Consider the following 72,089-nt stretch of genomic DNA (forward strand, 5'->3'; position numbering starts at 1 on the left):
TTTGTTTAAGGTGACGCCTGAGGGTCAAAACAGTAAAAAACAGTACCTCTCACTTAAGATCATGTAAACAAGCAGGAATGAGCTGCAGTGGTGTCAGTACATGCACTGGGAGGCCTAACGTAAGGAGTAGTTCAGTTACTGAAGCAACCTCTCACATGCAATTAATAATAAAAAAAGACGGTTGGACCAAACATAATTAACACAACCAATTTATTGCCTTTCAAAGAAACAACGACAACAAAACACAAACTCTGAAAACATAGAGAAATGTACACCTTTAAATTACACAAGCTCTTATAAACAAAATAAAGTCTCTTTCTATATTTACATCAGCAGGGGGTAAAGACAGGTGACTCCTCAGTGTGTCTCCATTCAAATCAGATAAAACATTTTCCTCTGATATCCACCATTGTACACCAAGCATCTTCAGGGTGAGCCAAGCTCCAAAATATTTTATGATTTGTCAACTCTGCAGTTGGCTAAAGGTGGAGTGTTAGTTTAGGGAACACTTTTTTTGTTTAAATGGTTCTCTTGGTTGACAGGGTTAACTACCCGATGAGAGCAAAGACACCAAAATGATCCACCTGTACCAAACAGTGCTAGCCTAGAGGCTAACATTCTATTAGCTAAACATACTGAGGAGGAGTTGGTATGTTTATTACGGGCACTATTTTTTTTAATGCAATTTATCTGTGAGCGATTCATAGAAATATAGAGTCACTTGAGCACTTGTAGCTAGCCATGTTTTTGGTTTAACCAAATTTTGCTAACAACAATATGCCATTAGCTTAACATATGAATAGGAGGCTAATTAAAGGTTCTTTGCTAACAGCCTACATACACTGCTATAGGATCTTTATAAATCAGTCAAAATATCCAAAGTTGCTCCATGTTTTAGTGACTTCATATTTAAGAACATGCTAATAAGGAGCCTAAGATCACCTCAATAATACAGCAGCAGGGATGCAGGGCTGATTTTGGTGTCTGTCTTCTCATTACTGAGTTAACCAGTGATTCAGTCAATGCCCAAAAAGTACATCAATCTCCATATAGGACACATGTTAATGGCGTGTACGCTACCTACAAGGTGATGCTAAATTTTTGTTATTCTGTGAGACAGGAGGTACAGATTGATTGTGGACACAGCTTTGTGGATGATTTGTCTCTGTTAGATGTCTCCACAGCATGATGAAAGGACAATTCTTCAGCCTATTTAGATGGAACATCTTCATTTTTCAATAATAAAAAAATAAGCATTAAAAAAACATTACATCTGGATATGTTCTGCAGTGCTGTGGGGTGGGCTGCACGTCAGAAGAAAAAAAAACACAGCAGACATTTTGGATACACAGATAGGAGCTGCTCAACACGACAATCAATAAACACTCAAAGAAGCAAAAACGGAGTTAAAAAAAAAAATTAACATGACAGGCAAGGCTGAGGTCGTCCCACAGTGCAGTGGAAAGGGAACTGATGGACGCACAAATACAGCATGTGATATGAGATGAGAGTGATATAAATATTACTCTCCAACAATGTTCACCTTTAATTAATAATTAATTTAAAGTGAAACTGTCCCTGTGATTGTGGTCTGATTGTGTTGTTAACCCTATAAAAACATCTGAACGGTGTCTTCTGCAACCTTTAAGGATAACCCTGTGATGTCATAAGCTAGCATTGAGAAAATTGGTAAAAGAAAATGCAAATGAAACCCATGTATTTATGGTAATAATGATAATTGCAATAAGTTGAGCTAAGTTTGCTATGTTCATTTCATGCTTTCATACTTCTTTTTTGTCTTTTCAGTGTCACCGTCAGGTGGATTTTGGAATCCTGTGCAATACAGCCATTTTGCTAACTGGGATACCTTCATCCAGGAATACTGGCCAGATTCTGACTAATTAGGTTATTTCCATTCTATTTTTTGCATTTTCTTTTGCCAACTTCATCAGCTAAGGCCTGTAGTTACTCTACAGAGTTTGGAGTGCGGAGTTCAAGCCCACTCAGAGTGTCCTATGAAAGATTGCCAGCAGGGGGCAGTGCTAACATTCTGAAAACATAAATGCTGTCTATAACAGGTGTAAACGGGTGTTCTATTAAACTTTTAGAATGTGCTTCAGGAGTTTCCTGTGATGATTGTGGGACAGCTTGGTTGCCAAACATCAACAGGTTAACAAAAGAAGAGCATAACGGATTAAGCGATAAACCTTCTACATGATGAATGCAATGTTCCAACACAAAGCAGGTGATGACATGACATCTGTAAAGGGAAATGATAAGAGCTTGCCTTTATGTGTTTGTGGCATGTGTGTGTGTGTGTGTGTGTAGGGCAGGGTTTCACTGGAGACTGTGCTAATTTACAAAAAGGAGTAAGTATGATTTTTATCATTCACTCCTAGCTTCCTAGGTTCATTCTCTGCTCTTCCTCTCTGTCAACAAAGAATGTTCCAGCTCAGCTACCCTTCACATCTCTCGCCATCCCTCATCTTTATCCTCCCTTTCTTCCCCTCCCACCCTCCTTCAGTCTGTGAGAAGCACCAGTTCCCCTTCACTCCTCTCTCCCCCGTCGCTCTCCTCTCCTTCGCTGTATGTAGGTCTCTCCCTCTCTCTCTCCCTCTCCCTCTCCCTGTGCAGGGCGGTGGGCGTGGCCTGGCCCTCGGCTCTGCGCGGGCCTGGCGGGACGTGAGGCAGGTAATGCTCCAGTAACGCTGGGTGAAAGGGCATGGCCGCAACAGAGACGGAGCCACCCCCACCGCCACCTGGGTACTGGCTGTCACTGTGGGAGTAATGAATCTGCTGCGGTTCTGTTTGACTGGAAGGACAGAAAGTGGACATGTGGACAGTGAGACAAAGGTGATGACCTTCAGCTGGTTTACAGAAGTGTATGTGGTTATGTTTTATTGTTTTTGTTTGTGTCTTCAAGAACAACAACAAAAAAAGGAGCTTCGAGAGTTGCAGCCATTGTCTACAAAGTGTAAGGGTGCAGCAAAGCTCTTATCAAAGAGATGAATTATCGGAGGTGTCTGCCAGGGACAAATTCTGCTAGAATTATGTCAAAGTTGATGTGATGCACTTTGTGGTTTCTACCTGTGTGCGTAGGTGGCTCTCTGCTCCTGCCGGCGGCTCTTCATCATGGCCTTGTACTCGCCTACCCTCAGCCTCCGTCCCTCCACAATGCAGGTGCGCTTGGGCCTGGGTTTGTATTTGTAGTCGGGGTAGCGCTCGAGGTGCTGTCTGCTCAGCCTCGCCTGCTCTTCGTAGTAAGGCTGCTTCTCCTGGTTGGACATGGCCTTCCATCTGGAGCCTTAAGACAAAGACGTATAATAACAATATGTGAAACAAATGCATCCGTCCTTTACCCAGCAGAGAAGGATGCAACAGGTTGATTTTGTAGTGTATCCTAAGCTTCATTGTGGTTAGAATACAGCATACCTCCAAAACAAATAAACGTATAAATCAACTGCAGTAGTTAAGGTTGCTAGGGAACAAGAGCAGCACTTTTGTCTCCACAAACTAAAGATGGACAAACTTTCAGTGGCATCACTCATATGCAGGGTATACACACAGCTATGTGTACCTGGCTGTAAAGGTGACATTTACCATGGAGGTCTATGGGGGATTGACCCTTTGGCCCACTGGTTTCCCCTTTTTCAGCCCTGGAGGTTGGCTTTTGGTCAAAACAACTTGTGATGCAAATCAGACATCCTTCGTCTCATCTAACAACACTCCAACTGACTTCTACAAAGATGATACCTACGTAGTCAATGTCCTTGAAGGGATTTAGCTTCTAAACCGAGGCGACTCAAGACTGTGGACTGAGTTCCCTGGAGTTCAATCGTAGCCACAGGCTCGCTCTGGCCAATACATTGTTCTCTCATACACAACCAGATCAATTTCATCCAGATTCAACTAAGCCAAGTCAACTTTTGTTTGATTATGAGAGATACCAGACTGAAAGGTGGGTATAGACATTCAAGAACAGGTGATGTGCATCCACTACACTATGTCGCACACACATGTAATGTCATGTAAGGAAGCCATACTCCCATGACTCATCTTCCTAAAAGGTCGGCAATGCAAAATCTGGATCAACAAAGATAGAGCGGAACAGCCAGACTGTGACACCCTGGAGAATAGTGACCATTGGAGTATCCAGAAAAGCACGTGCCATCTTAGTGGCCCTTACATGTGCCAGGCAGCAGCGTCTCAGAATAAAGACACAGCGTTTTAAACCCCACCCCCTACCAAGTTCGCTGGGCTCACCAAGGATCTTGCTGATGGAGGAGTTGTGCATGTCAGGAAAGGCCTGGAGGATCCTCCTGCGCTCATCTTTGGCCCACACCATAAAGGCGTTCATGGGTCTCTTGATGTGCCCTGAGGATGGGGGGGCCCGGGCCTCGGGGTAGCTGCCTGGGGCTGAGATGGGCAGGGCGCCTGCAGGAGACAAAGGTTACAACGCTGGATTTGGAATATGTCGTAACATCATAATGGCCCTCCTCTGAAGACACCTACCCTCCGAGTCACTGCTGTGGTGGTCCTCTGTGGACGGTCTGTCGTCGCTCCGCTCGCAGTGAGAAATTCTTTCTCTGCGGGGTGAACCTTTGTACTCCTGCAGCCATAAAACAAAGAGACAAAGACAGATGAAGACACACTTGCAATGAAATCGCACAAACATTCACACTCCTGCACAAAGACAACATTTGAATTTGGACTGCAGTAAAAAAGATGACCCAATGTTCAAAGGGACATGCATGTGTTACCCAGAGAGCTATTTAAGGTAAAGATATGGCACGCTTGCCATATCAGCTGCTGAGCTGTAAATGCAAAGACAGGAAATTACAACGCTATGGAGGAGGAAGAATGGTGTTTATTGTCGGATGGAGGAAAGGTGAAGGAGACAAGGGATGGGATGGGAATGTGGCACAACTACCACACCCATCCTTGTGCTGTAAAAACCTTATTTATTCCTATGTAGATTCCAAATGAGGTCAGTCAACACTTCTGGTTTTAATGCACACCAAGCGAGGGATAGAGAAGAGGAGGAGGAGGAGGAGGAGAGTACAGTATTACTGTGGACAAAGAGAGAGAGGGCAGGTGGCTCAGTCAATGCCACATTGAGGCCTTTGTGGTATTGTGAGGCTGCAACAGCTGTTGCACAGGACGAGACTGAGACCAAAGCTTTAGACACCTCAAAGAATGAAAACCAGGACCAGAATAGAAGAACCAAAACAAAAAATAACTACCATTTTTCCCCCCTCCCTACAACAATCCTGGATGTAAAAAAAAATCTATTTTGAAATATTCTAATGAGACTCCATCCATCATATTTGATACATTTTCCGTGCAGCACGTGGCTGTGAAACAACAGCAGTTAAACTGTTTACTTGACAGAGTTTACTGAGCTGCAACAATGTGTCTGTGGGTGCACTGCAGCTGCGATAGTCGCTTAAATCCTTTGGTGGAGGAGCATGGCTCTGTGTAACTCAAAACCAACCCCCACAACACACACACACAGGGCATCCAACTCTACATCTACTTACATTACCATTTGATACATGTCTTTGTCAATGTATTGACTGATGAGTTTGGGTTTAATACAATATTTTCTTTTATTACATTGTCATTATTTAGCTGTAACAACAAAACAACTTACCGTACTCACTGCTGCTATAGCAACATTTCAGATGCAAAAAAAAGCTCTTAAAAAAAAGCTCTTAAAAAAAAGCTCTTAATCCAGACTATAGCACAACCCCATAACCCCTTAATTCACCCTCCTATAGGTAGGTTCAATAGGTTTATCTATAGAGATGTATAAATGTATTGTAATAAATGTTTATGCTATTAAGGTTTTTTTGTGCCTCTTGTGGCCATTTGAGGAACTATTGTTTACTACTGTTTGAGAGTGTGAATTAATTCCAGTTTGCAGATCTTTAGCTTAGCTATGATGCTAAGCTAAACAACTTTGAACTAGTCTAGCTAGCAAGTTATACTGCCTTTTAAGATAAAGTGATACAATAGAGACAACCTTGGAATGTGTTTAACCCTCCTAAAACAGAGCTGTCACCAGCGACAGAAATTGACATGCGCTGTTCAAACTACCGTAGCTCTGGTTATGTTCGCACTATTGAAAAAAACGGATTCTGAAAGCTGAGAAACGGCTCTTTCAATCTTTTACATTCATTACGGTAATGACCAAATTGCGTGTGTGCCAGGGGCAGGAGTTGTTATAAAGTAGATCAGGGTAGTCATATCATATAAGGACCATAAAGCTCATACATGTACTTGACTTGAAAAAGTGTAAAACTAAAGCTAGTTATGTCAGTGACTAAGTTTAAAACTCTTATTACATTTACACACATAAATGCGTGAGTGTACACTTTAATCATTAACTCACCATCTTTCCACCTGCGTCTCTCTCTCTCTCCCTGTCCCTGTCCCTCTCTCGCCCCACGGTGCTGTGAGTCCTCAGGAGCTGCTGGGCGTTGTGGATGGCCTGGGTGACCATGTCCCCGTCTCCCAAGAAACCTGCAAAACCAAAAACGCAACAGGATGAGGAAGAGGACACACAAAAAAATAAGGGAACAGATAAAGATGACGATAAAGAAGAGAAAAAAGAAAATGTGATGGAGGAAGGTAAAAGTGTTAGCTTTCATCGGAAACACTACTCTAGAAACAGATATATCAGCAGTCACCTGTAGACAATGATAAGCTTCACATCCTGCTGGTACAAATGGCACAAAGATAAACAATGCTGGCTTTTTAAATGTTTATTTTTTTAGAGAAAAAGACACAGAGTATGATGAAAAATGAAAATGAAATATGCACTCCAAGTGTAGCTTCATGGAGCTATTTACATTAAATATAGAGTATAATTGGTGTTATATGAGAGTGACAATGTCCTGTTCATATATACAAAATAGAGACTTGTCTCTCAAACCTAGCTGAATTTCCTTTCTTATTATCTCTACATATGCATTTTAACACTTTAACGTGATAAAAACACGTGGTTACCTTCTATCAGCACTTAGTTTGCTTATGTACACATGAGTCTTGATATGGAAGTTTGTTTTTAAAGTATATTTAAATTCATGTAAGCAGTTCCTGCTTTGAATTTAATGACATGTTTGTTGCCATCATTCAACGTGATATGCTGCTCTGAGTTTGTCTATTAATTATTATTCATTTATAACGGCTAATGCTAGCTTCTCATGTAGTTTTCCCTTTGTAGTTTATGAAAAAAAAATTGCAACAAATATAAACATTTTGTGTGTAATCAGTGAACACAGAAGCTGTACAGACAGTCTTAAACAGTGTATTGGCTGGGGCCTGAACAGATTTTGTTTTCATATTTAAGTCTGTTTTCGTCTCTTCGTTGGCACCTCCTGTGAGTCTTGGTGCGTTGCTGGCACAAGTTATCAGTGAGTGGATTGTGTGAAAAAAAAAAATCATGTGATACTTTTCACCAGCTGAACGGCTTTTATTATGAAGTATTTACAAGTCATATCATAATAATCATTTTTCTAATGTGCATATACCTTCAGGACCATGTGTGAATGTCTGCTTAACTCACTGAGGGTGGAGCGAGGCGGGCTGTGGGACATCTCTGTCTGGAGATCTCTGGGTCTGTAGCCCCCCTGCAGTGCTAGGGATCCCAGCTCCAGGCTCTGGGGACTGGGTGTTTTCCCTAGCTCCAGCCCCTTCGGCTTGGAGGTCAGGTTCAAGGGCTGACTTGCTTCCTAAACACAACAAACACAAAGAAAAAAAAGTAGATGAGCTGGGGTGCGGCCATTCGCACACATTCAGGCGTAACCACAAAGGGTGTGCATGTATTCCAGTTATGCACGCCACATCTTGGCGTGTCGGAGCACATCTGTCACACCTTTGTAGCGTTTTCGCTCTTTTGTCTTGAAGTTATCCTCATCCTCTCTTTCCTTTTGTTTATTTTGAACTCTGTTGGTCTATCCCTGCTTGAGAACCTGCCGTGCAAACACAGTTCTCGCTGCGTATACACACACACTCACTCACACACCTGTACCCCCCACACACATGAAACCTTATGAAAAGAGGGTGTGGTATATTCTTAAAGCTTTTCACCTTCCCAAATACCAGGAAAGGATATGATCTGTTCAATCCAGAGGGCTTCACTTTCTTTAAACCACACACAGGAAACAAACACACCAATGTAATGTGTGTATTAACAATGCTAAGACCTGCATGACTTACTATATATATATATATATATATATATATATATATATATATATATATATATATATATATATATATATATATATATATATATATACAGTGAAGGCTTTGTACCTGTCGGAAGGAACCACTGCTCCTCTTGGCGGGGGTGGGGTGAGTGTTGGGCAGCAGCTGCATGGAATAGTCCACATCTGGAAAAGATAAAGACCATTTAAATTCAAGCAAGGATATATATATATATATATATATATATATATATATATATATATATATATGGAACACTATGGTGACAGTTATCACCTGTGACACATCCACACCTCTCAGAGTGATCCTCCCACATAAGTCTAAACTCATTTCCTCCACTTTTGTCATGATGTTTTTACATGTGTTGAGGCAAAATGTCACTTTTAAGTGCAAATCAAATTCTTACAGAGGCACTCACTTAAAGCGCACAGCAGTTATTGATAACAGTCATAACAAAGACGACAGTTTGTAAGGGGACTATTTCATGCACATTAAAGTCATTAAGGCTTTCTCAAGTAAAATATTATGGTATTGCTGTTTCGTTCTCCGACTGTAGGTTATAGATTAGGGCAGAGTTCACACTTTGGCCCCGTTCACACTGGAGAAAGTCAATCCAGCTAGAGTGGGACTGAAGACCTATTTTCAAATCTGGCTATCACACATGCGTGTCTGCGCTCAATCCAGCTTGTTTGTTGTCCTCCAAACCGCTAGGTGGCGCCTCGTAATATACAGAGTCTGTTCAGGCCGCGGTAGGGCCACATGTGCGTTTTTTTTTTTGTCCTGTGTCGCTCATTCTTGTTTTTTTTTTGTTCAAAAAGCTGTTTATTCCTTTGTGGTACTGCTCCTGAACATCACAGCACAGTATATCAGACCCTGAACTAATGAATTTATGTTTCATATTCAAGTTGATGGTTGACTGCTGCACGGAGCAAATTAAGGAATGACGGCACACTGAAATGTACTTTTATCAAAATAACATTGGCATTTTTTGTTAATATATAAAAATAAAGTATATATGTCAATTTAGCGGTCAAATAGCTTTTGTGGCCCCAAGTGTGTTTAACTCGGTAGCCCTAATGGGTCTTCATATGCTGAAGGTTGCCGACCCCTGGTGTTAGGGTGATTCTGAAACAAGGAATGTTTTATCATGGCAGCAATACCATTATCATAATTCACAACATGTCAAACATAAGGTGCATTCAGTGTGGATTTGCAGGGAAAGCCCCCAAAACACAGTGTGTAGTGTGGTGATGTATGCAAATATGAAAAACAAAGACCAAACAGCACCAAAATGAAAGTAAACAGCTTCAAAGAAATGTTTGGCTGCAGTTGACCTGTTCCACACAATTCAACAGTGCTGCTACATTTCTCACATTTTATCTGTCAAAACATTGGCACACACACACACACACACACTTCTTGAAATACTGAGGAGCAAATGAATGGCTATCCTTAAATTCCGCCCACAGTGTTTTAAAGACTGGCCCTGTGTCTATAAGTTTGAATAGACTGAGAAGACAAGGTCACCCGCTAACACAGCTTTAAAGGCACATGAAAGCAGGGCTGCACAAAGCTATGGCTTTCTCAGCTGAGCCCTCGGTGGCTTGCTAACTGTACCTGTGCACAGCTGTGTGAAAGGTACCATCAACTGTATTGTTGAGCTGAAGCCTCGCTGATGCTTTTCCGTTTTCTATAAAATAGGTGCACATAAATATGCTTTAGCGTCTCAGCAAATGGAGGAATATCTGTTCAACACAAAGTTTCTGACCTTCAGAGCTTACAGCCATGAGCCTGACAAGTTGAGTGTTCATTCACAACAGGGTGGTGTAAGAAAAAAAGGCTTTGAAAGTACGGACAAAACCTTAGTGTTCCCAACACTGAAGGCCTGGTGGAGGAGAAAACTGGTGGAGGATTATTAAAAGATCCACAGAGATAACTAAAAATCAGATCATCACTGAGCCCGGCAGAAGGACTTCACTTCACTGCAGGTGTACATGGCAGGGGAGCACTTTATGCTGTGCAGTGTTCTTAGGAAATGTTGATCTATCCACACTGAAAACATTAGAATTATGACAATAACCATCTGATGCCACCTGATGTAAAATTGGTTTTACAGGTGTCATATATGTCCAAAATAATATGAACATTTTCCTTAAAATGATGTTAAAAAAAAACGTATTTAATGTTCTGTTACCATTGTTTGCATTATAATGTTTATTTGAGGTTTATTATCTATGTGTATTGTTTCATCAGATTGTTGTGTTTCTATTCAACAATTTTCATTTTTATTTATTTATTTATCTACTTGCACCCAAGGATCTATTCTATTCTATTATTTATTTTAAAAAGAATATACCATTTAAAGTTGTCCAGAGGTCTGAAATGTAATTTTTTACCTTCATCTTTCTGTACTTTAGTCTGTCGTGAGACAGGTTAGTTTGACCCTACTGATGATGTGCTGTTGCAATAGTAATCCTGCTTTACTTTACATTTTTAACATTCCATCTATTAATTTGTTGTTGCCACCTGGTCAGCCTCAAATGACACTTTCTGCTTTGATGACTCACTCGGCTTGCATGGGATGGGCTGCAGCGGCAAGGTCATCTGGGGGTCGGAGGTGACCGGGAGGGGCTGGGTGTTTGGATGGAATGCCGGGATCATCACGTAGGGCATGTTCACCTGCTGGGACAAAGCAGAACAAATACAACTTGCCCAAATGTTCCAGCCTCATTCGTGTCTGAATGTTTGCGCGATGACTGACATACGGTGATGAGTCTTGAGAGAGGAAGCTGACCTGAATCTGCTGCTGGAGCAGGTTGATCTTGTGCTGCTGCTGGATCAGCTGCTGCTGCTGCTTGGCAATCTGAGATGCAAGACATGTCAATTAGCTGCTATGAAAACAGTAGATACATGTAAACAGTCGGATGTTCAGTGATGATCATAATGCAGCTGTGGATTTAAAAAGAACCAGCTGATGACTGTGCTGTTCTTCCGTTACCAAAATAACCTCTCGAACAACGATCGCTTTTAAAATCTCCTCCATCTAATTTGCCTATTTTTCAAAATGCAGCCAAAATACAAGCACCAGTACACACGGGGGGGGGGTTCAGACTGCTATACTGAGGTCTGTTATATTGGTCATCAAAGTAACAAACAGTCCAACCAGTAAAATATGTATTTGCATCATCTTACAAATGTGGTGGTTCAAGATGAATACCTGTTCCTGCTGCTGTCGAGCCAGCTCCATCTGCTGCTGCTGTTTCTCCAGCAGCAGGGCGGCCATGTTTCTCTGCTCAGAGTGTGCTCCTAGTAGCTGTTCCCTCAGACCGGTCAGCTGGTTGATCATCATCAACAACTGGAGCTCCTTCTCTGCCAGGGACTCCTGGGTACCTGCAGAGTTTTTCATGTACAGTATAGGAAACATTTTTGTCACTTTACTTTTCATGAGAAGCTATTTCCTTCTAATGGCAAAATTATCAGTTTAATGAGAATCTTTTGTTATTTTTATGAGAAACATTTTCTTACTAACAATATCTTTTGGTTGTCTTATTGACAATATCTCAATTATTAGTTTCAGATGAGAAGATTTGGTATTATAATGACAAAATGTTTTGATTACATAAGAAGGAATAGAGGAAAATTTTGTATTTTAAGGATCTTTTCTGTTTTTGTAGAATTAAGATGTTATTCTATTTTATAACCTTTATCTATTTTTATTCTTTCTAGTGATATAAAATAGTACATGTTTCTTAATTTTATGAGAATCTTCCAGAGATGTTTTCAGTAGAAAAATTAGTTGAAATATGCTGCTATTTACAGTTTTTATGAGATAATCTCTCGTTATGCCACATTGTATTGCCTGTTGCATCCTGTTGGCTGCCTAATTTATCCAAACTACTGAAAGATGCTGAGATGGGTGTGGTTGTGGCTCCATGTGGTAACAGTGCTTGTCCCTGGTGGTGCAGATTGATCCTACTCTGGTTGCATACTGACGTGTCCCTAGCATGTGACACCTCCTAACTTGCTCACAAGTACTTGAAGTATCTCTGAGTACAGTAGAAAAAGAGTGCTATACAAATATACAACTTTCCATTGGAAGGAGCTGAGATAATTACTGTTTTTGTTACAGTAGTAGTGCTTTATTGTTTTACTCTGATTTCAGAAACATCAGAGGAAACTCAGTCAGCAAATTACTACTGTATGCAGTCAGGTTATACTTATGATACACTGATATTTCAGCATCATGTAACCGTTTTTCATTGCCAACAATGTGTACATAAAAAAAAATAATCATGACATTTGTAGGGGTATACATAAATGTTATAAAGGTGTCTGAAAGCTGACCTTTCAGTTGTCCTGGCCCCACTGTGCTTTTATCCAGAAGTTTCTCCTTCCAGTCAGCATTCAGCAGCTTCTCAATAGTAGGCATTACTGTTAACAGGACACAACAGGTGCTCAGCAGAACAACACTTAGATGGCTTGAAAAAATATATTCTGTCAAATCAAATATATCTGACACCCAACTACTTTCTAAGCCTCTCCTCTGCCTTTCTAATGGCATTGATAGAAGAAGACATTTAAGGTGTCGAAAGGGCGGGGGTTGTTTGTGCATCAGGGAGAAGTTTTTGAGTGTTTGAGTGAATCAATATTTGGACAGCGAATAATCCCAAGGTCAGCGAGTAGAGGGAATTCGAGAAAAAATATTTTAAGGTGAGGTGTACAGGCTGAGGGCAGGCTAAGACTCAGAGAGAAGCCTTTCACTCCACATGCGAAGGACTGAATGAGAATAAACACTCCTGATCCTCCTGAACTCATTCAGGAGCCAAAAGTACTCCTTTCGGTTTTGTTCGACAACCCGTCACTTCTACACATCGATTTCAGAAGATCACATTGTTTAACAGTGAATAGCAGCAGAGTGTTGAGCACTTAAGGACATTAGATATGGAGTCATCAAAGTCTGCTTGGTGGGAAAATTGTATGGATGAGTGTATAGGTGAGAAATAGAGAAAAACTTCAATAGAGAGAAAACATTTTTGCAAAAAGTTGCAGAAAGGATTGTGGAGGTACACTGATGTAACTGTTTTACAACCAACAAACACTCAGAAGGTAAGAGAATTAAGTGCACATTCCAACATGTCCATTCCATCTCGAACAACTGACTCCTATGGATGGTGGAACCACCTTACCCCTCAACATAGCGATTTTGGTTTGAGGCCAAACAAGTTCCAACCTCTCCACCAAGGTACTCCAGGGGTAGGTCCCCGTTCTGGACAGGGTGCCAGATTTGTTTTGCTTTCTTTCATAAGTGGTCAATATATGTGAGATGGTTAGGCACCTGGTAAGGATTGCACATGCGGGAACCCCTTTAGAAGCAGGGTGGAGACCTTCAGGCTGACCAAGGATCTGCTGAGGGGATTATATCTCCCACTGGCCTGTGAGTGGCGGGGGATTCTCCAGAAGGAGCTGGAGGAAGATGCTGGGCATCTTTGTTTCCCCTCCATACCTTAAGTGATCATCAGTGTAGTTTTTTTTAGGAAGCACTAACTTTCACTAAGTCCCAAATCAGGGGCTGCATGCTTTGATGGATGGCAGTCTAGGGAGGTTTGTCCTTAATAGATATTAAAGGTTGCACCAAAAGCTTTTAATGTGCTGCTCCTTTTGCCTAGCAACAATCAACAGTACTCCTCACTGCAGAAGAGAAACCATGCTAAAACTTCAACTTCAACAGACCTTCCTTAAAGTTGGCCTGTCCTTCTGATCGGTCATGCATCCGAGCCTCTTTAAGTCCCATGGGGCTTCTCCTGTGGGACAGCTCTTTACCTGGAGAGCCCTCCTGTGAGAACAAAGAGAGAACATCGACAGATATCAAACACCAATCTGTGTCACAGCATTTATATTCCCATTCATAATAACTCTTACGGATGGGGAGCGGGACAGTGGCGGGGTCAGCTGGCGTGCCTCCAGTGGCGGATTCCCTGACCAATCGCGCGAAGGAGACCTCTTAGGTGGATCAGCACAGGTATCGCCTCCTCCCACACACTCCTCCTTTTCTACTTTCACACCAACATCTGCCATGCTGACATCCCCACCTGGGAGGAGGTGCAGTGCTGGAGGGCTGGGCTCAACCATTCTGTGACAAACATAACAAATAATAGGTGTTATTTAGGCGTGGTTAAGTTTGGGCACTTGCCATGCAATTTTGCCAGTTTTGAAAGTAGAAGTTAATATAACAATAGAATAATAATACTGGGAAAAATGGCATTGAATATATTTGGCAGCACTGACAAAATGAATACGCAGGATCCTTGAGTGACATGGAGCAGAGTTGATGTTTGCAAGACAACACAGAATTTAGCATCAAACTGTTGTTGGCACATATTACCCCATAAACAAGCTACTCCACCATGTTAAATGTCCAAGCTTTGACTCATTTAGTGACAGTGGGTTGGTAAAACATGGAAATCGTGTAAGCTTGTGTAAACCACAGACCTTCAAGCATTAAACTAAAGACACAAGCAAAACATGTTGACTTCTGTTTACATAAAAACAGAGGTCGACAAAAAGTGGGTTAGCGGCCATATCACCAATTTCCAATCTCACAGCCATATAAGGAGCCTTGCAGGTGCCACATGGTTTACATTTTTACTTCAGATTTTTTCTCAAAGAAGTTAAAAGTTAGCACCTTTTTATTTAAATGGCAGGTAAAGCTAAACATCATCTGCATAAAAGCAGAACGAGATGTTATACTCTCAGTGCACACAAAGAGAAGCGTGTGCAGGGGTAGTACATACATGAGGTACTACATAAATTTGTCAAATGAAGGCCTGGTAATAATGATAATAATGTGTTTTTTTCTCTCTAGTTGATTGTTGTGTCTACATAATTGTTTGTTTTGGATTACTTCATAAATTGCACAATTTGTGGTGCAAATCTAAACCCAGTATATTTTAACTGTATTCCACCATCTTGTGTGACTGCTGAACTCAAGGCCAAATGTTAGATGGTGGTTGTGTTAAAGTCAAAGCAAGGCGTATTGTCTGAGTGGATGTGGATGTGTGTGTGTACTGGTAGAGTGTGTGGCAGTGAATCATAGGAGGTTATAAGGAGACGGAGACAGACAGTGCCTCAGTGAGAGAGACACAGGAGAGGTCAGGTTGACTGAGAGAGGTTTGAACCACAGTGAACTTGAACAAATCAACTCAGGGTTGTGTGTATGTATGTGTGTGTGCGTGTATGTGTGTGTGTTATTTCCCAGCTCTACAGCAGAAGGAAAGAAAAACACAGCAGACAGCAGAACAAAACAAACAGAACACACAAGGGCAAAAAGTGCACATATATATAAAGAGGCAGAAAAAAAGCCATTGTTGGAGCCGGGGAACAAAGGAAGCCGGGACAATGGGGGAGAGGCTGACAAAAGCCGCCGGCCGCAGGAAACAGGCCGGGTAACAATGCCAGCGGAATGTGCCGACCAACTCGGGAACACAGCAAAAAAATGCGGAGCGCCACCGTTCTGCGGAAAGCATAATAATGATTAGAGCCACCCCCCTACAATTCACCCTCTCTCTCCCTGCATGCATACTGTGTTTCTAAACAAAGCCACCTGTCTGCCAGGTTCCGAGGCTCCAAACCTTACTGATATATATATATATATGTGTGTGTGTGTGTGTGTGTGTGTGTGTGTGTGTGTGTGTGCGTCACTGTGTGTTTTTAAAGCCAGACAATAAAACAACAGGTATGACTGAAATGGATTGTGTTGGACCTCTTTGTGGTCATTGCTAAAAGTCTTTCCACACAGGAAGTGATGAATCACAACTTAAGCAGTGCAATACTAAAGTAGCTCCAAAAAAAAAAAATCTCGGACCTAAACACCAACAACTTACACAAAATAACACACTCAAGTTGACTGTAATGTGGAGTAACAGCTCAACACAATCAACCTATTGTTCTTTTGCACACTGAAAGCCGCCTCCATTAAAGGTGCAGAGATTTCCTAAAGTCAAACTCTTGTTTACATGTTGTGTTTATCACTAAACTTCATTGTGTGTAACCTCCAGGGCTAACAATTGTGTTCATTGCATTTCCTTCCTCATGTGCAAAGCTGACTGTTGACTTCATTTGAAACCTGCTTTGTTTATGTCTGTGTTTTGCTATGTAGCGTAGCACTTTAGCATTGGGAGGTGCACTCTTACCAGTCTCATAATTAACCTCCCTATTGTCAATGTATAAATAACTTCCTACCATATCACTTGCATGCTAATGCATGTACGTCATCCTTCAAAATATCGCTCCACAGCACTCCTATTGGTCAAAATCCACACAGGAGTCCTTTAAGTTTGACTTAAATATAGTTGCTATAGTTAAAAAAGGTCTTTTCTTCTGAACACACGTATAAGAAAAGTTTAAATTTAGATTTAAAAAAACTTACATTTTTACACAACATTTCAAGGGGATTTAGAGAATTTTGGATAAATACTGAGCTATAAAATATTACTGAATAATGACAAAAGATGCTTAAGTGCTAATGAGTAAATTAGCTAATGCTAAATGTACATGATACACATTTGTGTAATGCATGTTTTTTCTTATTACGCACCACCACACACCACAGAATCCATCAACCTAACAAACCTTAGTCTGGTATCCAGCAGAAGAACTTTGAAATACCTTTTCGCAATTTAGATTAGAGCAAATCTTAATCAGCTGCCAACCGATAAGAAGAGCCGCACTGAATGATTCAACAGTTGGCTTGCATAGTTGTGGAAAGTATGATAACATTACTGTATCAACACAAAGCCACCTGTATGTGTATGTGTGTGTTACAAACAGTGCCTTTGTGTGTATTCAAATCGTAAAATTATAAAATAATCTCATTTACACAGCTGATGGGACCTATAAAGTAGATCATTACACACAGCTGCAAGCGAGGGGGAACAGCACTCAAATTCATTTGATGCCACCTGCTTAACTACTGTTGATATCACTTATTTGTATATATATGTGTGTGTGTGTCCTATGCAGAAGTTTTTATGGCGAGAGCTTCAAACACACTGATTCTTGTTATTTGGAATAAATTATCAGCAGCTTTGAACCCACAAACATCAGTCTAATCTTGTTTTAGTGCTATTTTCAGGTGTGGCATTGCGCTAGTTCTGTGGGGAGTTAACAGAAAAGGAATGAGGATGGAGGGATGAAGATGGAGAGGTGGGGAAACTGTTTAGCCAACACTGCAGCAGCCGCGGTCTGTGCCGGCGAGGGGTTGATTGTGTGATGACGGGGGGGGGGGGGGGGGGGGGGGGGGGGGGGGGGGGGGTGGAGAGCGGAGGCGGCATACCGAGTTCAGTCCCACGGTTGCAAGTTATTCCTGGGTCTCCCCTCTGCGTTCCACAGGGGCTGGACTGTAGAGCTGCCACAGGTGGCTTTCACATGCCTCTGCACACACTCTCAATGTGTGTGTGTGTGTGTGTGTTTCACCCAGTGCAGAGGTATGCACAGAATCTCGGCGACCCACAGAGCTGTTGACGGGTAAGGAATGCGCGTCAAGGTGCATGTGTGTTTTACAAGCACAAAGGTGTTTTTTTAAAACAATGCCTTCAGCGATTTAGCAAGAACAATGCAAACCATCAACATTAGTGCTTCCCTTCATATCACTCTCATCTAGTTAAACAGACACTTAGCTTATCTGCAGCTGACTTCACACATGTGGAACCTGAAATCGTGTGTGCATGCATTAGGAGTGTGTGGCCTTCTTATGATGTTATCTGACGTGTTTGCCAACCTACATCAGGGTTGTATATACATATATAGATATATACATATATACATGTGCCTGTGACAGACACGTGTATATATATATATAAATAAACATACATGTAACGATACACTGCAGAGCTTCCTGCTAATATATTGAAGGAAGGTATTTTATTTTGAAAGGGGCTTATTTCTATTGGTTATTATTGCTCACATGGTTTGAGGCAAGATACAGAGAGGCCATTTTTGGTACCATCTCCATGTGTTGCAGAGAATGCCTTTGTAATCCGTCGCATCCACTGATGGTGGGCCTTTGAAAGCTTTGTTTGTAAGTCTGTCTTTTTATATATATATCATTGTATATATGAAAGTTGGTATTTTTGTTAATGCACTTATTTGTTACGATTTGTAGATTGTTTTACAGAGCATAGCTATTTCCTTGTTAAAAGTGATTGCTGCTATCCATTAGGCATGTGTGTATATTAAGGACATTTTTTGTATTTGTTTTAGTTTCACAAGAGAGTGTCTCACATTGTGGAACCCACATGATGAAGATCAACAGTAAAGCAGGTTAACTTTACTTCAACGTCTGTCATCATTAATCTGCATAGCACAAGACACCTGTTTAGCTATCTGTGACATTGTGCTGTTGGCACATAGAAGACAGAATAGTGAAAAAACAGCATCACGTCAGGTTCAACACAGCTGCAGCGGCAGAGGAAAAGGACATTGACTTAATACATGATAACGGGTGCACGGCACATACAAGATGGATGGTACATCAAACATAGAGGATGAGAAGAAAACGCCACCTCAGCAGCCATCTGTTGGTTCACATGAGATTCGGTCCGTTGCCTCATCTGCTGGTTCAGGCAGATCTTCAGTAAGCTTAGCCGCAGCAAGAGCACGTGCTAAGGCAGAGGCAGCACGCGCTCGCACCACTTTTGTGAAACGAGAAACCGAGCTCATGGTAGAAAAAGCTCAACTTAAAGTACAGGAAGTACGCATGGAAGCGGCTTTAACCACATTGAAGCAAGAAGAAGAGGTTGCAGCTGCCATTGCGGAAGCAGAGATCCTGGAAGCGGCAGTAGCAGAATTGGAATCTAAAGCAGGATCGTTGGACGTTGCAAGCATTCCACAAGAGTCCAGAGAAAAAAGGACAAGTGATTACGTTGAGTGTCATTCTAACACGCATTCTAGTCGTCAGGCAGTACTCCATACTGCAGTCAACTCTGCGACTGATCAGTTGCATGAAGCTTTTCAAGCTGGAGATAGTTTGAACATTACTCCTGCTTCTGTCAAACACCACACTAGTTACTCTGAAGCACATGGCATGAAGCAGCCACACAGTTTTTCTCCCATGAGAGGACCCCAGACACACACAACGTCATATATGTCTGACCATGCAGGGATGAACGATTTTGCTGTCTACATGGCTCGTCGTGAGCTTGTGACTTCTGGGATGGTCAAGTTTGATGATCGCCCAGACAACTATTGGGGATGGAAAGCAACCTTTACGAATGCCATACAAGGACTGAGACTTTCCTGCAATGAAGAGCTTGACCTGCTGGCAAAGTGGCTAGGGCCTCAGTCATCAGAACAAGTTCAGAGAATCAGAGCTGTTCATGTCAGCGATCCGTTGGCTGGGCTTAGGATGGCTTGGATGCGTCTGGAGGAGTGCTATGGTTCACCTGAAAATATAGAGAAGGCTCTTTTGGATAAGCTTGAGAGGTTTCCCAGGATCAGCAACAAAGATCCTGTCAAACTGAGAGAACTTGGTGATCTGCTGAAGGAGTTGGAGGCAGCGAAGAGAGATGGTTACTTACTTGGGCTTGCCTATTTGGACACGGCCCGGGGAGTTAATCCGATCGTGGAGAAATTGCCATATGCTCTTCAGGAGAAATGGATATCACACGGTAGCCTTTATAAAATGCAGAACCAGGTCCAGTTTCCACCGTTCTCGTTCTTTGCAGAGTTCGTTTTCAGAGAGGCTCAGATCCGGAATGACCCGAGTTTTACACTCAGCGTATCGAGTATGACAGCAGTGAAGACGGATAACACCATGAAGAGGTATGGTTCTTCTAGAGGCCAAGTTTCATCTCACAAAACAGAGATCACACCGATCACCAAATCAGTAGAGAACTCTAGCAGTGTCTTGGATGTCAATAGACAGTGCCCAATTCATAGAAAACCTCATCCTCTTAAGCGATGCAGAGGCTTCCGAGCTAAAACGATAGAGGAACGTAAGGCATTTCTTAAGGAGAACAGAGTTTGTTTCAGGTGCTGCGCCTCTACTGAACACATGGCTAAAGACTGCAGAATGACCATTGAGTGCAAAGAATGTAACAGTAATAAACATGTGGCAGCTTTACACCCAGGACCAGCTGCATGGACTGTCAAAGAGCCACACTCAGAGCATGGCGGGGAGGAAGTGCACGAAGAATCGTCTGACATAGTCTCTAAGTGTACAGAAATATGTGGAGGAGCTAATACTTCCCGCTCTTGCTCAAAAATCTGTCTCATAAAGATACATCATAAAGAACAACCAAACAAGACAGTAAAAGTCTACGCTGTACTGGACGATCAGAGTAATAGGTCCCTTGCTCGGTCCACGTTCTTTGACCTGTTTAACCTCACAGGCTCAGATTCTCCCTACACTCTTCGCACATGTGCTGGCGTTACAGAGATGTCAGGGAGAAGAGGAACAGGCTTCATCGCTCAGCCTTTGGATGGAAGTTTCAGCGTGCCTCTTCCCACACTTATAGAGTGTAATCATATGCCAGATGACAGGTCGGAGATACCTACTCCTGAAGCTGCGAGACACCATTCCCATCTTAAGTCTATTGCTCACTTGATTCCCAAACTTGATCAAGATGCACAAATTCTCCTGCTTCTAGGTCGGGATATCTTGGAGATCCACAAGGTGAGAGACCAGTGTAATGGACCGAACAATGCCCCTTATGCTCAAAGGCTTGATCTGGGATGGGTTGTAGTTGGGGAGGTTTGTTTAGGTGCAGCGCACAAGCCTAGAGACGTCACCACCTATCGGACTAATGTTTTGAAGAACGGACGTCACTCTCACTTCAGTCCATGTCCCAATTATCTGGTTTTGAAAGAGAAGTTCATGATAGGACCAATCAAGCCTCCCACTTTCCAAAACTTAACTCATTCTCATTTCACTCACAGCCCAGTTCAACGCTTTGGAGATTGTGTACTGGGGGAAGAAATCTTCAAAACTACAGAGCATGACGACAAGGTTGCCCTATCTATTGAGGATAGACACTTCATTCAACTGATGGACAGAGAGATGTTCTTGAATGATGCTAATAGCTGGGTGGCTCCACTTCCTTTTCGCACGCCCAGACCATGCCTTCCTAACAATAGAGAGCAGGCTCTCTCCCGATTCAACAACCTTTGCCATACTCTTGAAAGAAAACCTGACATGAAGAGCCATTTTTTGGATTTCATGCAGAAAATCATGGACCAGGGCCATGCTGAGGCTGCTCCACCATTGCGTGATGGAGAAGAATGTTGGTATCTTCCCAGTTTTGGTGTATATCATCCACGCAAGCCTGACCAAATCCGAGTCGTTTTTGACTCTAGTGCTTCATATCAAGGCATCTCGCTGAACGATGTGCTACTAACAGGTCCTGATTTGAATAATAGCTTGCTGGGAGTACTGATGCGGTTTAGGTGTGAGCGGGTAGCCATCATGGCAGATATTGAGCAAATGTTTCACAGTTTCATCGTCAGGGAGGATCATAGAAACTTCCTCAGATTCCTGTGGTTCAAGGATAATGATACCACCAAGGAAGTTGTGGAATACAGGATGAGAGTCCATGTGTTCGGCAACCGTCCCTCACCAGCCGTTGCTATTTATGGTTTACGGAGAGCAGCTCTACACGGGGAAGATGAGTTTGGAGAGGAGGTAAAGCAATTCGTGTGTAGAGACTTTTATGTTGACGATGGACTCAAGTCACTGCCGTCTGCAGCTGGAGCCATCAGTTTATTGAAAGCAGCTCAAGACATGCTTGCCCTTTCCAACCTAAGACTTCATAAAATAGCATCTAACTGTCGAACTGTAATGCAAGCATTTCCATCAACAGACCATGCTAAGGGATTGAAAGATCTTGATTTGGACACTAACTCATCTCCCATGCAACGCAGTCTTGGTTTGAGTTGGAACTTGTTGAAGGATACTTTCACATTCCGCATCAACAGCAGTGACAAACCATTCACACGCAGGGGAGTGCTTGCAACCATTAATAGCCTATTTGACCCGCTTGGTCTTGTGGCGCCTGTGATCATCCAAGGGAAGCACCTATTACGGCAGCTCACCACAGAGATCAGTGATTGGGATGCTCCCCTCTCAGGGGACAAGGAGGCAGAATGGATTGTATGGAAAGATTCATTGCAAAATCTTGAGCATTTTGAAATACCTCGAGCCTACACTACTGCTTGTCTCTCTACCGCCCAAAATAGAGAGGTCCACATCTTTTCAGATGCCTCTGTGAAAGCTATTGCAGCAGTGGCATACCTCAGAGTGATTGATCATGAAGGAAAACGCCATGTTGGTTTCATCATCGGAAAGGCCAAGCTGGCTCCCATGTCAGTCCATACTATTCCTAGGTTGGAGTTGGGTGCTGCCGTCCTAGCAGTGGAGATTGCTGAGCTGGTTGCAATCAGAATCCTGCAGATGTTGGCACCAGGTCAGTGGCTGCAGCTCGCCTTTCAGACACCATCTGGCTTACTGGTCCCGAGCTACTGATGCGTTCTGTCGAGACAAGCTCCATGGAAGAAGCATACGGTCTTATAGACCCAGACGTAGATGTGGAAGTGCGATGCCACACTACTACAGCTACAGAATCTTATAGAGACCTTGGTCCACATAGATTCGCAAAGTTTTCTACATGGCAATCTCTTCTCAGAGCTATAGCAGCTCTTATCCATATAGCGCAATGTTTTGCGCCAGGGAAGGACAGCAGCAAACAAGGGTGCTGTGGTTGGCATCATTGTGTCAAACCACACTCCACCGATGCTTTGTCACAAGCGAAGGCTGTCATCATTAAGTGTGTTCAAGGAGAGGCATACAAAACTGAAGTGTCTTGTTTGGAGAAAGAGGAGATCATTCCGAAGAACAGTCCTCTGAGAAAGCTCAACCCTATTCTTGACGACAATCGTCTCCTACGAATAGGTGGTCGACTGCGGCATGCCCCTCTTGAGATAGAGGAAAAACACCCTCTCGTCATTCCTGGTCGAAGTCATGTTGCCACTTTACTTGTGAACCATTACCATCAAAGAGTCGAACATCAAGGCAGAATCTTCACTGAAGGGGCAATCCGCACAGCTGGCTTTTGGATTATTGGAGCAAAGAAATGTATTGCTAGACATTTGCATAAATGTGTCACATGCAGGAAAATCCGTGGAAGACCAGCAGAACAGAAGATGGCAGATCTTCCAACCGATCGTCTCAGCATGGAACCCCCTTTTACAAATGTAGGCCTGGATGTCTTTGGCCCTTGGACCATCTCCACTCGTCGTACCCGAGGAGGGGCAGCAAACAGTAAAAGATGGGCAGTGCTCTTCACGTGCCTAAGCATACGTGCTGTACATATTGAGCTGATAGAGTCAATGGATACGTCGAGTTTTATCAACGCTCTGCGGCGCTTCTTTGCGGTGCGCGGTCCTGTGAAGGTGATCCGTTCTGACTGTGGCACAAATTTTAAAGGAGCCTGCAGAGAGCTGCAAATCCTTCTGCAAGATGGGACTGATATCTCCAAGTATCTTAGTGAGGAAGGATGCACGTGGTTATTTAACCCACCTCACTCTTCACATATGGGTGGAGTATGGGAGAGGATGATTGGAGTTTCCAGGCGGATCCTCGACTCTATGCTTTTTCAGATCAGTCCTTCACGTCTCACTCACGAGGTGCTCTCAACCTTTATGGCTGAAGTTTCTGCAATAATAAATGCACGACCTCTCACATCCATCTCAACTGATGCAGACTCGCCTTGCCTTTTAACTCCAATGATGCTCCTGACACAGAAGATTTGCAGCCCTCTTCCTCCCCCAGGATGCTTTGAGAACGCGGATCTGTACCGTCAACAGTGGAAGCGCGTCCAGCACTTAGCCAACGCCTTCTGGGAGAGATGGAGGCGAGAGTATCTCTCAACTCTTCAAACTCGCAACAAGTGGCAGGATACACATCCCAATGTCAAGGAAGGGGACTTGGTGTTACTCAGAGACACTCAGGTGAAAAGGAATCTGTGGCCTATGGCTCTCGTCACTAAGACTTTCCCTGGCAGCGATGGGAAAGTTCGGAAGCTTGAGTTGAAGATCACCAAGGGTGGTGCTGTCAAGACCTTCCTCAGACCAGTGACTGAAGTAGTGGTACTTATGTCTGTTTAACTTGATACCATAGTTTGTATTACGGTTTATGTTTGATGGATTTGATAGTGGTATTGTTTTTAATACCAGGCGGGGAGTGTAACGATACACTGCAGAGCTTCCTGCTAATATATTGAAGGAAGGTATTTTATTTTGAAAGGGGCTTATTTCTATTGGTTATTATTGCTCACATGGTTTGAGGCAAGATACAGAGAGGCCATTTTTGGTACCATCTCCATGTGTTGCAGAGAATGCCTTTGTAATCCGTCGCATCCACTGATGGTGGGCCTTTGAAAGCTTTGTTTGTAAGTCTGTCTTTTTATATATATATCATTGTATATATGAAAGTTGGTATTTTTGTTAATGCACTTATTTGTTACGATTTGTAGATTGTTTTACAGAGCATAGCTATTTCCTTGTTAAAAGTGATTGCTGCTATCCATTAGGCATGTGTGTATATTAAGGACATTTTTTGTATTTGTTTTAGTTTCACAAGAGAGTGTCTCACATTGTGGAACCCACATGATGAAGATCAACAGTAAAGCAGGTTAACTTTACTTCAACGTCTGTCATCATTAATCTGCATAGCACAAGACACCTGTTTAGCTATCTGTGACATTGTGCTGTTGGCACATAGAAGACAGAATAATACAAGTAGCCTTGTAGTTGTGTCAACATATAGAATCAATACCTGACTGTCAAATCAAATGAATTCAGTACGATACTTTGTATTTTTTTGTCACATAAATAGAACTGAAGAATGTTCTTTCATTAACTACACAAAAGTAGGGCTGCATTTCAAAATAAGGGGAAAGGGGGGGTGTATGTTTGTCACTTATATAATACTTGTTCACTATGATACGCTCTATTTATTTTCCTGTACAGTATGTTCATTGTAATGCTAGAAACTACTCCACAGCTCTAATACTGTCACTTCCTAGATGCCATTTCCTGCATTCTGGTGGATTTTAACAGGTTGTTACACACCTATTTTACCTACAGTAATAAACCCTTAGTTTACGCGTCTTTGTGAGAAACCCCTTAGTTGTGTTTTAAGCTGAGAGCACACAAACACCAACAAAGAACTTTCTTCTCTCTTTTTGTGTGCTTGTTCGGCAGCTCTCGCAGCCTGTTCTCGACAAATGGCCCACGCAGAACTTTTCTCTTAGTGCTGTGCGAGAACAATTCTGTGATTGGTCGGAATTTAGTGGGCGTGATGAATGTGGTGAAGCGCACAAGCTTCTTCAGGTGCGCAGGAGGAAGTGCAACGACGATGGACAGTTTAGATGAGCAGCTGGCAAACAGCTCCTGGAAGGAGAAACACGGCACACAGAGGAGTCTGTCCAAAAGGTGGCGATAAAAATTAATCCCAGTATTGAGCACAGCATTACAGTGGCTGGATGCGCAAATTAAACACCGGGAGACGGAATGTATTATTCCACACAGTCATCCACACGTTCACAGAATTAAATTCACACAGACCAGAGGTCTGCTCTACAGTCAGCTACACTAATCTTCTATTTATTGTCAGCTAAAGGAGAGAGAGAGGTCTGACTCTGTCTGTGTGGAGGTTCACGTCTGTATTAAACAAAGATCTTTGACAGTAAAAGGTCTCACTCCTGCGATCATGCACGCTCCAACAATCAAACTCGCGATGAGTGGGACGTCGGCATTATAGAAGATCTTTGCAGCTCCAAAGCAGTCAAGCAGAGTAATCACCCATTGTGACTTTTTAAGCATCTCTGCTTAAAAACATGGCCTTGCCTCACATAGGTCACCTATTTTGGTTTCAAAATGGCGAATTTTGCCGAAAGGTGAGGGATTTTCATGTCTGTAGATAACATAACTTATGCCAGCTGAAGTTTTCAAACATAATTTCCATTCTGTATGTTTAAAAAAATAATCTGTAATCCTTCATTTGGGTCCTCTCTTCCCTCATCCTCCTCCATCCAATGATGGTTATGAGCCCTGGTCTAAATGTTAAATGCACTGATGTAACGTTCCAGTTCACAGAAAATAATTCAAATGTCCACTGGATCTACCTCTATTGCTGGAGAGCAGCATACATTCAAGTGCTTTGCAAATTGCAACTGCAACTTTCTTTGCATGGACAGGTACGGCAGAACAAAGTGATTAGGGAAAGAGAGAGGGGGGGATTGAATTATTTGATTGAATGAATATCAACGTGCCAAAAAACTTGCCCCTCTGTCTGTATTTTAGAGTCGCAAATTTTACCAAATGGAATGTCCGGACTTGATTGGCTGAGAGTTATCATGTGGGATGGATAAACTGCATGCAACTGGAGTGTGCCTTTCCTCATGCCACTACTGTAAAGTCAACGAAAGCTGCACCGGTTAAAATAGAAGTGCCCCATCAGGTATAATGTAATATAATAAGAACCTGCTGTTATGGCTGTAAGTTTGGCTTCTGGTCCCCTGTTAGTGACCTCTGACCTACATGGATGTTGGGCTTTTAAAGGGGATCGCCACATGATGCAGACCTCAGAACAGCTGCTGAGCTAAACAAAGTTTAGTCTCAAAGTAATGTATATAAAACTGGAGAAATTAAAGTGTAGTGGTGCAAATGGAGACTAAACCACAGCAGAGCAGGTGATGTTTGATGTATCAAATGTTTGCTTTATGACAAGGGTGTGATCAGCATCATTCATCCATGTCGCTATTCATTATGCTTCCTAAGAATTTTCTGAAAATGAAATGAAGGGTAACTTGTTATTTGTATTACTTTGGAATTACAAAATGATGCATGATCATGCATAGTTTTCTGTCTTTTAGCCTTTAAGCCACATTTAGGTGCTTGTTTTGTTATTGGACACAAAAACTCTGATACTTCTTTATGCCAACTACTTTAGCCACAATTAGCAGCTACATGTGTCTGCTTCACAACACAGTGCACCTACAAATGCTAAAGTGCTATGCTAGATAGCAAAGACAGATATTAGCAAAGCGGTTTTCAAACAAAGTCAATGTAACGTTTATATAATTGGCTTGTTATTGTATTTTACTGATCTAGATGGCAACTTGTATTTATGGAGAATCCCGACCCTGGATAATTAATAAATGGATGGTCTAAATGTAAGTGTCAGGTTCACTGACTGTAGTAAGGATGGATGAGATGAAAGCTCCCAGAAGGTGGGGCCAAAACACTAAGATCACCTCCTAGTGGCAGGCTTTAGTGTAGCTCTTTTTTTTCCTTTTTTTTCTTCTTTTTTTTTTATATGTTCATTTATTATTAGTAATTGTTGGCAGCCAATGGAGCAGACTCTTGTTGTATGTGTTTATAGGTAACGAACGTTGTTAAACCACTAAAACGCCCCAGAAACTTTTTGGTCTGGAACCACCTTTGATTTGTGAGATCGAAAACCCACACAAATCTATCTTGCCAGTTGAACCACTTGTGGTTTGGATGGGTGTGCTTTGGAAATTTAGAACATGTGTGACAAAGCTATATTTTTCTGTAAAAAGATGGCATAGTTTAGCTACCGACATGCTAACAAAGTTTCTTATTGGTTGATGTTACCTTGTGATACACTGACTGGTTCTGTTTCCAAAGGATGATCACTGATGAGCGTCTGATGCATCAGGTTAGCCTGGATGAACATGTAATTTATCTGCACTTAAATGTCATTAATAAAGTAAATGCAACTCTTCCCCTCTGTGAGCCGCGTGGCAGCAGGCGTGAAGGGGTCGGGGGATGTCGGTGGACCGAGGGAACATGCCTCTGCCCTTTGATAAAAATCAGCTCCTCTCCTTTGAACATTGACAACAACTGAAATGTTACACTTCCCACGACACAGGAATCACTCCACACAAAACCCTTCAGTTACCTAACAAGTTGTAACATGTAAAACCTAACATTTCCCCTCCAGAGGATTGGCATTGCAAATCCCTTCTGTTGTTTTCCCTTTTCTTCTTTTGTTTCTTTATTCTTTTCTTTTTCTTGCTGCTATTTTATTTGCCTACCCCCCCCCCCTCGCTGACAAGAGCAGCTTGTTGGGTTTATATGGTCCTTGTCGCTTTTCCAACTAGCGCCTGAGGCAGAATAGCAGAGTGCACAATAGACAGAGACACACAGAGAAGAGTGCCTGGAGCCAGTCTCAGCAGTTGAGAGCAGCAGGATAAAGTGTTAGACATCTAAAGAGGCTTTACTTGGTGATAAACAAATAAAGACATTCTCATTGTCAACTCTGAGACTGACAGCTGTAATGGCAGAAGGTTCCCCACGGGAGCACATCAAAGACAAAAACACACACACCACAAACTGGCTGGAGCGCAACAATCCGTCAAACCCAGAAAAAAACACACACTCACACCCTGATCCTTGCAAATTTTCATCACACGTTATCCCTGAACATGAGGCGCTTGGCAAGAAATCTTCTTACCCGGTAGCTCTCACAGTAAGTTTCCAACCTGCTGTGCAGTCGTGTTAAGACAAGTGTGAACTAATGCATAAACAAATGTTTGGGGAAATGTTTCACAGTTAGTAGTATTTGCTTAGGGATGATAAAACAGTACAGCGATCTGCACCAGCTATCGAGCCACTCTGCCCAGAGGGCCTGGCTCAGGCTTATCAGAAAATAAAACATCACTGACCCGTTTACATTGGTTTCCCCTGACATGCATCTTTCAATTCAAGGTTCATTGAAAAAAAACTAAGAGTGTAAAACATGAAACTCTAAAGCTCACTCATCTTCTCTACACTGACCTGGTATTGTCCAGCAGATGTGAAGATATCCAACAGCCCTCCCCGACTTGAACAGAGCAGCTGATATAAGTCATGGTGTCTCTGCCTCACCTTTGCATGCAACACCTGTCTTTTTTTTAACTCATCTGTTTATCCCTTCCCCTTTTACCTCTGAATCCCCCCCACGCTTAACCCCCATCTCTCCTCTCCAGAGTGGAAGTACAAAGAGCCTCTTCAAATCCCACCGTATAGGCCACCTTTTCACATTTGCATAATTATCTCACTATCACAGGTAGCCCTCAGTGCAGATACCTATCAGACATCCAACCAACCAACAGGTGTGTTTGCGGTGCGATATGAGCGCTCATCAGGCTTTACTTTCTAAGAAAGCAGGCTTTATCCTCTGTTATGATTTCCTGGATGTGTGGCTGAAACTGGTGAGAGTGAGGTCAGAATAATGTGGATAATGGGGAATAAGCAACACAGAAGTCATTCAGGTCATTGTTTTTATTCTATTTTAGGTCTAGTTTAGGAGTTAACCAATCTAAACTGAGCTTATGTAAGCAGTGATACACAAGAAGTAAGATAGAGGATCTAGACAGAGCGACAACCAGACTAGTATCAACAAAAGACATCCGAACGGCTTGCAGTAAAGTAGGTACCCCCGAAGATTGACTGAAAACTTCAAAATCCAAGGTGTTATTAGCAATTCTGCACACATTTTTGAAAAAAGGCAAGCAGCAAGTCATCACATTAAGCGTGTCCCTCTGAGAGGGGTTCTAGACCCATTTCACTGAACGAATTTTCACAAAGCGAACAAGCATGACTGGTCAGGCTACTTTGTGAGGCTGAAATATTCCAAATATAACAGTTGCTAGCTACCTTGCTAACATGGTAAACTTATGTTATAAGCATGAGTGGTAAAGCAGCTGTCAAGAAGAGTGAAATCCTTGACATGGTAATGATTGGGTTTACCAACCTTCAAGTGTGCAATTTTACAACCTGAAGCAAGTACATCCAGTATACAGGTATGCTGATACTCATACATGTGAAGGGCCAATATCTAGCAGGGATATGGTTGGATTGATTTGTCAGTAGGGTTTTATTCAGATTTGTGCTGACTGACAGCTCACTCTCATTGTAAACACTATGATTAAAGGCCCACTTGCACCAAATACACCAGAACTTTGGCGGTGCCTGTCCAAGTTAGTAGTCCTACATATGGTGGATGGAAAGAGGGGTTAAGAAAAGGGATGAAAGGACAGAAGAGTGATGAGGTGAATAGACAGATGTGCGGTAAACTGTGCTGCATCCATAGCCAATACTAATGCAGTTCTGTTAAACAGCTGGTAGGAGCAAAGGGCCATGGAGAATGAGCCTCTTCCATTAACCTCAGCATAGTGAGAATAACACCTGTAACAACATTAACTGTACTGTCACCTTGTGAAAAACCTTTCAATAAAATTACACCAAACCTGACAACAATTAAAATCATAATTACAGCATCGCAAAAAAGATCTCATCTCTGCTGACAATAAGCCTCCCCTCTGTAAGTGACCTCTAAAACACACACAAGTTTTCACCAAAATTATAAACTTGTACTGGGTTGAACACACCTTTACAGGCTGTGTTTGTTTGCTTTTCCGAGTTTTACTTTTATTTACCCCTACCTGACTGAAAAGTTCAAAAGCAGCTTTTCAATGAAATTTCAAGGTCTTCCTACTGAACACACTTAGCTGACTGATAAGATGGCAAAGAATTGTGAGTGTATGTTCTGAATTATTGTTTTACTTTTGTGTGTGTGTTGGAGAGGTTGTAAGACATCCAAACACACACACACAGCAGCAGCAGGAACACACACACACACAGCTCTTGAACAAAGCTTCCTTGCGTTTCTGACTGGTCCTCATTAGAGAATGAGCTCTCAGGACTGAAGACACAAAAGGCTGGCTCTCTTCTTTCTTCCCCTCTCTTCCTCTGTTCTCCTGGCCTTTTGATGTCAAGGGTACTGAACCACAGTGGCAGAGTCCAAAGAAAAAGCTCATCAAGAATACACATACAGGTTTCTCAGTTTGTTGTGTATGTGTGTGTGTTCTTTTTTTAATATCTTCCCCTGATTGTGTGTCTATAATAGCATGCTGTTGTTTTGTGACTGCTGGTCAGTTCATCAGCAGTGTTGGAAACTCCAGGACTCAGATTGAGTGATAGAGACATTACAAAGACTACATTTTACTCCTCTTTCTCTCGTAGTTCAGGGGACTGCCCCTCAGAGGCCCGCCCACGACACACACACACATACTCCAACACATCTCTACTCATCTAATATTCACCTCATACCCACTGATGCAATAAACTTAGAGGTCAAACTCGAGGAAATGAAGCAACAATGAATGAAAGAATTTCCCAAAATTCCACTAATGCTGTGGAACACTTTTTTTTCCTCATCCTGTAAAATCGTGCTATTTGTAATTGAATATAAGGAAATAAGTCATGTGTCAGGGGTAATTTTGAAAACAAGAACACATCAGCACATTGCAAAGTGTTAAAGCACAAGTAGCAGCTGACAAAAATGTGTCAAACAGAGAAAGACGAATCTGTATCACCAGCAGCAGAGATGTGATACAGCACTTGTGTTTGGCCAAGATTTGATATGTGATTACTAATATTCTTTGGTGGCATTATAACAAATGTTCTGCTCAAATAATCAGTCCAAAAAACCATGAATCTCATTTCATTCACAAATGTGAATCAAGTTTTTATGCACAGTGTCTCATACTGGCCTGGCCAGCTATAGCTATGTGGCAAATCTAATCTGTCAGGGCCCTCTGCAAGAACTCACCCTCCAACCTGCATTGTTATATTATAAATAATAAATAATATAAAAACACTATAGCAACCATCACTCTCCTCTGGGTCGTGTCTCCTGTACAGTGCAGATTATGTACTGGAAACAGGTTTTGATCTTTGGTTTCATTCTATAATAGTGGACTTATTTTTTTATGAAGGTTTGAACTTTGAGAGTGTTTAAACAAGAGAGGAAAGTGTGAGAATGTTATCGCCTGTCTGAGAAAGGTGTATGAAGTGTGTAGTGAGGGGTTTTACAGCCCTTAAAACATCTATAATAACTAGGGGTGGAACGGTTCACTAAATCCACGGTTCAGTTCGTATCAAGGTTCTGATGTCACGGTTTTTGTTTGGTTCGGTTCACAGTTGAGGATTTTTCTACTTTTAACACTCTGGAAATACCATAGATGAGCACAAAATATATGTCCTAAATATCCAACATTTACCATATTTAAGAATCAGTTCAGTGTTTCCCCCATCAATTGTATCAGGTCAAGTCAATTTCATTTCTTTTTCATTTCTATATAGCACCAGATCATAACAGAAACCATTTAAGATAACCTTTCCTATACGACGCCAATACAATACACCTTGTTCTTTTATTAAACAAACTAAACAGCTCATGTTATTTATCTTATTTGCACGGCAGCATGTCATTTCTGTCTCTGTGTGGCTGTGCGTTTACAATTCACCGCTGCTGTCTGCGCACAGAGGCACGATGCGTGTACACACACAGACACATGCGCAGACAAACACACACACAGAGACACGTGTGCGCACATACTCCCACCTTCGGACAGAGAACGACATGCTAGTTGGATAGCCTGAACTCTATGGCTACGGTAGGCTAAGCTAACGGTGCTGATGTCCGTGGTTTTCTTTTTATTTTTGCCATTGAAATATGCTATTTACATCCCGCTCTGTAAGCATTGACGGGACCAGCGGCAGCTTTGCGCACGATTGGACGCAGAGTGGTGTCTCTCTGCTCTGCCTGCAGCTGAACCTGCTGCGTGAAGCTACAGAGACTGACCGGCTGTAAGTGTTTTGAGGCGGGGGAGGAGCTCACGGTCGCTGCTTGTCGAGGACAGTAGCCTCACTCCAAATGAGAGAGTCACTAGTTGCTTTAGATTTAAAAAAGTTTGGAAAGCCCCCAAATGTAGTGAGAGAGAAAAAAAGAGAAAAACTTGTGCGGAAACACCAGCTCTCGTCTCCGTGTGGGCAGGGCCTTATAGAAAGCAGGTAATGTGAAAGAGTTGGTGTGTTGGTGGAATGTTCCAAAATCCACTGTACTACTTAGGTTAAATGTCTTATTTTACTTTAATTGTTGGCTGTACATTGTGCAGCTTTTGAAAGGTACTAACAATATAAACTACAAACCTGCAAGGTTTGTTTGACAGTTGATCACATGGATGATCTGCACCCAAACTGCTTTTCAATATTATCTCTGCTAATAATTTAAACGGGCCTCTGAATGTACACGCTGCATATGACTCATTCCAGACCACAAAGATAGGCGTGTTTTCTTAAATAAAACCCTAAGGCTTTCGTCATGTGATCACAGTCGGTGTTTTTTTTGAATACATACAATCTGCTACAGGTCCTTCATTAAAGTGGGAATGAATGTTTTCAGCTTTACTTTACAGTCAAACCTGTTTAAATATGAAATGTTAATCAGTCACTTTCCTCTGTGTTCTATTGAGTGACAGTGTGGAGGGTTGTGGTTTCTCTTATTCATCTCTGTGCAGTGTGGTTGAGCGTCTGCAAATATGATAAGTAAGATGCTTCTTGTTTCTCTTTTAACCAAGCAGACACAACACCACAAACCCTAGTAATTACATGGTCAAATGCTCCAAAACTCTGGGACTTAGCTCACTGTTTAAACAGTGTATCCACAGCTTATTATTGGCACGGCATGTATTTACAAAGTAAAATATAGCAACACTGTCAAACTGCTGTGTGAATACTAACTCTTCTTTTGTCAGAATTCTCTGTGAGTTTTTTTACAAGCACAGAAAAAAAACAAGGACTTTTAAAGTGATGTCAAGAAAGAGCACAGGAGTTCAGTCGACAGATATGTGTGTTGAGGTAAGTGCGCAGTTTGAAGTTCACAATGCTGTTCTAATGCTGTGCTTTCAAGCTCAGGCTGTTTGTGAATTAAGTCTTTTAGTGTCAGCAAGACAGATCCATCAGTTATTGTACAAGGACCCATTTTAAAGGCAGGGGGGCTGTTGTGCAAAAACAACAGGATAACTTACTGCAAAATGTAGTTTATGCCTGCCAAAAAACACACCCTTTACAAAACTGCAATGACTTATACTTTTACCACAGTACAGCAAACAACAAAACTACACAAATATTGCACTGGCGCATACACTTTTAACACTAAAACCCACTAATAAAAGCTGGCTAACTGCTGACAAATGACCGTGGTTACTGCACTAAAGCACACTGATGACTAGAGCAACACGGAAGCGCCCTGAAGTGACCGGCGACATGTTTCCTCCTTTGAAAGAAAGAACATATATTCTTATTGGTCTTTCGTCAATAACACATCAGACATACAAGACATGGTTATGTTTATGCTAACTGAACATATGGATGTATTGCACAACATTATGCTAACGAAACATATATGATCGTACTGGTGTGGAAGAGGAGGTAGCCCAAGGTTCAAGTCAGTCCAACAAAGCTGTTCCCCATTCAGATCTTATCTTATTATTGTGGTTCAAACAATTCACAATTATTGTGTTGTCTTTTAAATTAGCACTATTATAAGTAATTGTTATTTCTATTACTGTGTTAATCAAACAGTGTAAGCTGAACCTGAATTTCTGGCTTTGCCACTACACAACAATAACATGGGGGGGGGGGGGGTGGTTGCTGCTGTCACGTAAAGTAAGACATTTCAGAGCTAGGAACCTGAACAGGTCGGAGACAACAACTATCAAACCTCCCACAGTGGTGAGCTAACTCTTTTATATGCGCCTCTGCAGGCTAGCATGTATTTAACAGTGCTTTTTAATGGTGGTCAGTCAATGGATTAGTTATGATATTTAACATTTTTATTAAGTGAACCTTTCTTCTTGATACATTTTCTTTCACAGTGAGACATTCACACAGTCAGAAATGTACAGTTTGTACCTGCTGACCTTTAAGAGACTGTATGTCTCGGCTACATTATGATCAACATTGTGTGAAACTAACATAACAAGTGTTTGGTGTTTAAATCCTGTTTAACACACTTCATGGGCCTCTCTCTCTCTCTCTCTCTCTCTCTCCTCTCAAAAGCTTTCTAAATAAGATGTATAAATAGGCTGATGACACAACTGCGCCCTCAAAGACACAGAGAAGAGAGAAAAGAGGGGAGAACAGGACTCTGGCTTTAGTCACAGCGCTTTTATTCTTCTGCTTTTCAGAAGCACAGGTTAAAAAGCAGCCATTTTTTTCCTTTTCATGCCTCCCTCTCATCCCTCTCTCTCTCTCTCTCTACCCCTTGCGTTTCTCCGAAACAGGTCGTCTATTGTGGCGACCAGCGAAAGGCTACTGTGGCATTTATCAGAGAGGAGGAGGAGGAGGGGGAGAAGACAAAACACACTTCCAATAAAGAGATAGAACAAGAGAAAGGGAAGAAAGGATGTGTATGAAGGCCACTTTTTTTCTTTTCCTTTACAAAGCCCCCCCCCACCCCCACTCCCTTTTCCACCCCCTGCTCCTTCAGGCTAGCTCAGACAAAAGGGGCCCGACTCTCACAATGTGCTCTCTCCTTTAGTCCGGCACACTTTATATCCTCACTCCATTTACTGCTGCTTCTTGAGAGCACCCACATGTGCATAACGTATGTGTGTGTGTGTGTCGTCAGCAGTTTGTAATGGTCATGGTGGAGGCAGTGGTGGGGGGTCTATATTTGCTGAGGGTCTTATAGACCAAGGGGCCAGGGCTCTGTTACTATGGCAACACCTTTGAGCAGTAGGAGCACAACAGGTGATTCTACGGAGGGCCTGTTCGTCTTAGCATTGAGACACCACAGGAGGTCTTTTCAGCATGTGTGTATACGCACGCATGTGTGTGTGTTTGTGTGTGTGGATGAGTGTGTGTGTGTGTATCACAAGTATCACCGCTTTATGCTACAAACAACTTAGTGCCATAGGTCTTAACCAGCTCCAATAAGCAGGAGACCATGTCTGAAGTTGGTAGCTGTCGGCCGTAATGACTGGCCTGGCCCACGGACCTGATACCTCTGTGTAGAAAGTCTGAAAATAGGAAAACACAAGAGGAGCAAATGCAGAAAAATCAAGGCATGCTCCACCGACTCTTATGTCAAGGCTTATAGAGAGTCTATTCAAACAGGAAAGCCTAGTCATGAGGCAGACATGAAAAAGGGCAAGTAATAATGTAATGATACAATGAACATACACAATGAAAAGCACTTAGTTTTTTTTAATTACGTTAAAACGTCAAAATGAACTTTCTCTGTATGTATATTACCTTATAAGCATCACGTGTGTCCACATGATGTTAATGTCAACATCACAGGGTGAATGGGAAGTCCACTCAGCCACCAACTTTTACCATTCATGCCAGTGGCATGAGTGGAAAGCGGACTTTAGGGAACAATAATAAGAACATATACGCATCTGTGATATCTGCAGTTATCTCATGGACACAGAAATTCTGCTTTGAGTCACTGACACAAATATGAACCAGTCGGACCATCATCCACATACAATCAGTTCTGTATGTATGCACAAACTAGAACTAGTATAGTGTGCAGGGACGGAACACAACCTCCAGGTACACTTTAGGGAACAACAGTAAGAACATACACACATCCATGCTGTTATTGTCTATCATAGACTTTAACAAAATGCTCACAACAGGCCACTGGGATCTTTGGAAGCTAGCATGTCCATATACAACTATTACCACAAGCATACTTTGCTTTCATAGAAAGTTTCTTCTCACACAAGCCTGAAAAGCTGGATTTATCTTCAAGGAAAATGGGCTATAATACCGTAGCAGTATGAGACTCAATAAAGCCACCATGTATTTTGCATCTGTGCAAACTTGCCCACTATCTTGTAGATGTCTATTCAGTGTGCACAAATGTAACACAGACTCCATATATGCATGCATGATCACAGCGCAAAAAAAGGATCTTTGGAATCTAGCAAGTAGCAGTTAGCATGTCCAGAGAGAGAGAGAGAGTCATTGTATCCAATGCCCGGTTTACACTGTGCGATTTTGGGCTGTCGCAGATGAAAAACGAGCATCGTAGGAGAATCGTGGAGATATCTTTGGTCGTGGCTCTAAATTGGTGGTCTTACGTTGCACTGTGAGAAAGGTTCCACAACAGCCGTTGTCAGCGTCTTGCAACCAAAGCTGAGATAAAATTCTAGCCGTGTCAGAAATTTAGGATGACTGTCTCACAGTGTCACAGCTGCTACAACCTGTCACTCCACATCTACGTCTTCCTCCTCCTCGCATGTTGACGTACGATGTAACCTGTGATCGCCTGTGATTCAGTAAATGGTCATCGTACAATGTGCATGCATCAAACTTGGCGATCATACCAAAGTTTATTTGATTCACGTCGCATAGTGTGTCATGCAATAGCCTTATAAGTTCGCTAAAAATCGCACAGTGTAGAAAGGCCATAAAACACAGAGATTGGTACAAACATAGATGATTGCAGCCTGGCTTGTGTGAGTTTGTAGGATCATGAATCCAGCAGCCTCACAAGATACACTTATAGTTGTATTTCCTCATCGTACGACACTACAGCAGCATTAGTGTCCATGTAGCTAATTATATATATTTTTTGTTAAATATACATTTTGGCATCTTTCATTGAAAGTTGTAGCATAGAGGGGTAAGTTCACCATTCTTCACAGCCTGCAAGGGTCTTTGTTTTGGAGGTGACAGGCTGATAAAGTGCTTAAATGCCACATACGGAGATTTATCTGGGTGGTTTCTCCTTCAATTGTGTAACACTTGGGCCAAAGATAAAAATTCGTGACACATGAAACAGAATTCAAACATGCAAAGAAATTATCTGACCACAGAGGAACAACAGGCAACAGAAGCATTTTAAGAATTAGGAGCTGCAGGAAAACATGCACTTTATAAGTCGATCCCCTGTTATTTAAATAGAGAAAAGCATGCCACTTGCTGCACAGGACGTGAAACAGAGTGTATGATTTTCAAAAAGTTAAACATGTCCGTCTGTGGCAATTGTAAGATAAAATGCAAAAAAAACCCCTGCTGATACATCCTCTGAGCTCTTTTGCAAACATGATTTTTAACTGCATGTCACTCACATCACTGCAGAAGACGCTGCCAGAGACCGTTTTTTAAATGAAAAGTCATACAGTGATATTATAGCTAAGCATTCTTACGCACCACAAAGTCAAACAAGCGAGCAGCTTATACAAAACGGAGACATAATGGCCTACTGTCGCTTTAGATTTCATTGGTTTTGAAAGGAAATGCAAATCATACAGCAGTCAGTCACTGTGGAGCAAAACAAACGGTCTTTGGTCATTTGCAAATGACAGTACACACATGCAAACACACAAAACAAACAGCTATATGTGCTTTAAAAAAAAAAATGAAGCTTTCGCATGACAACGGAGCATCGTTGTTGTGAGATGGGGGGGGGTAGAAAGTCATGTAAATGAACCAGGAAACTGCTGTTTTTTTATTTGTGCATGCAGAGCTCGTGTATCAATAGAGTGTTTGTGAATTCTCTCGATCATCGCAGAAATAAACAAATTGGCTGGAAACAGTAGACAGAATAACATCTGTTGGCATGAGCTTCTCTGATGGTGATGCAAAACTGATGGTTAACACGGAGAATGTAGTAAAAGTTGTTGAACGGCTTTTTTTTTTTAGTCATTGAGGATTCTGTGTGCATTTGTCACATTAAAATCACTTGTTTTACAATTTTTAATGCATATAAACCTGCTCATTCACGTTCCCCACGCTCGCTGAACAATGCGAGGCCGTTATGTGACGAGCATTATGGGAACAGTGAGCACAAAAGAACCTTGTAGTTATGGTGCTTAAATCTCACCACATACTTCCCAACAAAAAGCTTCCCTACATTTACAAAAACACACCTTAAAGTCCTGTAGGAGCTTGTAACATTGACACCGCGTGTAAATGACATTCAGTGCAGGCGTGCACTCACACAGTAAAAAAAAAAAATCAGAAAGGGATTAGAAAAGCGTTTTAAAAAAGTAGCATGAGTAACGCAGGGCAGCGTTCAAGAACGCTTCTGTTCTTTCTTTTGCTGACTTGTTATGAGCTTATGACAGAGTACACAGGCATTCAAAGCACAGCTGTTGCACAGTTTAAATGAATGACATGCATCGCACACAATGTATTTAAGTTAAGCTGGGAAACACACACACACACACAGTGCCTCATGAAAAGCTACAAGATGCTTAACCTTTAGAGCAAGCAACATTTTTGTTCATTCTTACCTTGAAGATGTGCGTACAGGTATGTGTGTCTGTGTGTGTGTGTGCAGCTGCTGTTGTCTCTGTGTGTCTCTGAAAGTGGACCATCACCAGTTTTTAAACTTGCACTTTATCACCCGCCCAGCATGAGACACCATGTGTGTGTGTGTGTGTGTGTGTGTGTTTCCTCTTAAGTCTGTACAATTCTTTTTTTTACTTCCTCTACCAAAGCAACAGGTGGAAAGTGTTTTTTTTCAAAGTTCCACAAAGATAAAGCAATCAAGGAACCTTTCCACCTTTCATTGACAAAGACGTGAATTCTCACAGCTCCTCCTGAGACGTTTAACATCTCACTTATAATTAATTGCTTGTTCTCACCCTGTTTGCCTCAAAAGGACTGAAAGGTGTGCCTTGACACTTAAAGGGTTCACCAAAAAACTTAGCATTTCTGTCAAAAGCTTTATTTTCAGCAGCACTTACACGCTAAATGTACTAGAATCGTCCCTTTGTGGTAGTGATGTACAGAATCATTAAAGAGTACACGTTCACGGGTCATGATGGCTGGCCAGAGATAAATGCATAAAAGGACGCTGTGAGGTGCAGAGCCTGACTGCAATATCACGTTTTTATCAGGGACGCAGTGAAGAATGGAGCGGAATAATCTCCACTTTTTACAGCGAGGAACACAAGAGAAGCACTTATCCAGAGAGGCCTCAGCAGAAACATGACTTCAGAAACTTTATATGGGGAGATTATAAAACTGAACACAATCTTTGAGGATAATAAACCGGTAACCGCACATTTCTTCATCGTAGAAAAACATGACGTATTTTAACGATATTCATTTTTAGATCGTGCCTGCTATGCTGCCATTTTTTTTTACAGAGTAGCACAGAATCAACAAAACCAGTGGTCTGATCACAGACAGTGAGGATCACATGAAGCCCATCTTTGGATCGGGGTGTCTGGCAACACTACCATTAGCTTAGCTTTCTATCTGCTGGAGGGAGTGTGCTCACCTGTATGTGCGCATACGTGTCTGTGTGTGTGTCATAGTGTTATGCAAATAAGTAAAAAAACATAAGGATATTTAGTTTGTTTAATAAAAGAACAATGTATAGGCCTGTTCTATAGGAAACGTTACCTTATATGACTTTTGTTGGGGGGGGGGGATGATTGTCAGGGAAAACTGTGAAATTCATGCCACATATATACTGATTCCCACCTCAATATCACATATCACATCATGCAGCTGAGAAGGGAAAACTGCAGTTCCCTCCCTGACCTCTGGAGGGTGGCTCTAAAAGTGACTCAGTCCCTCATACCTCCATTGTTAAAATGTCCAACTTCACAGTAGAAATAAACATGACATTAACACGTTTTGGATAAGTATATACATCCACATATATATCCACCATATCTACCTCAGTGGCATCAGCTCCAAAGAAAACACAGCATGTGATTGGGTAAACCGTGTCAGTCACCATCAATCACAAATTTCAACCAATCAGCAATTCAACACAAGCTGACAAAAGTTCCTTTTAAGCTAACAAGTAGCAGTTAGCATGCTGGTTCTAGTGGTCACTGATTGGTACTAACTAGCCGTGGTTCGGCCACAAGCACATAGACTAAAGCCTGACGTGGTGGCTTTGTGTGAGAGCACTGAGTAGAAAAGTTGCGACATCTGTTATTAAATTCACCATTAAAATGAGAATTTTGTGGAAAAATTACTCTCTATATGATAAACATATGTGTGATATTTATTGGATTTATTTGGACCGGAAAAGATAAACGACAGAAAGATGCTGACCATCAAGTCTTTCAGACTTTGCATGTGAGGCTACCACAACCATTGGAGATGTGACGTGTGGATAAAACATCGCCCGTCAGTCAGCGTGGTTATCACTTTGTTATCCAGAGTGTTTTAACATTCACACGTCTCGTCATTCTTCTGAAGGAGACAATGCAGCCAGAAGGTTCTCTTTAAAGAGATCACAAGGTTTCCCCGAAACCAGCATTGTTCTGTGTGATTGGCTTGGCCTCACACAGCGTTAAAGCACAGACTGAGGAATACACACACAGAGACACACAAATAGACACACCATTATTCTCTATTGTGGTGTTTCTCTGTGGACTCCTGCTTCAATAGGATTCAGAGAACAATGCTCAGAGGATATAGGAGGTCAGGAGGAGAGAGGGGAAAAAACCTTTGTCTGCTCTGCTGCCCTTATGGAGACGTCGATGTATAGGAAATGGTACACACACACACACACACACACACACATGACAACTCTATTTGGAACCACAATGCAAAAATTTAGAAGTGTGAATGTGAGAGAAATAAGGAAACACAAGTGTAGATATTTAAAAACACAATGTGCGGTCCATTATTTTCTATATCAGAATGCTGGGAGATGTGTGTTATAGTGAATTATACATAACTGCACAGGATTTGTATCAGCTCCAATCTCTGTTAATCTGTCAATCGCAGCATTTTATGGTGTGGTTCTAGCGCACTTCTCAAGGCCGAAACTTTTTCTGAGCAGGTTGGTTATAAACTATACACTTCATTCTGTATCTAGTTTTGAGGTGTTGCCAATAGTTTAATTGGACCCATGCCGACCAATCACAAGCAAGGATATCCATGAGAAGGAGACAGAATGAGCGCGCAGGTCACCTTTCCCCCTGCATGAACCCATTCACCTGAGAAGACAAAGCAAGCAAAAAGACAAGAGTGGGGGGTGGGTGGGGGTGAAGGGTGAAATGCCAAACCACTCCTCGAGATTATCTCCCATGTTTGTGTGTGTGTGTCAGACAGACAGGAGAGGTATATAATGTGCACACACTGTGTGTGCTGATAGACAGACTCTTTGCTTAACATTTACACCACCGCTCCGTCCTGTGAGATCGAGGAATGAGCGGAGATGCAACATTACTGTCAGGAAAAGAAAAGAAAAGGAGAAAGAGAGGCAGTGCAGGGAGGGAGGGGTGTGAGGATGGGACTGAGGAGCAAATGAGGAAAGCAAGGAGATTGACAGAAAGAAAGGTCAGGGACTCCCCACTGATGGACAGCTTTGTGTGCAGTCAGCCACTGTAAAGACGAACACACACACACACACTTACATACAAATACACAACTTTACTGCTCAGTGTGACCCCGTGCTGTGGCACAACGCCCACAAGCTTTTACACACTTTGCATGTCACCTCTGAACTGGTCCCCCTGATCTGTGGGGACCCCTGAGGACCAGTAGTGGGGCCGCAGACAACACAAAGCTCCCCAGGCTTTAACTTTTTCTCCTCACCTATGGAAAACTAAATCTTATGTCATGTACCACTCACACATCTCTAATTATTCACTGACAAAACTTTAACAAAGCAGCTAAAGCGGGAGGGTGTTGAAGCCTTTGCTAAAATGTTGACATCTGTACCTATTCTCGGTGTACCTGCTGATATCCGCTCATTTGCATCTGCCAACAAGAACTGACATCACCACCACCACCACCACATATAACTACGTATCACAATGACATAAAGATGTCAGACAAGAGAGAGAGATTAAAAGAAGAGAGAGGAGAGGAAGTTCACTGCTGGGGTTTAAGTGACTTTAAGAAGTTTTTTTTAAAGCCGAGTATGAAATGATTCCACTCACCAGTCCCGGTGCGCCCTGCAAGAGAGAGAGAGACAGAAAAAAAAACTTCCGTCCTCCTCCTCTTCTTCTCCCGCTTTAATTGCTCACCGCATGCAAAGCACGGTGGTTTTGGGACAGAAGCTGCTCGGTACGTGCGCAGACTTCTGCTCCTGGGTCCTTCAGAGTGCGGAGAGCCGGTTCTTGTTGTTGTTGATGATGTTATTGTTGTTGGTGGTGGTAAGATGACGACGCGGAGGACACCACACAGTCTGCTGCCTCTGCTGCTGCTGCGGTGCGTAAATGTTTTGGAGACACTGAGCGCACTCACTCACTCACTACCGGTGACTTTCTATCTACTGGTCTGGGTTTCCAACACTCACCGTCCGCAGCGCCCTGCAGTTCACCTCCCACTTAAAGGGAGAGGGACTGATTTCCAGGTGGGGACAGAGAGAGAGAGAGAGAGAGAGAGAGAGAGAGAGAGAGAGGAAGACCAAAACAAAGACTGTATCAAGGAAGCGAGGGAGGGATAATCTGTCAATGCTTTCCTTGTCATATTTACACACACAGAGTGAGCACACTGTTGATGACTATTGATTGCTTAATCCTCATCAGTTCACAGCCTCTCTCATATCCATGTCCAACCTGTTCACTGTGAGCTACAGCTCAGTCTGCTGCACCTTTATAATGACAGACAACTTTTAAGGTAGCTAAAGAGTTAATTATTATTTTGATTAGCCTTATTTACATTCACTTCTATTTGATTTTAACAATGGTGAAGGATTTTGTACATGTTTATTTTTGTTAAAGAGAGAAAAACAGATTTCACACATGAATTGCAATAATTGCCAATTGTCAATTTTAATTAATATGAATTAAGTCACTGCACATTATCCCCATTATAACTATGCTACATACACCAGAAATCAATCAGTATTAATAAACTATTGATTTTAGGTCAAATTCACCAGAATGCTTTTCTTGGTACTTCAAGAAAGTTCAAGAGTTGAAGAGCGATCAGATCCTCCACAGACAGCAGAACAGAATCCATAGCAACAGTCCTTCATACACAGCGAATGTCTGTTCTACCAAAATAACACCATGGAGAGTTCTACAATTGACCTGCTCGGTATAAAAATAAATAAATAGCACATTTTGAAAAAGTTAACCCCAGTATCTTTGTGTGGAAAAGCTTTTTGTTTCACATACAAAACAGAATTTTTGAGCATTTTCCCCAAATGTATGTTTTTTTTGTTTTTTTTTCATCTTTTAATACCAACAAACAACACGTTTTTGTTCAATATTAACAAGCTTAACAAGCTGGAATATTTGGAGATATAAAATACAGTTGTGCAGGATTTGCAGATCCCACAGCTGATGTCTGAATATGTCCACAGCTGTCTGAATACATTAGTTTAGTTTAGTAGTTATTTCAGTTATTTTTTATACATATTTTTTTTTTTTACTTTTTTGTTTGTTTGTTTTTTGTTATTTAAGTTGCAACATTGTGGTAGAGGTGATAATAGATTATTAGGGATTTATGAGCTACGACATCATTCCAAGATGTCTATGTACGGTGTGGTCTCAGCTGGTCTAGGCACTCCCTTTCAGCTAGGTGTAGCTTAACCAACACTTGCCTCAATTCTTCATGCCAGTAAGGCCCCGTTCACACTGGGGAAATCAAGCCAGCTAGAGCGGGATTCGGGCCGTATCTGGATATATCCGGATATTTTCTCAGTCTGACCAACGCGATTCTCACAAGCTAGATCTCGATCCACCTCTTGGAGGTGGCCGGATTGGCTCAAATGTGGCTCAGGTCTTAATGCAAATGCAGCTAGCAAATCTGCCCTGAGTTTATTTTCGACAGGGCTACAAAGGAATGAACTGCTAAACCTGGGGAAAAAAAGAAGGAACGAACGACACGGGACAAAAAAAATGCACAACGCATGCACACCCCCTTACCGCGGCCTGAACAGACTCTGTATATCATGAGGCGCCACCTAGTGGTTTGGAGGACAACAAACAAGCCGGGTTAAGCTGGATTGAGCACAGACACATGTGTGTGATAGCCAAATTTGAAAATAGGTCTGAACGTATACAGCTTAAAAGCTATCCGGATTCATCCTACTCTAGCTGGATTGAGTTTCTCCAGTGTGAATGGGGCCTAAAGGCTGGTGAGTTTACACCAACACTGCAATGGGTTCCTCTCACTGATGGAGTAGTGGATCAACTCCTTGGCCACAGTTACTAAACATAAACAACTGCAATCAAAGCACTGCACATCATGATGAATGTGACTGCAGGGCATAGCACAGTGAATGTAATATTTAGGAAAGATGATGGTTGCCGGTGTCACAGGTGTTAGTCTGTAGGGTCATTACTGGAAAGGGCAATTTTTCCAAAATCTTGCATTTTGCATCTCCTCTTATGGAGAAAGATGCAATGAAAAATATAGGAGCACTGTGCTGTCAATCATCCATCAGTTGTATTGGTGGACATTGATTGGTGACAATTAACATTGAGGGAAAAAAATGCACTCTGTACCTACTGTACAGCTCTGATAGTGTTGTAATGCTGTACAGTAAGGCTGACTATGGAGAAAACACGCCATCCTTAGAATGTGAGTGAAGAAGTGAAGACCTCATATTAAGACGGAGAGGTAGAAGGAAAGGAAGAAAGAATCGGCGAGTTCATGGGAGTGCACACAGTGAGGGGAAGATAAAAGGAGGTGCGGCTCTATGGGGACAGAGAGAGATACAGAAAGAAAGAGAGGAGGACAGAGAATGAAAGACAGAGAGAGAGAGAGAGAGAGAGAGAAGGGTAGAGAGAGCTTGGCTGTGCATAAGGGAAGCTGATGTGCCATTTCTAATCCCTCCTGTTCGTGGCTTTGTGCCGTGGCCCAGCAGGAAGTGGGAGCTGGGCAGACAACAATTAACAAAAGAGCTGTGAAGAATACAATTAGCCATCAATGGCCAACCATGGGCCTTTGTGCCTGTCACCATGGAGACGGCACAACACCACTATACCGAGATTACAAAACCCTTTTCTACACTTCTCCTTTTTCCCCCTCTCCATCTCCCCCTTTCTCCCTCACCCTTTTCCTCTTTTATTCAGCTTTCAAACTAATGTCCCTTTTTTTCCTCTTCACTTCATCTTCTTTTCTGACACACTTGTACAAGCTGCTGTAAGTAAACACGTGCATTCTTTCTGTGAAGCTAGCTGTCTACTTGACTGACAGCCTGCAGATTGAAGGGTTAGCTGAACCTCTTGTTGAAGATAACCTGACCTGTCAGCACCAATAAGGAGGCTCATTTTACTCAGCAATCGGCGACAGCGTTGTTACAGTGGAGGGTGTAATTATACTTGACTGGGACCTTCACTGTTGTTTGGTAACACCTGTGGCTTTGAGAGGTGTCCACTGTCTAACTTATGTACACTGAATGGAGAATAATCCTAAGACTGATCTTGGCATTACTTGTGAGCAGCTAATTCAAAATGGACAAAGAGGGTGAGCATTGGTGAGTCAGGCAGGTGATACGTAAACAGACTGCTGATCAGTAAGAGATGGATCAATCTGTCAATCAAACACAAATGCTGCATGGTCTAACAGGCAGGGTTGCCAATGCAGTGAAGGTCAATGCACAGGTTCCAAAAACTGCAGTTCTTCAAGTGGCCACTTGACAATGGCTTTAAAAGTGAGTCAAACCTCCTATTTAGAGTGTATAATGATAATTAATAATAATAATTTAATTCCATATATTATTGTGACCAGAAGGATTTAAAATAATAAAAAAGAAACAGTGCCATCAGTAACAATATCATAACGTGCAAAAGCACTAACACTGAATTATTTATGACAATATGTAAATGAATATGTGTATTTTACTAATCATCACCACATCCATAGTTCCATTCCAGCATTATACTACAAACCACACCATAGATAACAGCTTGGAGCTACAGTCAATGAGTCAGTGGGTTTAACAAAAGAAAGCTCATAATGATACACAGATATCTGCATTGCGCAATGACAGGAAAGTCCAGATCCCAAAGTGATTTACACTTTTGTGATCAGGACTAATTGAGACCTTTTGTTGTTTATAGCTCAAACTTATGAATTCTAATGTTAATGAGTGTGAGTGTCCTGCTTAAAGAATGCATACGTTTAGTCGAAAATGTCATTTTTACTAAAAAACTAATGACATTCTATTTTTATCAGGTAAAGCTGTATTTGTTTGAGGTAAGCAAAAAGTTTTGGTCACACTTGATATTTAGCTTAAGTGTCGCTGTGCATCCTGCAAGTGTTTGATCGTGCAGATGCATCCTGCTTGTTAAATTTGCATTAAACACTAATTAGTTCCTCCATGCCATCATCAGATTTTTATTTGTTGACCAACTTGCTTTTTTTTGAATGGCTGTTGTGTCACAGTGATGTTTTTTTGCTGGCTAATAAAGTGACAGCTGTGTTTTTATAGCCTGCAGCTGGTGAAGGAAGTCAGGTACCAAGAGTCAAATTCAATTCTGATTTATCTAGATTTCAGCTGAAGGAGATAGTACTCAATGTTCTCCCATTAAATACTAGTACTGGATGTTCAAAGGGTTAATATCCAATCCAGTATGGTCATATCAGCTTGATATTTTACCGATGAAAACATTGACCTGACTGTCTATAGAGTGAAAATGTGAAATAGTTCAACACCCGGAATGCACTCTGCTCATTGCCTTGTGGACTTGTGTAATGAATCTGGCCAGATTGATTTTTTTTTATTGAACAGCGCAAATCCAGAAGTATATTTTTGACATGGCTACAAAGGAATCAACTACGATTTGGACAGAAAGAACAACAAAAACAAAAGAAACCATGACGCATGTGCACACCCTGTCCTAACTCAGTCTGAATTTTAGGATGCAACACCTAGTATGGAGGTCCAGTTTAAAAGCAAATCCAGAGTCAAACCCACCCTAGCTTGATTGACTTGTTTGCATTCCACATTACAGTACATATATGCAGTATAAGATCCAGCTAGAGTAGGATTGTATCTGGATAGTCTTTAAGATGGATATGGACGTGTCCACACTCAATCCAGCTTAATCCGGCTTGTTTGCGGTCCTCCAAACCGCTAGGTGGCGCCTCGTAATATAGAGAGTTTGTTCAGGCCGCGGTAAGACCGCGTGTGTGCATGCGTCGTGCGTTTTCACTGTCCCCTTGGACCGGAAGTAGCACATCGCTAACCGGAAGTAGCACGTCGTAGCCGGATTCTCTAGCTGCATTTGCGTTCAGACCTGAGCCACATTTGAGCCAATCCGGCTAGATCCACCTCCAAGAGGTGGATTGAAATCAAGCTGGATATAGCTGGATATAGCCGGATTCGCGGTGTTCACACAGAAAAAAATCAGGATATATCCAGATACAGCCCGAATCCCGCTCTAGCCGGATTAATTTCCCCAGTGTGAACGGGGTACAAATGTGTAACCTTGATCCACATTCTGTGGACATTAGGGCCTTGATGACCATCTCTACATGTTTTGTGTTTATTACAGTCACTGGATGCCATTTTTCCCCTTCACAACACAAACTTTGTCACCATGTTCAGAGTTGTGGTTGCATGATGCACAGGCCTTGGGTAGGATCACTTCTACTTTTTTTTGTTTGGAGGTAGTGGCCACAAAGGCCCTACGTCTAGACCCTGTGTATGAGTGAGTCTCTTTCTCACTTCTTTCTTTAACTTAAAAAATGCATAAATAACACTGCTGATCTTACCTGAAAAAAGTCTCCAGTGTTTACAGAGAGGCTCCCCACTTCTTTTCTTACACTAGACTAGTGTAGACACTTGTTGCAACAGCTTAATGATAGTGTCTGGGTGATTGTCAGCCTCTACATCCAGACTAGCAGTGTGCTTTTCTGAAAAGCGTTAGCCTCGGCATGTGCATGATCAATTACTGGTTTCATCTTTCATCTTTCATCATTTTTTGCGTTTCTATGGTGCCTCCATTTTTGCCAGCAGTTGAGCTTTTAAGGACTCACTTTGGTCCATATCTTCTGTATGTTCACTCCCCTTACCTGTCACAGTCACTGTCATTATTTTTTAGTCTAGTTTCTAAGGAGTCTATGAAGATGGGCTCATATTTGGACCCAGCCCCCAGAGGCCACAGGAGGAAGTGTAGTTTTTGACATTTTTCAGCCACAGGGTTTTCACTTGGACAAGACAATGCTAGCAGTTAACGGACATGGAAAAACATAGCAAACTGTATGTCACTGGCTGGTGAATGAATGTGCTGGTAACCATGACACCATCCGGATAGGTCTATATTTTCAACATAACAGTGAATGTGTGACTGTCAGACAGCCGATCAGAAGTGAATCAATAGTTTGTCTTCCAACGTGCTCACAATCCCAAAATAAAAGTGAACATTATTTCTTTTTTCTCCCCCCCTCAAAAGCAGGGCTCTTTGTTTCTGACATTGAATGTGAAGAGCAGAAACAAACTGCACTGCAGCATGTCAGACACTGGGTGTAGGAGTCACAGGGGTTCGTCAGGGGGGAGGCCTTCAAAAAAAGGATCACTTGAAATCAGAGCAACAGTTGTTGCAAAAACTGTCATGTCATCAAGCACGTCTTAAACCATCTTTTCATCCACTCCATTCTCGGCTGTTTGGGGTCAGTAAGGCACCTGAAATATGTTCAATAACGAACTTTGTTTTTGAGTAGCTGATACATTATTGCAGGTGTGAATTGCAGCCATGAAAAGAGGCTTGTTTTTCTTGTTGTTCTTATCTTCACTGAGGACTTTTTATTTATCTTTTTATTATTTTCATATTTCTTTGTAGACGCCATTATGTAATTTTCTTAATGCTTTCACTACACAATACCATTTGGAGTGGGCATTTACTGTTTCACAGTGTCACCTATTCTAAAAAGCATTTGCTATTGTTTCCAACAAAGGACAGACACTGTATTTTTCTGAATGACTACCTTCAGCCAGCCAGACACAGTGTTTGGATTATTATTATTCTATGATGCTTTAAAATCACTTCTGATGCTGTCGTGTTCAGCAGTGTACAAACTTGAGAGGCTTGTCTCTGGTTTAAAACTCATGGCAAACTGTTAACTGTTCAGCTGAGGTAGTCATATTGTTTAACATGTTTACCTGCATCCATCTTGCCAGGCTTTGAGCTATGTGCTTGTGATTGAATCGTTGGTGGTTCGGGCTAGTAGCAGTTCCCATTTTGTGTATATGTTTTAGGACATCATAAGCGATGTTTTGCCTTTTGTGAGCAAAGATGGTAGAAATCACATGTTAACTGCTACATGCAACCTTTCAAAGATTGAGAATGGCTTGAAGGTAGTTTATGATGAACAGGGTTCTGAGGAGGCTCGGGCATCTGTTTCGGATGCTTCCCTGACGCCTGCCTGGGGAGGTGTTCCAGGCATGTCCCACCAGGGGGAGACCTTGGGGGAGACCCAGAACGCGTTGGAGAGACTCTCTCGGCTGGCCTGGGAACACCTCGGGATTCCCCCGGAAGAGCTGGAAGAAGTGAGAGGGAAGTCTGGGCGTCCCTGCTTCGACTGCTTCCCCCCGCAACCTGGCTAGATAGGTTCATCCAATCATCCAAATATTTTTCCAAAGTTTCCAAATAGTTTCTTGTGGTTCTATCTAAAACAAAACAAAAAACTTCTGGTGCATCAGGTTAGTAACATGCAAAAACAAACATCATGTCATGGTCAGGGTTTATGGATGGATAGTTTTGTTTTGAGACTACTATTGTGGTGTTATCCTTGGTTCTATATTCTAACTCACTCACTGCTGCCTATGACGTAAAGGGTTGTTCTTAGGGGTCTATGTAGTCAACTAGTCAACTGTAGTCAACTACTAATCCTTGGTTATTCATAATATTCATTCAAGTTAAGTCAATACTCTGAATAAGGTGTTTTCATGCACTGCAGCTACAGGAATGTTTACATTTACATGTTCACCAGCATATTCTGAAAAAACCTGACATACAATAGTAGCACATGTCATGACGTAGTTGTGGTATTTTCTATTATTGTTTCATAAATTGCTGTTTCTTGATAACATTCACTCTCATTCACATGCTCAAAAATGGCAGACGAGAATGTGAAGAAAGAAAATTGAGCCATGAGCCTTGTTAGCATTAGCTTGCTATGTATGCCAAAAATCCACAGGGGAGTTTGGATGAAAGTCTGCAGCCAGAACTGGTGTAAAAGAGTAGGGATGGTACAGTTTGTAGAGAAGATTTCTGCATGTTTCTGGGGTTCATTCAAGAAACCCAAGCTGTAAAATGCTGCAGAAATGCTATACTACGATCAAAGTGTTTACTCTGTACAGTCTACACTATTGTCTATTGTAACTCTATTGTATTTTTTAAATCGGTAGATTGGTACTACATTGGTATTTTGATTATTATCCCTGTTGTTGCAACAATGCAATTTCCCTATTGGACAAATAAAGGCTGTCTTAATCCTAATCTTAATCTTAATTTTAATCTTAATGTTAATCTTAACAAACTGTAATAATGGGATCAAAATCCATTGATGAGAATATTTTCCACCTGTTCCCATTTGACCTGTTGCTGTTTTGTGAAGTGTGGCTCACAGGTGGGTGAATAAAAGGGGTCCAGATGTCCGGCCCTCATCTGGATACATCCAAAACCATCTCAGTAATATATAGTACTAAGAAATATATTTGCTTTTAAGATAAGATAAGACAGAACTTTATTAATCCTGAAGGAAATTCTTTTGCCAGAGGTTTCAAGTTACATTAAATACAATTAAGTACAAGAGTATATGTGTAAATGTAAATCTAAAATCAGAAGTACAGTAAGCAGTGTGACTGAGCACAATATATGCCAATATATTAAATATATATTAAATATATATTAAAGCCAATATACATGTATACAATATACATTTTCATCTCTGTTCATGGCGCATGGTGGGACTAAGAGGAAGGAACAAATCATTTCCATAGCTAGGTTTATTATTCACTTGCGCCTGTTGGGTGTTTTCGGTGACAGGCAGAGAAGTTAACTGTGGCTGTGAGGTGGGCAAAAGTGCAGCTCCAGCAACAATCAAGCTGCAAAGAGCAATTTTCATGTCAATTATTACCAGAAATTTGCATCCGTGCTGCCCATCTGCTCACATCATGACCAAACGCAGTGTGCGAAGCAAAGTTCTGCTTTTGCTACACTAACACCTGTGTAAGTACTTCTTATTCAAAAATTCAACTTTTGGGAGAAGTTGGCCTGCTGCTGTAACAACAGATGTGTGAAGAGGACATTTTATTTGGCGTGTGGTGTGACTGATTCTAATCCAACACAGAGCTGTCAGGTTTTGCAGCATGATTTTTTTGCACCATGGAGGTGTCCATTCATCCATTAAAGATATGTATCATTGGCAAATGTATCTTAATAACTGGAAGAACACACTGACCACTGTCTTTTCTTGCAAATGTATTCAACAATGAATAGTAATATGATTAAGTGCACCTTAGAATTTAGGCATGTTCTCCACCTTTTGTTCACTTTTTGTTGACATTGTTAGAATGTATGAATTACACCTTTTAATAATATAATGCAGATCATTATGAAATCTCACACAAGAGGGTAACACAACCATACAAAAAACTCCTCTATGGCATCATATTGGTAACATTTAACCTTTTCTCTTCTGGCACTGGGAAAGACCTTATAATACCACACCTTCCTCCCCATCTCTGCAGGTGCAGCTCCTCTGCAGGTGGTCCAGGCGCCTTTGGATACAAAATGACCCAAAAGCCATTACATTAACCACGTCCCGCTCGCCAAAACACCAAACAGCTGAAATTGCAGCACATTCTGTGCAAAGGCTCAGCCACATAAGCAGTTTATAACAGCCACATTTTAAATCTAAATTAATTCATTTTGGTGACTGTGTGATCCAATCTTCTTTCATTTATCCAGTGTTGCTACCATAACCTGAAGGTAGAGCATGTATGATAGAGGGTCCTGCTATCACTTCTTGCAAAGCTATATAAATCATAATGTGTGATGTCATCCTTTCATCTGTCCCATCTGGTCTGAGTGAACTTTAGACTGTATGTTCCTCCATAGGCTCGGGGTGCGAAGAGGACATTAAAGGGACTTCAAAATGATGATCATCATCAATCATTATCCAAAGTTATTTACAGGATGAACTGGTCAAAGGTCACCTCGACCTCACAACAGTCACATTTGTTTTAATAATGTATATGCTAATGAGTATTTAAAAAGACATGTTATATCTAATGGCCAACATTAAACCAACATTTAATAAACAGCGTGTTCTCCAGATGCAGTATTGCAAACACTTTCAGATTTTTTCCTTGTATACTAAGTATACACACCAACCTCTGCATGAGTAACCAACATAACCTTATTTCACAATAGGCTGAAGTTCTGGGACGATTTCTATTACCCACACATACAATAGAGATACAGTGAACCCCTTCCAAACATGAACGCTCTGTCGAATACATCACCTTGTGAAAATTATCTATTCTTTCATTTATTAATAGTCAAGAGAACATTTTGTCCTACAATGATTTTCAAGGTGAGAAAATGAACTTTTCATTCACGCGCACAACAGCGTGAGAATGAGAAGAATTCCTGAATAAACTATAGCATGCCGTTTCCACTTTTTTTAAATGCATATATGAAACAGTCACATAAAGCCTTTTGTGTTGTAGTGTAATGTAATGTCACTTGAAGTCAGGGTTGACCTTAAGACTGCAAATTTAAAAATAAGCGTGATGTGTTTAAAAAGAAGAAGAAGTGCAGCGTACTGCTCCTTTGTGCTCGAGGCTAGCTGCTCAAGGCTAAAAAAAGCTGCTAACATAATGAATCGCACAATGAAGTGTCAAATACATGGGCTTCACAACAAGGGACAAACTACTGGTCACGCTCAAGAACACAAAAGGACATATTAGACCATAAGACAGCCAAAAAGCCAACCCAGTTCTGGATCCTGGATTGATGAAACCAAAATGAACTTGTACTATAGTTTATTATCCAAAGCATTGCACATCTTCAGTCAGTTATGGCATGGACATACATGCCTCCCAATGGAACGGGGTCATTGCTGTTTATTGATGATGTGACTGCTGATAGAAGTAGCAGGATGAATTCTGGAATGTGTAGATCTATACTCTCTGCTCATATTCAGACAAATGCTGCAGAACTTACTGTATGTTACATATGAGTAATGAAACAAAACATTCAGCAGCAGCTACCCTAGAGGTTCTAAAAGCAAAAAAGAACAGGGATATTCTTCACTGGCCAAGTCAGTCACCTGATCTCAGGTCAACAGAGCTGCTGTTCACTTACTGAAGACAAGACCAAATCAAGAAAAGCACACATCAAGCAGCAGCTGCAGTGACGACCTGGCAAAGCATCTCAGTGGAGGAAACTCATTTAGGCAGCCATTGAGGGCAAATGATTTTAATTTATTAGAGAAAAACCTTGTGTTTATAATGATGTTAGTTTGTCTCTTTATATACTGTACATATGATCTGTGTGTGCATGAAAATAATATGCAAAAAAAATAATATCTGAATGGGTAATGCCACATATTTGTCAAATCCATTAAATTAAGAGAAATTCCTGACTCAGTGGTTCATTTTAATATATTTTGGTGTGCAAAAGACAAATTGTCAAAAAAAACAGATAACTGTTCCAATACTTATGAACCTGACTGTATATTGCCTTTGCATATGAGGTCAGTGTTGACCACTAAGTTGAAGTAAAGAAGAAGGTGTGAAATCAGAAGGACGGTACTCTGGTTCTGGTCTTCATCAGTCTTGATCCACTATGAACATCCACAGAGAGTCTGATTGTACAGCAGGGCTTCAGTGCCAGAGTACTCAGCACAGTGTCATAGCCACAACCCCCCCACCCCCCCCCCCCCCCCCCCCCCCCCTCCCTGCCTGGCTCCCAGGTCCTGTACCTTTGTCTCTGCTGATGCAACCTGCCAAGCCTTGATGAGCAGTGCCAGCCTGGCCTGTTTGCTCTGCCAGATTGGACCACAGCACAGCACCCTCAGACGCTGGTAGCCATAGCTTCTATAGCTTTTACTTGAATTACCGTGCTGTTTAACTATACAGCTTCAACCTCTATTTGTACTGTTTGAGTGTCAGTGTTTCCACAGGAGTGTGCCAGGTTGTTTAGAGGATGAAACTTTAACGATTCCTGAGAGGATATTGAGCTGTTACATTAAATAATAAGAAGCAATAGAAATAAGTAGGATAATAATTAATAGTTCTGTGTATATGGATACTCAGTAAAGCATAATAATCAAAATGTTATCCATAACATTATTTGTACTACTTTTAGTGTCTTTGAGCTCCTTGTTTTGGCACTGTTATTTTTAGTTTTACAGTAAAGCTCTGATAAAGTGTATACACACAAAGTTAGCTCCTAGCATGACTACTAACTTTCACTGATCTTGAGTTTTTGATGCAAAAATGACATGCAATGAGGGTTAACACTGTAGTGTAGTTACACTGTAATGTAGTTCAGCTTTTCTGAAGAATAATTAAAAAAATGTAATTAATGTCAGAGTGAAAACAGATTTTTTTTAAAGTAATAGAATATATATATATGTTTAACAAAAGTGATTGCATAAATATTTACCTCCTTTAATTTAAACTTTGGGTCCAGCCATTAAGTGCTACCATATATAACAATAAAACAACAGCATGATCTGCAGTGTTTTAATCATTAATCATTTAATTAAAATGTTATATGCTATATATATTAAAACATAATTATGCTCCCTATCTGGCTCCTTTTGGCTGATTGATAGTACCAATATAGTATTCGGATATAGCTCATGGGACGTCTTACATCTGAAGTAACATATTATTATCATTTATTAAGTCTGTAGAGTTGCATAACTAATGCAGCACCCTCATGAGCACACAGCAGACATGCCTAATTTTTTTTTATCATTAAGAGTGTTATAACATCATGTTTGATGCACCTATGGGGACACAGTGAGTTTTAGTCAGTTTAACCTTATCTGCTGTTACTTCCTATTGGCTGATGACTGATAATACATTTTAAGGCTGGTATCTGTTGATACTAATGTCTTGCTGATAATACTGTGCAACCCTATTCATATAACTAATAATAATTTTTCTGTTGTGTGTAGATCCTATATGGATTAAACTGAATTTTCCCCCTTATAAGATTCTACAAGGAATCTTATAATACACACGCATCAGGATAAAGAGAAAGTTAATAAGTCACTTACTCTTTACCTTGGCTTTTAAGTAAATTATATTTACTTAAAAGCCAATATATATTTATTTTATATATTTTTTATATTTTATATAATTATTTTACTGTATATGCATGCATTTTTTTCATTTTTTTATTTTATTTTCCCCAATGGTTTATTGTATTAAAAGTGCTATATAAATAAATTGATTGACTGAAGGCAAAAAAACAGTATCACTATGATCATTTATTAACTGCAAACTAAGAGGTTTGCAAGTAACCAGGACACTTTAGATAGTCAGGGAAAGTAAGGGGAAGAAAAAATAGAAAAAAGAAATAAGTCTAACCAGATTAAACTGCCCGGTATCTAAACTGATCTGTCAGCAAACAATGAGAACTGACCAAATCTAGGTGTGGAACATGTTAGGATTCTGTGTTTCTTGATTTGTTTTCTGTTTAGTTTTCATTCCTGCCCTGAGTCTGTGATCTGTGTGTTTGCAGCTGTGTCTTGTGTTTCCTGTTTTATTTTGAAAGTCCATGTTTCCCCTTGTGTTCCTGTGTGTTTTACTTCCTTGTGTTTCCCGCCTTTAGGATTGCTTGCCCCACCCTGATGTGTCTCACCTGTGTCTTGTTACCCTTCTGTATTTAAGTCCTGTGCTCCCCTTTGTTCTTGTTAGTCCGTCCGTGTATCCATGCCATGTTCCTGTGTGTGTTCCCTTCCTCCCTTTTGGATCTCCTTTAGGTTTGGTTTGTTTTTTACTGCTGGTTCTTGGTGATTTAGTTAGTTGTTTTTTACTCCTTTCATTTGTACTTTGTGTTCTGGGATTTTATGTTTTTGACCCGTTTTGGCTTCATTAAAAGCTCTCTTTTAGTTCACCTCAGCCTCAGTGTCTGCATTTGGGTCCAAACTCCCCCCATAACATAACAGAACGGACTAACCATAAATGGACCCAGCAGACTGTGTTTCAGCCTGGAAGGCTATTAAAAGACAATGGAGATTCCTCCAAGCAGAGGTGGACGAGGTGGACTCCTTAATTCCTCCCCCTCAAGACAATCAGGAGATCCGGCAATGGGTCTCCTACCGGATTTCTGTTTTACAGTTGCTGGGGGACCTATGCAATGAAAAGGAGAGACTTTCCACCAGAATAATTGATACTTTGGAGGATAAGCCTTGGCTTATTGACCTGCTCCTACCTGCATATGAGGAAATGGAGAGGTTCCCCACGCCAGTGGCCCCAATGCTTCCCCCCTGGTTCACCCAGCCTGTATTCAAACCAGCCGGTCCATCCCTGTCTGTTCCTGCTCCGGCTCCAGCTGCAGTCTCCGTCTCCTCATCCCCTGACCCTGTCGAGGGTTACCCCTCGTCCTCAACGGAGGCAGTTGGATTACCATCCTCATGGGTTTCTGCAGCAGCTGGTGGTCCGACATCTTCATGTCCGCCAGTTCACTCCTCCCTGTCTGTTTCTGCTCCAGCTGGATTCTCCGCCACCTCTTCCCCTGACCCTGTTGAGGCTCCCTCCTCGTCTTCAGCGGAGCCAGCTGGACTCCCTTCCCCGCCTGTCCCAGTGTCAGCTAGTGGGCTGACGTCTACGCCATTGCCAGCTGAACTCCTCCCGTTAGTTCCTGTGCCGGCCGGTGATCCTGAGCCTTCTATGGAGCCGGTTGGTTCTACACTGTGTGTTCCTGTGTCAACTGGTGATCCGACATCCTCGCCATTACCAGCATCTCCTGCATCTCCAGCCTTGGTCTCCGTCTCCTCATCTCCTGATCCCACGGGGGCTCGCCCCCCAATCTCTATGAAGCCAACTGGACTTCCTCCTTCGTGGGTTTCTGCAGAGGTTGGTAGCCTCACATCTTCGCCCGCGCCAGCTGTTCCAGTTCCTGCTCCAGCTGCTGTCTCTGCCTCCTTATCCCCTTGCCCTGCCGAGGCTCACCCCTCGTCTTCAGCGGAGCCAGCTGGACTCCCCTCACGTATTCCTGTGCCAGCTGATGGTCTGATGCCTGCTCGTCCCTCCCTGTCTGTTCCAGTTCCTGCTATGGCCCCCGCCTCCTCTTTCCCTGAGCCCGCTAGGGCTCTCCCCCCATCGTCTGCGGAGCCAGCTAAACCCCCTTCCTCATGTGTTCCTGCTCCTGAGCTAGCTGGTGGACCAGAGGCTAGCCTGATGCTGTTTGGACTCCACGTGTCACCACCTGTTTCAGAGGCTACCAGTGCTGCCTTGAGTGGAGTTCCTGCTGAGGTACTGGAGTTTGTATATCTTGGGACAGTGGTGGCTCTGACTGTAACTCTGGGGGTTGCCAGTTTGGATTATGGGGGGGCTCCATCACAGCCACTATGGGCTGCCTGCTCAGACTCTGGGGAACCTTCTCACTTCAATCCTGATGGACCCTCTGTTCTGGTGACCTGCCCTGACCCTGGTGTTCCACCGCTCCCGAGTTGCAGACCCGACGCCGGTGGCCCTTCGCCTCTGGCCTCCAGTGCCGTTGCTGGTGGTCCTCCCTCGTCCCTGGTTTCCTGTCCGGACCCCGGAGGGTCCTCGTCCCTGGTTTCCTGTCCGGACCCTGGAGGGTCTTCGGTTCTGGTTTCCTGTCCGGACCCCGGAGGGTCCTCGTCCCTGGTTTCCTGTCCGGACCCCGGAGGGTCCTCGTCCCTGGTTTCCTGTCCGGACCCTGGAGGGTCTTCGGTTCTGGTTTCCTGTCCGGACCCTGGAGGGTCCTCGGCTCTGGTCTCCTGCCTGGACCCTGGAGGGTCCTCCTCCTCTCTGCCGGCCTTCTGCCCTGACCCTGGTGGGCCAGCCTCCTCGTCCCTGCCGGCCTTCTGCCCTGACCCTGGAGGGTCAGCCTCCTCGTCTCTGCCGGCCTTCTGCCCTGACCCTGGAGGGCCAGCCTCCTCGTCTCCACTGGTCTTCTGCCCGGACCCAGGAGGGTCTGCTGCCTCGTCTTCGCTGGTGTTCTGCCCGGACCCTGGAGGGTCCGCGTCTCCATCTCTGGTGGTCTTCCGCCCGGACCCCGGAGGGTTCAGATCTCTGTCCCTGCTGGTCTTCCGCCCGGACCCTGGAGGGTCCGCATCTCCATCGCTGGTGGTCTTCCGCCCGGACCCAGGAGGGTCCGCATCTCCATCGCTGGTGGTCTTCCGCCCGGACTCAGGAGGGTCCGCGTCTCCATCTCTGGTGGTCTTCCGCCCGGACCCCGGAGGGTTCAGATCTCTGTCCCTGCTGGTCTTTCGCCCGGACCCTGGAGGGTTCACCTCCCTGTCCCTGCTGGTCTTCTGACCAGACCCTGGAGGGCCCATGACTCTGCCTCTACTTTTGCCCTTCTCCCTGCCTCTGTTGGGCTTCTGCCGGGACCCAGAGAGTCCCAGGCCCCTGACTGTTTTGGCCCCCTGGCCGTTTTTTGACTCTGTGGTCTCACAGTGGCCACTTTGAACTTCGTTTCCCTCTTCCTGAACTTCTGCCCGTTGGGTCCCCTTTTGTTTGAACTCTGATCCTTGTGGTTTTGTTTTGATCCCTCCTCCGGACCTCCCCCCTCCCTCCCGGCTCAGCTGTGACTTTTGTTTTTTTTTTCCCTGGGACGTCTGGGATCCGTCCCTTGAAGGGGGGGTACTGTTAGGATTCTGTGTTTCTTGATTTGTTTTCTGTTTAGTTTTCATTCCTGCCCTGAGTCTGTGATCTGTGTGTTTGCAGCTGTGTCTTGTGTTTCCTGTTTTATTTTGAAAGTCCATGTTTCCCCTTGTGTTCCTGTGTGTTTTACTTCCTTGTGTTTCCCGCCTTTAGGATTGCTTGCCCCACCCTGATGTGTCTCACCTGTGTCTTGTTACCCTTCTGTATTTAAGTCCTGTGCTCCCCTTTGTTCTTGTTAGTCCGTCCGTGTATCCATGCCATGTTCCTGTGTGTGTTCCCTTCCTCCCTTTTGGATCTCCTTTAGGTTTGGTTTGTTTTTTACTGCTGGTTCTTGGTGATTTAGTTAGTTGTTTTTTACTCCTTTCATTTGTACTTTGTGTTCTGGGATTTTATGTTTTTGACCCGTTTTGGCTTCATTAAAAGCTCTCTTTTAGTTCACCTCAGCCTCAGTGTCTGCATTTGGGTCCAAACTCCCCCCATAACATAACAGAACATTTGTCTCTGATTTGAATCTTTTATTAAAAAAAAATAAGTTTAATTGTGTGGCCTATTTTTTGTGGACTGATTCGAAAATGTGAATTTTATTATACAGGCTATATGTCCAATTTCTCTGACACAACCTTTAACAGGGCAGTAACTGCCATTTCGCTTTATAAGATCTATTTACAATGTTTCACAGTGCACCTGTTATGTTCCAGTGGTACATAACAAATAACAGAAAATATGTTATTAGATCAAATACAACTTTTTTATATATATATATATATATATATATATATATATATATATATATATATGCACACCATCACAAACACCTCTGGCCACAGTGGCAGTTGCATGAGGCGTGTTGTGCATGAGCAGCCCAACGTAATCTACATGCAACGTGTCATAACAACCCCGACCTCAACTGAAGTCAATTACCCACACTGTCTTCCTGTGTCCCAGTTTGCCCCTCTTTTCTGGGGTTGTGATACCCTGATGGTAGAGATTGGAATCAGGTCGCTCCACTCAACCATTAGATAGATATCTACTCTATCTAAGAGCTGCTGACTGCACAGCCTACCTGCTGCTCACACACACACACTCAAAATTGTCTACCAAGCACGTTTAGGGTGATATAGAGCAATTATTTAAACACTAACACTAAAAACATTTACCAAAATAAAAGCTTTTGTTGGAGTGCTGTACTATTACTCAGAAAACTGAGACTAAAAAATGACCCTGACTTGAGTTTGTTGGGTCAGAGAACTGGTTCAAAAGCACTGAAATAGACTGGACCTAAGAGAGAAGTAGGCCTACAGCTATTGGCTGAGGGGAGGTTTTGGGTCACTGTTTCCAGCAGCAGTGGTCACACAGACTAATGACCAGTCAATAACATTTGTCTCATCAGTCACTGTCTGAAAGGCTGAGACCTTAAGACACCTGAGGTTTAATCCTCCAGTCCATACAGCATAGTCACATTCTCATGTTTCACCTTAGCCTTTTTAAAATTCCTATATTATCAAGCTTTTTTCTTCTTCTTCTTTCTTTTTTCTGCTTTCAGTATTGATTATAACACAGAGAAGTTTATTTTTTATGTATTTATCTATTTTTTAACTAACGCTCATATAAAAATATTTTGTTACGATAAATTAAATGAATTACATACAGTTTTCTGTCATTTTTCTTTCTGCGCAAAATGTTATATAATGAGGACATGTTTGCTCAGTAAGTTTTTTTTCCTGTCAGATGTCTCACCTGATAGCAGTTAATATCTACAGGTAACACTTATTTTCCACCACGTTTTTATATGTAGCAATTCTTTTATATGACTAATACTTGTTTTTAGCTGGAAAGGATGGCGCCTTTCCAAGACATGATGAAGGCACATCTATAATTGAATTGCGGGTTAATGGTGGCATTGACTTGTGAACACCTGCAAATATTACCCATTCACAACTATCTCTATGAAGTGTCCTTACAATTAATAGCAAGCTTGTTTAAGGGTACTGAGCTCCAATTTGTTCAATAAAAAATATATATAGATTCAGCAACTCTCTCTAGCTGCAACAATGTGACCCCTGACATCCAGCCTAAATATGGAATGCACCATGCACAACCAAGATAGGGAGGGCCCCTGACTGACAGCACTCTGAGATAAACACCAACAGTGGAAAAACCTCATAAGATTATTCTGCTTAGCTGACACAATATCACCGCGATAGCACAGATCTGCTCATGTGTGCAATTACACACAGCAAGGTGTCTTTACCAACCTGTAAAAAAACAGGCAATGCAACACACGCAAACAGCCACCAACACATAGCAAACCGCACAGGGGGCGGCTGAATGGGACTTGTCAAAAACACCCGTTTTATTTTTTCGTGTGTGTGTCAACATGTTACTGATGGTCCTGTCCGATAAGCAAAGTTCACATTATTTTCTGAGAAGCAAGCACACCGCAACACCACCCTCTTTTTCCGAGCCCTCATCCGCTGAATGCGGCAAAACAACGCTGCGGAAGTGAGTCGAAGGCAAGAGCAGCTCTTCGCAAACATTACCCTATAGAGATACGGAGACCACAATGACCTGATTGACTCGATACCGATGTGCACAATATTCTGCAGAAAAGCCTCCGGAGGATGGAGGGAGAGGGGTGAGGGGGTGACGGCTCCTGATTGGCATGGCCAACGCAGAGGTGAGTTTGAACACCACAGGTCAGAGGTCGGACACACTTGGATGGCCGACACCCAGCATCTTTCTGTTTCCATTTTTGTTTGTCTCTCCTCTCTCTCTATCTCTCTCTCTCTCTCTCGTTCTCTCTTGCTCCATCTCTCCTCGTAGCAGGATACACTTTGCCCTGCACTGATGGAAAGCAAATAACAAGCCACATAAAAGGCCTGCTCCCTGTCCATACACACACACAGTCATGCACAAGATAACAGGGCCTCTGCGGGGGCGAGGGGTGTGTTGGTGGTGGTGGTGGTGGGGTGGGGTGGGGTGGGGGGTGGTGGTGGTGGTTGGTGATTCAGGGAGGATCGAGGAGAGGTGGGGGGAGAGTATGGCACTACCCCACACAAAGGCAGCCCTGAAATAGCCCCCTCACACAATGAAACCTGCCACTCTGTCTATGAGATAATGTCTAATTGAAAACACTGCAGCCATTGTGCTCCTGTCACCGGCTCTATTGTCCAGATAGCCCTCTCCCCCCCCCCACCACCACCACCACCTCTCTTTTTTCCATTGACGCGGCGCGATTGTTCCTCGCTATTGTGGCAACCCTACTCTCTCTCTCTCTCTCTCTCTCTTTCTCTGTCTCTCTATCTCTCTGTATTGTTATAATTTCATTACTTATTTGTTTTTTGTTCCACTTCTCCTTTCACTCCCCTGCAGACCTTTTGTTCACCATATTTAGGCACTTCACTGGGATCTGCTGCCAATGTGTGTCTTTGTGTGTTTCTGTGTGTGTCTGTGTGTGTGAGCAGGTGTCAGTTTCATGAGGAGATAAAAACAGGAAGCAAGATAAAATAGCTCTTTGAGATGAAATAAACCCTCGCAGGCATCAGAAGAGAGGGACTGGTTTTATCCATATGTAGCTCTTGATTCTGGTAATTTGAAACACAGCCCTCTTCGTGCTTCGTCGCCCTCTGAGACGAACAGGACAACAGGCATTGTCCTGAGTGACTTACAGTCTGTGCAGAAACAGTCTTTTATTAACCGTGTAGCAGGCTGTCTCCTTGTTCAGAAACTATGTGGACAGCCTGTCACTATGGCACACATATCTGCACAGATGATCGTGAATCATCAGTGACCTGACCTGAGGAAGAGGCACAACAATACACCAGAGGCCTGACAAACCTGTTGCTCCTCACCTCAGACCTCACCCCTTGGTATTTTTATGGAGATATTTAGACACTTAATAAGGTACCAGAGCCTGCCAGGACAAACCACATCGACCTGACTGCATAATCTTAGAGCAGTGGCTGATTGTAAGCATGTATGTCGATGATGTATTTTTCTATGTATTCAAATGTGTTAGGAAGATCTTTGTGTGGGAACCTTGCACACAATGCACATGCTGAAAGGAGAAGAAGTCAGTCAGTCTATGATGGTTATGTAACAACAAGGGCCTCAGATAAGTCCAGAACATGATTATTAACATTAGATCAGACATGTGCCATAAGGCCCAGACACAGATGCAGCTTCACCTTTTGACCTCTATTGCGCATACTCTGGTTCCAAGATGGCATCCAAGTGAGATATTATAGCTTCACTATTGAACAATGGGTGGAGGTAGAGCTGCATCTTCCATCTTTATATACAGTCTATGGTCTACATTTTGTAACCATCTAGGAAGTCTAGAAGAATTTACAAGCACAAAAACTATGGCACAAAAACACACAAATCGAGTGTTAATGTTAAGCTGACCTGTTTAGCCAATACAGCCAAACCCCCATAACACTCCTGTGAGCATGCTCAGTACAGCCTCGTCTAAAGTCTTGCTAACATTTATAATAAGTTATATTGGACTTTTCCAGTAGCACAAACCTCAGCAGATTGAAGCTCCAAGGTTACCATTGAGGTGAATGGACAGACCCTTCCTCACTATTAAGAGGCATTGCCCTTAATATGGCCAACACGTTGAGAAGCACACACCTCTCCTGCAGCAATTTGTCTGCTAGGAGTGAGACCTGACAGCGGCAAAGAGCACAGATGTAAGTGGAATGTATGCAACTTATTTAGCTGCTGTAGTGCACTAACAAGTCAGGCCACAAATGTCACACTTGATTGAAAGAATTGTTCCCGACAATGATAATTATCCCCTCTGCTGAACTTCTTTGCTCTGCCGGTGCACATCAAAAAGCACTGCAGCAGCAGTGTGTGGAGAAGACGCTGCGTCCTCGCCATGACTGAATTCTGACTGTCGCTATTAATAAACTTGTAAAGGCAAATGAAGTTTAATTGTAGCCATGGCAGCACTTAACACAGATCCTGATTCCTCTCAGCTCACATTGTGTTTTAAATGATCCAAAGGTGGGAACTAAATGCGTGAAAAAGGAGTTTGGTATTTATTGATGACAGGTGATGACAACTATTCACAGGTGTGGCTAATTACACACTTTTAACCATGCTTTTATGTTATAACCCACCAATCTGTGTTTGACAGTAGACAACCTTGTGCTAACACCCTCAGTCTTTTTCAATCTGATTTACTTTTAGCCATATCTGAGTTTGATCTTTATGTTTTTATGATGATGTTTTAGCAAATCAGATCAAATCAAGAACTTTATTTGTCCCCTGGTTGGGGGATAAATTCAAGGAAAGTACACAAATCACTTGTGTACTTTCAAATAAACAAAACAAACATATTAATGTAGCCCTAATGACATGAACTTGTGCAACTAAATCCCTGTCTTATTGAGCTTTGTAAGAGTTTATAGTTGCATTTATATTACAGAGCTGAAGGTAGCAATGGATCAAACTTATTGCAGTTGAGTTGTACAGATCAGTGTTAATTGAGGATGTGTCACAGTAACACTCCCTGCATTCTACTAGTTTCTCCACTTTGATGATTCAACGTCTTGAAATCTGTTTACTGTCATATTCAGCATGGATAATACATGTGGAGGATACAACATGTGGTTACATGAAACATGACAGATATGACAATATATCACCTTTATACCAATGCTTGATCGTTACGATTGTATTGCCCGACATCATCCAATGATGTGACTGATAAAGCAGCAACAGTCAGGCCCTCTGTTTTGGTAATTTCATTACACTACACTTACATCAACAGAGTGAATGTGAGCCTCTGCACTGAGGTCCAACTAACCTCTACTTCATTAGGACTTAGTGAGGTCGTCTGTGAGTCCATGTACCACCAGAAAACCAAATCCATGCAGGCATCATACTATTATGACACAAGTCTATGTGTGAGTTCACATTATCCTCATCACCACATCACCTTATGTAGTTTGCCTGAAAATAAATCTTTTCTGCTTACAAACCCCACTCATTATGATGTCTGTTTAAGCCTTGTCTGTGACATGATTATCTTTCGCTTCAACCTGTAAACATGCGCGGCATTGTAGAACTCGTCAAAGGTCCGATATTTTTGGATCCACGTGTGGATTTAGTCTCACCCCGTTACATTGCACCTTCAGCTGTAGACTGAGACTAGCACCTTCCCCTTTATTAGGTAGGAGAACTGAAATTCTGAGCTGGATAAATATGTACTTTGCTGCTCCAGATTTAACCACCTGTTTGTATATTTATAATTTTGCTTATAATAATTACTAAACCACGATGATCAGAGCATGATCTGACCCAGAAAACACAGCAGCTGTAAAGGTCTTGTTGTTTCTTTGTTTGTTTGTTTTTCTTTTTGTAATTCATAATGTATAATTTGTGTACTGTTACTTTAAAGTTTTATCTCATGGTATCCAGATCCTATACCGCAGACCTGAACCCAAACTAACCTGTGTGTACATTTTGGCTCTACACAGTTATGGTTGCACTATTTTGATATAGTTTTACTTATTTGATCAGATCACCTACATCTTCTAAGGATATTGAATATGTGCAATTTCAATCCATTCATTCATTACCTCAAACTGGATCCTGTGACCCTGCACTGCAGGACAAAGCGGGTTTGGTTGATGCATGGATGGATGGATCTTAGGGATATATTGAAGTGCAACACAAGCAGTGCAACAAACCGGGCTTTCTGGGATAATTCTGTCTGTGTTTTCTTCTTTGGTTTTTTGTTTGTGTAGTCCCATATGAACAGGAACTTTTATATATTTTAATCACAAATAAGCTTAGGCTATTCACAAATAAATGCATTGGGCATTAAAGCACATGCACAAGACAAAACCTTGCGTCTCGCAGTGCTGCGTGACTCCAGCACAAATAGACCAGACGTCAGCAGATTGATGGTAGATAGAGCGGCATAGCCTTGCAGCTCTGACATTCATACCTCTACAGGCTGGAATCAGAAGCATCTGACACATACTTTCACCTCATCCATTATGGGATGATGTAATGTAAGGTTGCAAAGAGGAGAAACAGGTTTGGTGCAACAGCAGGAAGGTTCATGTTACCAGAAGTCAATACAAATATGATATAGAGAACAGTTACAGAGATGTGGAACTACAGGAGTAATACTGAATTATGAGTTTACAAAATAAATAAGAAATGCAATTATTTGTATCAATAGAAGTAGACTTTTTGTTTTTTTGTTGTTTATGTGTGTATGCTTATGTATATATCGAAGTTATAATAGTTAATAGCAAAAGCATGTGATTGTAGTTTCCAATTTTTTTGTTGCACCAAATCTATACCACTAAGTTGAATAGGTAGCAGCTGACTGTTAATTGTGTTGTTAATACTGATAGCATAATTGCTACTGTTTCTATCCAAGAATTTACCACTATGTCTCTGAAACAGATAGAGACCCAGCCTGTGTTAATACACATACCATACCACATTCATACACTGCCATAATTTCACACACTGTCACCATATATAGACTACATGCTGATTTTATAATAAAGGGAACACTTAAACAACACAATGTAATTCCAAGTCAGTCACACTTCTGTGAAATCAGCCTTTCCAGTTAGGAAGCAACACTGATTGTGATTTCAGCTGCTGCTGTGCAAATGAAACAGACAACAGGTGGAAATGAGAGGCAGTTATCAAGACATCAGAGCATGGAGGAGATACCAGGAGACAGGCCAGTACACCAGGATATGTGAAGGAGGCTGTAGGAGGGCAACAACCTTCTGCTCAAACTGTCAGAAACAGGCTCCATGAGGGTGGTATGAGGGCCCGACGTCCACAAGTGGAGCTTGTGCTTACAGCCCAACACTGTGCAGGGTGATTGGCATTTGCCAGAGAACACCAAGATTGGCAGCATCCACAGATTGGCAGTGTCAGCAGTTCCTGCATGATGAAGGCATTGATGCTATGGACTGGCCTTCTTGTGTAATTGAGCATAATACATCCCCTAAAAAGTACTTTCTTTCACATATAAACACTTAAAAAGAATGTTTGGTATAATGGTTGATTAAAATCTATGAGATATTGCTGAAACTTTGCTCCTCCCCCGTCCTCCCCACCCCTTCCATCGCTCAGTGCCTCTTGCTCACTGACCCCTGCCACCGGCGGAGCAGCTTTGGCCGACATGTTCATCAGATCCCCTGTGTTACAGCCAAACAAGCTCACAATGAAAAATGCCTCCACATTTCCCCGGTTTCACAAACACTGTTTAAAACAAAAAGCCCTTATCGGACCTGCGTATTATTCACCGTGTTAATTGGAGGGAAAATAAATGTATTGTGCATCTCAACGGTGCTGTTAAAACAAGATAAGAGCTGCGTGAGCAAGTCCGAAGGCAGCGGCCATTGAATGAATTGTTTAATAGAGAAAGTGTGAACAAGTTGGGAACAATCTTTTTTCCCTCTCTCTCTCTCTCTCTCTCTCTCGCGTGTTGTGCTTTGGTCCGGCATGGGTGATGTGACCAGTCTGGTAATCCCCACAGGGTGCAGATGTCATATATTAATCGTCACCGATTCTGGCATTGAAGGAGGTCAAACAGGCGCATATGCAATCACTACAAATACAGGTTTGATAGCCATGGCTTTTTACCACCACAATTCAGACGCTTTTGCCTTGATTAGGTTTCAGAAAAGTCTCACAATTTTCATAAATGTTATAAAAAAACCCAGGGTGCAGTCATCTGTACTTGGGTGTATGCTGTCGGTGCACCGCCACAAACCATAACCTGGTTTTTCAGCCTCTACCGATGGAAAAGGGCAGCACACTAAAGTAGTACAGTAAGAGGTAATTATATCGTGGCCCACTTTAGTAAAGTCCTAATTTGGTAAAGAAAATAAAAACATGATTACACATGTTTCTATAGTTGGTTTTCTTCACACATCCCTGTCTACAGAGGCGGTCCGCCCTGCACAAAAAGTACATGCCGATTGTTGAATAAAGCTGTCAGTGATCAGGTTTGTTAGGCGCTGTCGTGTCTCTGAATGATACCATCTACTGAAACACAACGGCACCACAAATACCAACCTGAGCAAGAATGCAAGGGGCACGAGCAGATGGGTGGAGGGTCATGCACAGGTTGAAACAACTCCCAGTCACAATTCAAACCAAAACCGCTGGCTCTGACTCAAAGGCACCGGCTGTTTATTCACACACATGCTACACATTAGCTTCCAAACTACACTGAGCAGTAAATTGCATTGCAGATTTGACAGATATGCATGTGTATTATGAGCTGAAGCATGTCATTGTGTTTTGGGGCAAATGGCGGGCAGGGATTTTTAGCACAGATTTGACACTGGAGGTGTAAGGACATGGGCAGATTAACTTTTCACCCAGGGCAGTTTTCCCACTGGGCCTCTGTTGACTCTTATTAAATATGGCAGCTTTATTATTTCATCTAGCTCTTCCTGTGAATATCAGCTTATTTATCTTTAATAATCCATTTTAACAGAAAGCATCAGGTAAAATTATAATTCAAAAAAGGAGCACGACCCATAAACATAATGACATTATGATACAAAATTGAGGATCTAGCTTTGATGATGTAGCTTTAAGGGTAGATAAATTAGCTTTCTGTGACATCACCTTAGTGTGGATGCTCCAGCGGGTGCCATCTTGGCAGCAGAGAAGTCTGAATACAAACAAAAAGATGGAGTACGCTAAAGTAAGACATTTTAGCATTACATGTAATCTGGGTGGCACGGTCGTGCAGTGGTTAGTACCAGTTACAACAAGAAGGTTCCTGGGGCCTTTCTGTGTGGACTTTGCACATTCTTCCCAGGTCGGCATGGGTCTTCTCCAGATCCTCCACCTTCCCCCCACATTCCAAAGATATGGTTGTTTGTGTCTCTGTGTGGCCCTGTGATAGACTATAGGGAAATGTCCAGGTAATGTACCCTGTCTTACCCATGACACAGACCCCTGGTTCTCTTTAGGATCCAGTCCCCAGAGGCCATGTGAGGTACTGCCGATTTTGACACATCTACAATGACTCCATTTCTCAGCTTGGTTTTATGTGATTTTTTCCCCCGGTTGTTAGCTCAGCCTTGCATCTGAATGTTTCCTGTGCATCACATTTCTAGCATAGCATTGTGGGATGTATAGGGTAAGTATAACCTTTAGAAGGATTTGATCAATTGTAGAGAGACAACAAAAATGGTGACTTATGGTGAATACAGGTAAAAGTGCCCATTTTCACAGTCTCTGAAAATAAAAATTAAAAAATGAAGCAGTACAATGCTCTTTCTTGCTCTCTTCTTACCTCACTTTTGTCATACAGATCATAATGCACATCTTGCTTTAGGGTGGTCTAATTACTTAAAAGTAAAATTAAATAACCTGTTCAGTAAAGTAGGTATAAAGAAAATAATGTATGTGTAATTGAGGTTATATTAGATTATAAAGTGTACCTGTTTGAGCTATAAATTTTGTAGCACGTAGTCATCTCTATTATAATATTTACCTTGCAAACATTAGCTTAACACAATTGACAGTGTCCTCATAGAGCACATTGACACTCAGGGCTATCACTGCTAATGATAAAATGTCAAGAGCTGAGCTCAACCGGCTGGTCCTGAACCTCATTATTTACACAGGATGAACACAACAAAAACATTACCCACTGGAACAGTATTTATAATCAGTGTTGACAAAAAATAACTCTTAGGTACTTATAGGTACTTATTAGGTAATTGTAATGCAATTTTTTATTTTTTATTGAAAGCAAAGCAGCAGCACACAAACATAAACCTTAGTTTTAATTGCTGGTTCTAGGTTTGTCTGGATAAGATGCAGATATAGTATTCATATCAGATTAAAGATTATTTGGTTTTGTTTAGCTATACTATTTTGCTGCAAGTGAAGGGAGGATAAACACTACAGACATATATATCAGTTACCCTCATACAACACATTAAGATAATTGACAGTTAAAAACTCGACTAACAGGTGGAAGTAACAGGGTGACACGCCTCGAGGCAAAAAAAGTTACACATTATTGTGACTGTGCAGGTAACTTTACATTACCCACAGCAGAAACATTCCTGCTAACTGCCAACTGTTTTCCAACCAAACATTTAACATCCTTCCAGTCTGCGAAGCAGGAAACAGGCAGCCAGTGGGTTGTCTGGCTGGCTCTACCAAGGCCTGCAGGGGTCAAGTCTGTCAGGTGGTGATGGGAGAAGGGAGAATAGGGGTGGGTGGGGGGCGGTCAAGCAGGTGAGGCAGAGTAAGGGAACAAAGATCTACTGCCACCACCACCACCACCACTGCCCTCTTCCTCACCCTCCTTCCCCATCCCGTCTGCCTTCCCTTCCCCTCACAGAACAATCACCACCAACAGGAACAGGAAGTGATGTAGAGAGGAGGTTGATCTAACCAGGGCAGTTCCTTTTGGCCCGGGTCGAACGAGGGAAGGGAAGGTAGGAAAGACAGGCGTGGAAATGAGGGAAGATAGAAAACACATACACACATGGCATGTGGTGGCTGGGCATCCTGTTTGGGTGTGTGACTGTCCTATTTATAGTCATGTTCAGTATAGTGACTTAAGTGAATTATTGTTATGTATTTATTTTTCTGTCAGAATGAGAAGATGTCCTTATACCCTCCATTAAAGCTATGACAGCAGTAAACAGCACTGCTGTCTGTGCATGCTAACTCCAGCCTTCACCATTGTTATTCTGACCCTGGGGCCTCTTCATGGCTCCCAGCAGGAGTGCCAATGTCTGCAGTGTCTCCCTCTCAGTCTTCCTTGAGAATGTGAGCAGGCGTGTGGCATTGAGAGTCAGCAGCCCATTCCTGCTCTCATAGCACAAAGCATGTGGCACTTGACAGCGATGCCCGATGAGCGACGCGGCCCTGCCTTTTAAGATGTGGCTGAGGGGTCCCTGCCCTGAAAGGCGACACCTCAGCCTGGGCCATCCAGGCTCCTTGCGTCTTTTCTTTCCCCCCACTTGCGGACTCCTGTCTGTCCTCGGCTGCTAATTTCCGTCACACTTTCTCCTCTGAGCGTTCTGGGGGAGTGTGTGTGTGTGTGTGTGGGGGGGGGGTCTGTGTTGTATGTTATTAATACTATTGTTAACTGCACACTCAAGGCTGTCCTCCCTGACTCAGCTCATCATGTTACAGGTATATTGTGCACAACAGAGAAATTGCCAATCCGGCTTTATATAAT

General features: G+C 42.3%; 1 protein-coding gene across 3 annotated transcripts; it reads right to left on the reverse strand.

The window, feature by feature from the left end:
* Window positions 1-337: 337 nt before the first annotated feature.
* Window positions 338-39,444, reverse strand: sox13 (SRY-box transcription factor 13). Of its 3 annotated transcripts, none has more exons than XM_028406963.1 (14): window positions 39,396-39,444; window positions 14,152-14,362; window positions 13,963-14,065; window positions 12,577-12,663; window positions 11,450-11,622; window positions 11,027-11,095; window positions 10,800-10,911; window positions 8,323-8,399; window positions 7,571-7,736; window positions 6,395-6,525; window positions 4,513-4,609; window positions 4,264-4,434; window positions 3,088-3,304; window positions 338-2,812 (listed from the first exon to the last, which is right to left on the reverse strand). In XM_028406963.1, exons 2-14 carry the CDS (start codon window positions 14,359-14,361, stop codon window positions 2,521-2,523), a joined length of 1,905 nt encoding a protein of 634 aa, XP_028262764.1. In that variant the 5' UTR covers window position 14,362; window positions 39,396-39,444; the 3' UTR covers window positions 338-2,520. The 3 variants fall into 3 exon arrangements, with proteins under 3 accessions (XP_028262764.1, XP_028262762.1, XP_028262765.1); XM_028406961.1 differs by having other exon boundaries at window positions 10,800-10,914; XM_028406964.1 differs by lacking the exon at window positions 12,577-12,663 and having other exon boundaries at window positions 10,800-10,914.
* Between the last annotated feature and the right edge of the window lie 32,645 nt (window positions 39,445-72,089).

Source organism: Parambassis ranga, chromosome 5 (assembly GCF_900634625.1).
Source record: "Parambassis ranga chromosome 5, fParRan2.1, whole genome shotgun sequence".
Lineage (NCBI taxonomy): Eukaryota > Metazoa > Chordata > Actinopteri > Ambassidae > Parambassis > Parambassis ranga.

Excerpts from the sequence above, each read along its gene's own strand:
- sox13 (XM_028406961.1), bottom strand. The coding sequence starts at position 14,361 with ATGGTTGAGCCCAGCCCTCCAGCACTGCACCTCCTCCCAGGTGGGGAT. Across the intron at positions 10,915-11,026 it reads TGCTCCAGCAGCAGATTCAG|CAGGTGAACATGCCCTACGT; the intron begins GTCAGCTTCCTC and ends GCTTTGTCCCAG. Across the intron at positions 4,435-4,512 it reads CCACAGCAGTGACTCGGAGG|GCGCCCTGCCCATCTCAGCC; the intron begins GTAGGTGTCTTC and ends TGTCTCCTGCAG.